The 69,459-nt window shown below is 36.4% G+C and overlaps 10 protein-coding genes across 12 annotated transcripts; 6 read left to right on the top strand and 4 right to left on the bottom strand.

The window, feature by feature from the left end:
• Positions 1-2,108: 2,108 nt before the first annotated feature.
• Positions 2,109-3,440, bottom strand: LOC147520869 (alpha/beta-Hydrolases superfamily protein). The gene is made up of 2 exons (XM_086592385.1): positions 2,865-3,440; positions 2,109-2,785 (listed from the first exon to the last, which is right to left on the bottom strand). Exons 1-2 carry the CDS (start codon positions 3,233-3,235, stop codon positions 2,356-2,358), a joined length of 801 nt encoding a protein of 266 aa, XP_086448511.1. The 5' UTR covers positions 3,236-3,440; the 3' UTR covers positions 2,109-2,355.
• Positions 3,441-10,555: 7,115 nt separating this feature from the next.
• LOC147520868 (calcium-transporting ATPase 2, plasma membrane-type-like) lies at positions 10,556-15,390 on the top strand. Its single transcript, XM_086592378.1, has 7 exons — positions 10,556-11,065; positions 11,252-11,306; positions 11,389-13,340; positions 13,443-13,601; positions 13,959-14,130; positions 14,295-14,593; positions 14,708-15,390. Exons 1-7 carry the CDS (start codon positions 10,889-10,891, stop codon positions 14,954-14,956), a joined length of 3,063 nt encoding a protein of 1,020 aa, XP_086448504.1. The 5' UTR covers positions 10,556-10,888; the 3' UTR covers positions 14,957-15,390.
• Positions 15,391-16,391: 1,001 nt separating this feature from the next.
• Positions 16,392-21,187, bottom strand: HEB1 (ARM repeat superfamily protein). Its single transcript, XM_086592377.1, has 5 exons — positions 20,318-21,187; positions 19,155-19,619; positions 17,925-19,010; positions 17,678-17,792; positions 16,392-17,499 (listed from the first exon to the last, which is right to left on the bottom strand). The coding sequence occupies exons 1-5, from the start codon at positions 21,041-21,043 to the stop codon at positions 16,538-16,540; spliced, it is 3,354 nt and encodes a 1,117-aa protein (XP_086448503.1). The 5' UTR covers positions 21,044-21,187; the 3' UTR covers positions 16,392-16,537.
• Positions 21,188-23,014: 1,827 nt separating this feature from the next.
• On the top strand, positions 23,015-28,063 carry LOC147520866 (uncharacterized). Its single transcript, XM_086592375.1, has 14 exons — positions 23,015-23,183; positions 23,276-23,483; positions 23,927-24,007; positions 24,463-24,545; positions 24,623-24,741; positions 24,859-24,969; positions 25,106-25,203; positions 25,329-25,635; positions 25,716-25,793; positions 25,921-25,971; positions 26,124-26,216; positions 27,176-27,232; positions 27,662-27,733; positions 27,858-28,063. Exons 1-14 carry the CDS (start codon positions 23,174-23,176, stop codon positions 27,906-27,908), a joined length of 1,419 nt encoding a protein of 472 aa, XP_086448501.1. The 5' UTR covers positions 23,015-23,173; the 3' UTR covers positions 27,909-28,063.
• An 879-nt stretch (positions 28,064-28,942) lies between these two features.
• LOC147520865 (BTB/POZ and TAZ domain-containing protein 4-like) lies at positions 28,943-30,959 on the top strand. Its single transcript, XM_086592376.1, has 5 exons — positions 28,943-29,406; positions 29,577-29,707; positions 29,819-30,125; positions 30,220-30,533; positions 30,709-30,959. Exons 1-5 carry the CDS (start codon positions 29,191-29,193, stop codon positions 30,848-30,850), a joined length of 1,110 nt encoding a protein of 369 aa, XP_086448502.1. The 5' UTR covers positions 28,943-29,190; the 3' UTR covers positions 30,851-30,959.
• A 148-nt stretch (positions 30,960-31,107) lies between these two features.
• Positions 31,108-35,755, bottom strand: FH6 (formin homolog 6). The gene is made up of 4 exons (XM_086592371.1): positions 33,481-35,755; positions 33,200-33,399; positions 32,483-32,724; positions 31,108-32,351 (listed from the first exon to the last, which is right to left on the bottom strand). Exons 1-4 carry the CDS (start codon positions 34,941-34,943, stop codon positions 31,557-31,559), a joined length of 2,700 nt encoding a protein of 899 aa, XP_086448497.1. The 5' UTR covers positions 34,944-35,755; the 3' UTR covers positions 31,108-31,556.
• Positions 35,756-37,427: 1,672 nt separating this feature from the next.
• On the bottom strand, positions 37,428-43,171 carry LOC147520863 (Ubiquitin system component Cue protein). 3 transcript variants are annotated; one of them, XM_086592372.1, is made up of 9 exons: positions 42,716-43,171; positions 42,456-42,618; positions 42,323-42,384; positions 41,554-41,648; positions 40,989-41,102; positions 40,807-40,872; positions 40,636-40,733; positions 39,641-40,077; positions 37,428-38,648 (listed from the first exon to the last, which is right to left on the bottom strand). In XM_086592372.1, the coding sequence occupies exons 1-9, from the start codon at positions 43,104-43,106 to the stop codon at positions 37,600-37,602; spliced, it is 2,475 nt and encodes an 824-aa protein (XP_086448498.1). In that variant the 5' UTR covers positions 43,107-43,171; the 3' UTR covers positions 37,428-37,599. The 3 variants fall into 3 exon arrangements, with proteins under 3 accessions (XP_086448498.1, XP_086448499.1, XP_086448500.1); XM_086592373.1 differs by having other exon boundaries at positions 37,428-38,645; XM_086592374.1 differs by having other exon boundaries at positions 37,428-38,645; positions 39,647-40,077.
• A 918-nt stretch (positions 43,172-44,089) lies between these two features.
• LOC147520862 (glucan endo-1,3-beta-glucosidase 13-like) lies at positions 44,090-45,982 on the top strand. The gene is made up of 3 exons (XM_086594988.1): positions 44,090-44,260; positions 44,347-45,579; positions 45,753-45,982. Exons 1-3 carry the CDS (start codon positions 44,203-44,205, stop codon positions 45,782-45,784), a joined length of 1,323 nt encoding a protein of 440 aa, XP_086451114.1. The 5' UTR covers positions 44,090-44,202; the 3' UTR covers positions 45,785-45,982.
• An 11,215-nt stretch (positions 45,983-57,197) lies between these two features.
• LOC147520861 (F-box protein At2g26160-like) lies at positions 57,198-58,488 on the top strand. Its single transcript, XM_086594987.1, has one exon. It carries the CDS (start codon positions 57,277-57,279, stop codon positions 58,411-58,413), a length of 1,137 nt encoding a protein of 378 aa, XP_086451113.1. The 5' UTR covers positions 57,198-57,276; the 3' UTR covers positions 58,414-58,488.
• Positions 58,489-64,234: 5,746 nt separating this feature from the next.
• On the top strand, positions 64,235-65,554 carry LOC147520860 (F-box protein At2g26160-like). Its single transcript, XM_086594342.1, has one exon. The coding sequence runs from the start codon at positions 64,235-64,237 to the stop codon at positions 65,552-65,554; it is 1,320 nt and encodes a 439-aa protein (XP_086450468.1).
• Positions 65,555-69,459: the final 3,905 nt, after the last annotated feature.

The following is a 69,459-nucleotide window of genomic DNA, read 5'->3' as shown; positions in this document are numbered from 1 at the left end:
TCCATATAAAGTTATACATAAGCTATACAAACAGACTATTATAAAGTCTCTTAAAGCTACTAAGTTGTGCTATATGAAGAGGGATCTGTCAAAGCTACTGTGACTAATCAAGTCTCCCTTGAATTCTATTTGCTCCACGCCAAGTCGGGTCACTAGAATTGCAGAAATTTCTACAGCCTCTAGTTCTACTTCATCAATATCATAGGCGCTGAACCTCCTATAAGCCATTCCTTCTATCTCCATCTTCAGTCCAATGTACCTCACCAGCTGCTTCTTTCCTAGAATTCGTCATATGCAGCTTCAAAGCAAACATCTCCAACTATATCCCAAATATGGGTTTTTTTCGATAATTCCTATCCCAAATATGGTCAGGCAGGCTGAGACATTCACATATGCTCATTGTCACTTTGGGGGTGGGGTGAGACACTATGAGGGGTTATTTGGTAAAGGTAATATTTCATTTGTTGAGCTGATGGATTCATCCTACCGTTAAAATGAAAAGTACGTTAGAAGAGTACTCAAGTTAGAAACAGTAAGCTGATCATATCATATGATTCCATACTTCTTTAAATTTAATTTTGTTGGAAACCATGTAGAATTTTTGACTGACTTATCATAATTGGCAAAAAAAAACAAGATACATGACTTATTAATAAATAAATACTAAGAATCTCATTTTGTCCAATTTACTAAGGCTAAACTTGATTAACTAGTTGCAATGAGTTGTGACTCGTAACCAAATTCAACACTACTTACAAATTAGGAAATCTCTATTACCTAAATATATTAACATAATTTTTTTATTTTCAAATATTGACTAAATAAATTAAGAAGTGCTTGTTTACGTAAAATATTTATATATATTGATGAACAGTGTTGAACTAAAATAAAACAAACTAAGTTTATGTAGTTGTGGTGTACACACAAATTGAGTTGAGTTGAAATCTTTTAGTGCTCACCGGCTCACTCTAGAATAAATTCCTGGCTCTGCCACTGATGAGAGTACGTATAAACACCCATTATCATGCGAAGTTACGTTTTAGCACTCCGGCGGAATCGGATGGTTTTGAAGTGCATAGGGAATTAGCCAATTAGGGATTGTGCTTCATGATCTCAGTGTGCACTCACCAACCTAGAAACACTATAGAGACTCGAAAACAAAATTGGATTTGTACTCCTTTGTTTGTTGTGGTCCTCCATCCACGTTTCTACTGGTCCATGTTTCTTTGTTGCATCCTTTGGAAAAAATGCACCCAAAACGTACTAAGTACAAAGTATGATTGGCAAGTTCCATCACTTCAATATATTGAATTTGTAGTTTCTAATGGATTGTGGGCCATCCATGATCCAACAATATAAACAAAGTTGCTGAAATTGGATGTGTGGAAGTTATTATTTGGTCCATTCTTTGGGTGTATCAATTGTTGAAGATTTCGTTTCTTTAGGTAAAGTGGAGTCGAATGAATTTGCTTGTACAGGAACCTATTTGTAATCATCTGCCCATCACTGTGGTTCATGATTTCACACACGGCCAAACGGCCAAACCAAAATTTGGGACCATTTGTCCAATTTTAATGTATCTACCACTCCTACCAGAGTCTAGCAACAAAATTACCATAGAAAAAAGGATTAGTTAGACTTACTCCCCGATTACTAGTTGCAATTAGTTTTATTCTCCATTTTCAAAAATATTAGTGATACCCCCTATTTGAGTGATCTAACGGTCAGATTTCTTCATATGAAAAAAAAAAAATCATCTCGTAGCCGTTGGATCTTGCAATTGGGGGTATCACTAATATTTTTGAAAACGGAAGATAACACTAATTGCAAGTAGTAATAGGAGGTAAGTCTAACTAACCCTTAAAAAACAAAAAAAATAGAGTCCATCAACAAAAGGTTGTTTTTTTCGAATAAAAACCAACAATATTGGTTGCAGCTAATGAATCACACAATTTGTTAAAAGCTTCTGACTTATGAGTTGAAATCTTTCAATAAAGAAGAACTAGAGGCAATCAAATAGGTGGTGGGACAAGCGCGATGGATGTTCAAAAAAAAATTCTTTTTATTCGTTTATATCAAACATATAATATTACTCACGTAAGAAACAATTTTGTTACTTGATAAAGTGATAAACTGCTTGTTTTATTCAACAACCAAACTCAACTGTTCTTTACCCAAAAAACAAAGCGGATAAGAGTAAACTAAGAAAAAAAATTGTGGGTTTCATCACGTTGAGTTCTTGTCTTTTTTGATACCTATATAAAATCCCAAATGGAAGGAGACTATTGTCCACAACTTATTAAACACGTGTCATCACAAATCTTACAATGTCATTGGTCCACGTGTCATCTCAACTCATCTAGTTAATGCTCGCCTGAGAACTGGAACTAACACTGCCGGAGCACTTAAATGTGGTAAGTGCCCTTCAGTGTTTAATAGTTCCACCGTAGTCCGACCACCCAAATGTGTCTTAAGGTAGTTTGCAACCTTTAATGGCACAGAAACATCTTTGGCAGTCTGAATTATCACACATGGTACCCTAACAAGGCCCAAGTATCCTCGTAAATCGCTAGTAAAAACTGTTTGACACACAAATAATGATATATCCGGCCTCATATTGAACAAGGTCCGGCTGAATTCACGAACAGCGGTTGGGACATCGGCCCCTACCGCTAATGGTGCATAGCCACTGACCCACGCTTCATAATTCGCCTTCATTGCCGTGAACACTTTGTCAATTTCCCCATGCTCAAATCCCCCATGGTAATCACTGTCATTGAGGAACCTGCATCCATGGGCAATAACTAATTAATAAGAAGATTAAAATTAACAGCTAGAATAATATATGGTATATGCGTGTGTACCTTGGTGAGGCGCCCAGTAGTATTAGTTTGCTGAATAGATTGGGACGGCGAATTGACGCAAGGATACCAATCATAGCAGAGACAGAATGACCAACATAAGCACATTTTTCGACTCTAAGAGCGTCAAGAATATGAAGAAGATCATCTACATATGCCTCAAGACTAGTGTAACGACGAAAATCAAAGTAATCAGGATTGACACTTCCAGCGCATACAAGATCGTAGAGAACTATACGATAACTAGACATGAAATAAGGGAGAATTTTCATCCAAGCTGATTGATCTGTGCCAAAGCCATGGGCTAATACTACGTACTTTTCGCCGTTTCCGACTACCCTCACATTGAGAGCTTCCAAAATATTGATTGTCATGTGCGGCACTTAGTCTAGCACTGAAGGTGATAATGAAGAAGAATCGTTTTTATGTGCGAATGAGTTTCGAATTTTCGATTGATGGAACTTTGGAAGGATGAGAATTGGTTGAAGGGGTATCGGCCTTTTTTTGTTTTATTTTGGATTTGTATGTGGACTATGGAGAGTGGGTGGGAATATAGGTTGTGTTTTGTGTGTTTCTCAAAGTCTTTGTATAGTGGGGTATTTATATAGCTGGTGATAGCAGTATCAGGCTATCAGCTACACTGCTCTAATGGATTTTCCTTTTCTTTTACTTTTACCACCACATTATCTGGAAGACTAGAACATTAATATCTTAATTTGAGCAATTTCATAAAAATTGGATCAATTAAACTAATTGTCAACTTTCTCTTTGTCTCTGAAAAGATTTAAAATCTAGCATGTGATAACATCACCAGCAAGAGGATATTTTAAGTTTATAACCACAACACCTCCCGTATTTACAATGGGGCGAAACTCAATTATTTGTTGAAACGTTGTAATTGTGCGATGATTCAAATCTTTGGTGGCATCAAACGTAGTTTGTTCTTAACTAAGTAGCTCATACATACGTTTTTCTAGATTCATATTCATATAATCATAACATCGATACAATACAAATGTTACTAGCGAGTTTTGCAACTATATATATTCTGTTCAACAAATCAGGGCATTACTATCCAGAGTTAAGACTTAACATGACCATATTACAACAAATCTTATTTCGTTGTTACTATCCATTAGTTATTTTAGACTTTTAGTGTCTATAGTTGCCCATGTGTGTTCATTACTTTTATAGAAAAACTTGAGTTCTCCTCTCTTCAATGAATATTCGGAATTTGGGATACAGTTATTGCTGAAAACCGGCCTATATATGATCTGGTAGTGTTATACACTTGTATATGTTGGCACTGAATCTCTGCTCCAGTGGGTCTGAAGAATCTGATTCATAGTGGTGGGGCAAGCTCTAGTAACAAAACTTTTTTTTGCTAAAGATAGTAACAAAACTATTGCCTGCATTGGTACCTCTTTTCCATGTTGCCGCATCCAACCAATTGGCAAAGAAATTGACAACCAACAACACTTCTTGCTCTTTATCTGCGTTGTTCTCTATCTACCTGATGGACCTACTCAACAACTTTCGCCACTCTCATCAATCACATATAACACTTTCTTTTCCGGGAACATTCCGGTTGGTATTCCGACATATTCCGGAAAATTGTGGAATTTGTATTTTTCGACCTGCGCAGGTCGTATGGTGCGCAGGTAATATCCTTTGGAATTTTTGATTATCCCCTTGGTATCTAAAACTGCACCATAAATTTAGCCATTTTTAAATTCCGTATGAAATTCCGTTCGAAATTAAAACTATGAATAGAAGTCTCATCCCAGTATTAAGTCTTCTTACATAAATGATTTCCAGTTTGATGTTGAACTGATGATGATTAGACAATTTAACTGTCGGATCAAGATCTAGATACTAGCTGGATGAGGGTCGATGATCAGAGAAGCGTGCATCCGGGGGTTATAATGATATCCAATAGAAATGTGTTTTTTTCTTAAAATGGGTGATTATATATGGTTATATGTCAACTTCATAATAATGAAACTACATTTATTCAAAGTTAATCCATGAAGGTAACACGATTTTATTGGATAGCCATATGCATATAGTGATATAGTGATATAGATGTGAGGACATTGAATGGAGATTGGTAAAATAATTAAGCCAATGAGGAAATGCCTCATCACAAGAACACACTTCCCAGTACCACTCAGTCTCTAGTAGCTATCTTGTGATCATGTTACTATCAATAAGATAAGGAGTATGAGGCTATTTTGAGCCATAAAGTTTCTGTCCATTATATAAGTCTTGTGTTTGGGACCCCTATATCACTTGGCATATTGTTAAACAATGACATCTAGCTTTGGAAAGGGAGGGGTTCTTCTACTTCAATAATCCCTACTCCTACCACGACAAAAGCCATACATTTCTCCGAAGTACGTAGTTTATAATGGTTTGTTGAGTCATGCCCTTATCCTATCTAGCTTCTTTGATTCTCCTTTTCCCTACTTTCTAACATTTAGCATCTGCAGTTCTGCACGTATTCGACTTCTGCCTAGTTTGAAATAGAATAAATTAAAGGTAGGCCGGGGACAAAGATGATCGTGTAACGTGTTGGATGTGTTTTTGGACCTTCAATTCATCTTGAACTTTTTTTCATGTGCGTGCGTGTGTAAACTAATAATGAGCTGAGGTAACCATTGTTACCTTCTTCATTTTATTAGATAGAACTCATAGAAGTATATTTGTCAAATAAATTGAACTTGTTCCATAGTCGAACGATGTATGAACAAGTATATGAAACGAAGGCTTATACATAATTCGTTTTTGGCCATTCAAAACGGCCTAGCTTAGAAATCTTTAAAATTAAACAGTTAGCCAGAAATCTTCTCCATATGATTGTTTGTGTTATATATTGTTAGCTATCTCGGTGACAAAACCTAAATTTGGGGGTGCAAATCGTTTTAGTTTCACACATTCCTCATAGCTGATTACTACTTATATAATGGCGCTGCGTTTTAATCCTTACAGATGAGGTGCCCAATCTGCACCCAGCACCCTTGATTCCATCATTGTTATTAGTCCGGCCATTACGAGAAGAGATCATTTTAGTTTACAGAATATATTTTGACCTGTTTTGTTGGATTTCAAAGCACCTCCAAAAGTTTATGAACAAGGGTTGGACTGTTGGAGTCGTTCTCTTGTATCATTAGATGAGAGATTATTGTAAATTCGTTGCTTTAGAGGCATGATGATTTCCACCAAAATACTTGAAGAACCTCCCATTTAAACCCATTTAAAGGAAAGTCTTATCCATTCATGTAGGGTCTTGGCATAAGGTGTATGTATACGATATTGACTATGTTCTTCAGATCATTGTATCTTTTATGGCGCATTGGTGCATGATTGCAGATACGCACAACGCCAGTAAGCCACTCAACTATATTATGAACGTGTTAGAACTTCTATCCAAACATCCTTCGCTTTGCTATACTAGGTTGAGAAGATCTGAAAGTTGTTGGTTTCAATTTTGAACCTTAAAGATGAGGCGACGACTTTAATTGTCATCCTACTATTAAGAAGGATAACAAGTATAATCACTATAAAAATATATATATAACAAGTATAAGGGCATCTCCAATTGGGGTGTAAACTGTGTAGAGTGGAAATTTTACACTCAAAATATAAAAAAACTCTCTCCAATTAGGGTGGAATAATAGTGTATTAAACTAAAGCTTTACCAGGCTTTCAAGCCTCGCTATTAGTTAATACACACGAGCTTTAATTGAGTCTGAGTGAAATAATTTCATATAATTGAGCTTGAGCTAGCGTCCTTTATAATTTTAAAGTAATTTCGAGCTCGAATCCCTTTAAACCCGGTTTAAGCCCTAAACCAAGGCAACTTAAAGTGGTTTCTCATTTTACAAATCTTTTTATACCTTTATTTGAGAAATTTAGGAGCTTCATCAAAGCTCATTTGTTTGTGTAAAGTTTTAATTTGAGCTCATGGCTCATATAGTAAACATTGGAGACGAGCCCTAAAATCCTTTTAAACGATGCAAGCCAAGATAAAGCTCATCGAACTATTAAAACTCAAATTCCACCCTTATATCCAATGGAGGTGTTATCTAAAAATATTAGGTAATAGTGTATTAGCTAATAAAGAGGGATAGGGTACAAATAGGAAATTTTCCCTCAAGACCCGCTATTAGTTAATACAAAAACAATAACCACTATAAAAACTATTTAACGTGTTGAGTAATTACAATCCACCACACTAAAATAAATAATTTTTGGACGTAAAATCACTGAAAGAACGTCCTTTCTAAGTTTTAAAAGTAATTTTTGAATCTTTTGATGACGCCATTTATAAGCAATTGACGCACCAAAGTTTAAAATCAAGTGAATTTTTTTTTACACATTTCCATTGGAGCTTTATGTTAGAATAATCCCTACTCTTTATGGTGGATACTTTATAAGCTATATACACTTTGATTAGTATCAATTAGAGGTGTAAAATCCTAATGACACCTACATAGAGCCTAGGTGGAGGTGTAATTTTGCACCCCCCATTGGAGATGCCCTAAAAATGCTAGGGGATGCAATTATAGATAGGGTTGGTCATCGAGTTATTAAGGTGCTCAAGCTGGGCTCATCAAGTATTTGAGTAGCTCAAGGAATCTAGATTCCTATTCTTCCATATTACAAATTTGAATTCGATCATAGGCTCTATAATTTGATTTGACTTGTATTGTGTATAAGTTTGATTTCAACCACAAGGGATAGATAATTGAGTACAAATAGACCCAAAATTTTACCTCAAGACCAAAATAACTTGCTAAACCCATCTAAAGAAAATATTAAAATGCAACTACAATTCACTAATACGACAATAACCACTATCAAACAACTATTTCAAAGTGCACACATTATAAATACAATTATTGTGTTGAGTAATTACAATCCAACACACTAACATAAATAATTATCCCAAGTAAGTGTTAACAGAACTATGTAAAATGCGAACTGCGAGTAGCTCACAAGCGTCTTGAGTTTCAGCTCAAGTTTTAAAATGTGCTCAAACTCGACAATTGACACTTTGAATTTTTGATGTTGCGGGAATAAAAACTTTTTATTTATAAGCAATTCAACAAACATGTCAAAACACAAATCTTTACTATATAGAAAAATATAAGGTCAAGTGAATAGTAATTGTATGTGGACGTAGGGGCTATTCGTCATTTTACAGGGGTGTTTTTTTTTAGATCTCAGGTCCCATGCTTTATGTAAACTATAGAATAATCCCTACTCTTTATGGTAATTACGGGATAATCCCTATACTTTATGATAACTACATAACAGTCCCTACACTTTGTTTAAATTATATATTAGTCTCTATATTTTATCTAATTACTAAAAACTCATGTACTTAAAATTACAATATTACCCTTGTGTGTGTGTGTGTGTTTTTTTTTTATTTATTTATTTATTTTTTATTATTATTATACATTTGGTGCAATATTGCCACTGGGCTTCATAGGTATTATGTATCCTATTTTTCTCTCTCCTAATCTAAGCAAATAACTACTAATCTAAGAGAAAAGCAAAATGGCATTGAAATCAAAATGGTTGAAATGTACTTTATCGTAATTACATTAAAATATACTATTTATCAATATTAACCCAGATCTAATTATCTAATCCTAACTCCAAATTCTCTAATTATGGAGGATATATGATGAAGTTGAAGAACAAATAAATGATATATTATAAAATTGATGAATAACTTAGAAAAATATATGATGAAATTGAATGAAGTAAAGGAAAAATGGAGATTATCACTCTTCATAAACTTTGTCTTCGTCATCACCATTAATCAATTTCTCTTTAACAACAATCATTGTTATGTTAAGAAACCCTAAATATAAACTCTTAAACTTAAGTGGATGGACAATGATAAGATTTAAAATTTGACAATGAGGACGTGTTCCAATTGTTTGTATTACTTTGCAAATTTCAATTATGTTGTTGGAATTCCGAACGAAATTTAAAATTTTCAACATTTCAGAATTCCGCTAATTTTGAAATTTGTAATTATGTGCATAAATCATTGCTGATAAAATTAAATAACAAATAAATGATATATTATGAAATTGATAATAATTTAGAAAAAAAATTATGAAATTGAAAGTGGTAGAGGAAAAATGAAAATTGTCATTCATCAAAAACTTCGTCTTCTCCATCACTATTAATCAATTTCACTTTCACAGTTACCATTGTTTCTCCACTTTAAACAGTCTTGCTATTGTTATGTTAAGAAACCCTAACTATAAACTCTTAAATAACTTAAGTGGATGGACAATGATAAAATCTAAAATCTAAAATAATGAGTCAGGATGTTCTCCAATTATTTTTAATACCTTGCAAATTAATTTTGATATTGCTAAATTCGAACGGAAGTAGATTTTTCAACATTTCAAAATTCCAATAAGTTTGAAATTTGTAATTATATGCATATTATACCACGCTCATTAAGCGTGCATTTTTGCTAGTACCGGTAATATTCACATCATCGGAATTGGCACTTGGAGATATTCTCAGTACTTACATACCAGATTTTGAGATATATGGCAGCATTGTGGACCATGATCAATTGCAAGTACATTTGGGTTGGGCCAGATTAAATTATAAGGCTTGGATCCGCGTCATTCCCCCAGAGGTCTATACAAGTCAACATAGGTCTTCGTCAGTCAATGTACGAAAAGTGACGTCCTATTCATACCCAAGTGGGCCTGTGGTCCACTAAAACGCGTAGAGTGTGTCAGTGTGATAAATATATTCGACAAAAAGTATAAAACTCGGCAGTCGGGCTGAGATCAGTTCTGAATAGGGTGGAAGTGGGGCGGGTTGGGTCGGGTTGAGAAATAATCCAAACTTAACCCAAGTTTCAAATCTTTTAATCTGAGTCCGGGAGCAAGTCCTAGTTGGTCCTTAAATTTTTAGTTCAAACTCTAGCCTAATCAACTCAGGTTGGGTCGGGTTATATTGGGTTGGTTAAATTTTTCTGATTTTTTTTATAATTATAAAGTACAAAACACCGAAATTGAAATCTTATAATGAAATCAAAGAGATTTAATTGTTTGAAAATAAAAATAACTTTGTTAATCGAGTGAGCGGAACGAACTATCTTGGCAGAAGGGGGAGTTATGCGGATAAAAACCAAGTTAGTTGGTTTACGTACATATATCGCCCCTCAACTCTCTCTCCATTTTTTTCGCCAAATACTCTTCTTACTCTCTCATTTTTTTCAATCTCCTTCTCCCGTTTTGACTCTCCTTCACCCAACTCTCTCCCCCAACTCTTCTCTCACTCCCCGCCGCTTACGATTATACTAGTTATATTATTCTCTCTAAAATAAAGATTATCAATTTTTTTTTTACAAAAATAGAATAAATAAAATATATACGTACATATATGCACACGGACTCGGATTTTTCAGTTTTTTAACATTCTAACCCGAATCCAACCCAAAACTGAGTCGGATTTTGATTTTACAAAACCAAATCCGGACCACGGATCTAACCCAGGACCAACAAAAATCGGGTTATAGTCTAACCCAACCCAAATTCCACCCCTAAATTATATAATGGCCCAACGCGTGTTGATCTCCGGCATAACGGGGATGGACCCTACCGAATAAAAAAATAAAGGCTCCTAAAAAGAGAAGGTTGACTCCCCACAAAAATCGGACAAAGTGCCCGAGTCTCTCTTGCCTCCGACCTTACCTCACTCAAATTTCGGATCCAACCAAACTTCTCTTGTTTTCTTTTTCTCAACTCTCAAAACTCAAAACTCAAAACTCAAAACTCAAAACTCAAAACACTGCTTTTTCCTTAAAACGTTTATTCCATTTTTTTTTTTTGAAGTTTCAGATTTAGTTTTTGAAGTTTCGAAGAAAGTTTCAAAAGTTAAGGTTGACTGGGAGTTGATTTATTTATTTGATTTGGTGTAATAATATCTATAAAAAGAAGAAGAAGAAGAAGAAGAAGAAGAAGAAGTAAGAAGAGATGGAGAGTTATTTGAATGAAAATTTCGGAGGAGTAAAACCGAAGAACTCATCAGATGAAGCACTGGAGAGATGGAGGAAGCTTTGTGGTTTTGTTAAGAATCCTAAACGTAGGTTTCGTTTCACTGCTAATCTTTCCAAACGTTATGAAGCCCAGGCTATGCGTCAAACCAATCAGGTTCTTACATTTCATTTCTGCTATCTTAGGATCTAAGAATTTGAGGGTAATTATATGATGGAAAATAGAGTGATTGGGTTATTTAAATGCCTCTCAACAATGTAGTTAAACTAGTGTTTTATAACGCCCTCTTATTGCAGTTGTCGTTTAAGCTAAAGATATTGTCTTTCATATTTTGTTGTGCAGGAAAAGTTGAGAGTTGCTGTTTTGGTTTCAAAAGCTGCACTCCAGTTTATCCATGGTAAGGTTCTTTTGGCTTAACTAATGTTGAGGTTTGTGCAACTTTTCCACTTTTCAGTTTGATTCACTTAGGGGATTCTCAGGTATAACTTTATCAAGTGAATATATTGTACCCGAGGAAGTCAAAGCAGCTGGGTTTCAGATAGATGCAGAAGAGTTGGGAACCATTGTTGAAGACCACGATGTAAAAAAGTTGAAAATGCATGGTGGGGTAGAAAATTTAGCAAACAAACTCTGCACATCCACAACCAACGGGCTCGCCGCCACTGGAGATCTATTGACCCGCAGGCAACAAATCTATGGAATAAATAAATTTACTGAAAGTGAAGCACGAAGTTTCTGGGTGTTTGTATGGGAAGCCCTTCAAGATATGACCCTCATGATTCTTGGTGTATGTGCCTTTGTGTCTCTGATTGTTGGCATAACTATAGAAGGATGGCCGCACGGAGCACATGATGGGCTTGGAATTGCTGCCAGCATACTTTTGGTTGTATTTGTCACAGCAACAAGTGACTACCGGCAATCACTACAGTTCAAAGATTTGGACAAGGAGAAGAAGAAAATTTCCATTCAGGTTACAAGGAATGGGTACCGTCAGAAGATCTCGATATATGAGCTACTTCCAGGTGATATTGTTCATCTTGCGATTGGAGACCAAGTCCCGGCAGATGGACTGTTTGTCACAGGATTCTCGCTGTCAATAAATGAGTCCAGTTTAACTGGAGAATCTGACCCTGTAATGGTGAATGCCCAAAATCCTTTTCTGTTATCTGGAACCAAAGTACAAGATGGATCATGTAAGATGTTGGTCACCACAGTTGGGATGAGAACCCAATGGGGTAAGTTGTTGGCAACCCTCAGTGAAGGAGGAGATGATGAGACCCCATTGCAAGTCAAACTGAATGGAGTAGCAACTATCATTGGGAAGATTGGCCTTTTCTTTGCTGTTGTTACCTTTGCAGTGTTGGTACAAGGTCTATTTACCAGTAAGATGCAACAGGGAACCCACTGGAGCTGGTCTGGAGACGATGCATTACAAATGCTGGAGTTTTTTGCTGTTGCAGTGACGATTGTTGTGGTTGCTGTTCCTGAGGGACTGCCTTTGGCTGTGACTTTGAGTCTTGCCTTTGCCATGAAGAAGATGATGAATGATAAGGCCCTTGTTCGTCATCTTGCGGCTTGTGAAACTATGGGTTCTGCCACAACCATCTGCAGTGACAAGACTGGAACTCTGACTACCAATCACATGGCTGTTGTGAAAGTATGCATATGTGGGAATATTAAGGAAATGCACAGCTCTGACGAGGTTCTTACCTTGAGTTCTGAAGTTCCAAGTTCCACATTGAAAACCCTTCTCCAATCAATATTTAATAACACAGCCGGAGAAGTAGTGATTAATAAAGATGGAAAACGTGAGATTTTGGGAACACCAACTGAGACTGCTCTGTTGGAATTTGGCTTGTCACTTGGTGGGGACTTTCAGGCAGAGCGTGGAGCATCCAAACTTGTAAAGGTTGAGCCATTTAATTCTGAAAAAAAGAGAATGGGGGTAGTGCTAGAGCTTCCACAAGGAGGTCTCCAAGCACACTGTAAAGGTGCTTCAGAAATAATTTTGGATGCATGTGACAAGTATGTAGACTCAAAAGGTGACATTGTTCCTCTCGATGAAGCTACCCTGAACCATCTTAAGGATACAATTGAACAGTTTGCTAATGAAGCTCTTAGAACTCTTTGCCTTGCTTACGTGGAACTGGGAGATGAGTTCTCTGATGTGGATCCAATACCTCTTAAAGGGTACACTTGTATAGCAATTGTGGGTATCAAAGATCCTGTCCGCCCTGGCGTAAAGGAATCCGTGTCAATTTGTAGGTCAGCCGGGATTACCGTGAGAATGGTTACGGGAGATAATATAAACACTGCAAAGGCGATAGCTAGGGAATGTGGAATTCTTACTGATGGAGGAATAGCTATTGAAGGTCCCGTGTTTCGAGAAAAGAGTTTAGAAGAGTTGCGGGAAATTATTCCGAAAATTCAGGTATTACCTTGTACTTTTTCCCTTTATTTTACTTGCATTACCAAGTTACTTTCCACTGGCAAGAGATTTTTAAGGCCAAACTTTTTTGTATGTTGTATCCAGGTTATGGCTCGATCTTCGCCTTTAGATAAGCATACCTTGGTGAAACACTTGAGAACCACTCTTGGTGAAGTTGTTGCTGTGACCGGCGATGGTACAAATGATGCTCCAGCATTGCATGAAGCAGATATAGGACTTGCCATGGGCATTGCTGGCACAGAGGTAATTACCCATTTCTACTGAGTATTAGCTTTACTGGTTTCTCAACAGTTTCACTTCTCCACTTTATTTAGACAGTTTTACACTTTTACATAGAGAGAAGGCATAAATCCCTGATGATTAAAATCCCAATTCTGAAAAACTGCCATTTGGTATGAATTAGGTGACTAGTTTAGGATTTTGTGGTGCGGTTCTGAAACTTGAACCTTTAACTTTGTGCATTCCTTCTAAGTTCTAACTAATAATGATTTTACTTGTGATTTGGATTATTAGGCGAGTTTCCACCAATTTCCTTTACTTCTGGTTGGTTAATAACAATAACTAATAAGTGGGATGGGAAATCTTATTCCTGGTTTTTAGGTGGCGAAAGAGAGTGCTGATGTCATTATTCTGGATGACAATTTTTCCACAATTGTGACTGTGGCAAAATGGGGACGTTCAGTTTACATTAACATTCAAAAGTTTGTACAGTTTCAACTGACTGTTAACGTGGTTGCGCTGATTGTTAATTTTTCTTCGGCATGCTTGACAGGTAAAGAAACTCCATCCTTTCTTTCAACTGCAAGCAGAATAGTATTTGCTGCATATTTTATTGTATATTTCCTTTTTTAGCTATAATGAGGTTCCTTGTCTTGTGGCTTGTCTTGTGGCTTTATATTGTCTTACTTGTCCTTTGGGTGACGACGCCTGCTTCAGGAAATGCCCCCCTCACGGCTGTTCAGCTTTTGTGGGTCAACATGATCATGGATACTCTGGGAGCACTTGCACTGGCCACTGAGCCTCCCAATGATGAGTTAATGCAGAGAACACCAGTTGGAAGGAAAGGGAACTTTATTAGTAATGTAATGTGGAGAAATATCATGGGCCAGTCACTTTATCAGTTTGTCGTTATATGGTATCTCCAGACGCAGGGAAAAGCGTTATTCCATCTTGATAGCTCCGAGTCTGACCTGATACTGAACACGCTAATTTTTAACTCGTTCGTCTTTTGTCAGGTATGTATGTTGTCTTTTATAGTCTACTTTTTTACTTGCCTATGCATCTCATTACTTGTTATAGCCATTTTTTCTCATTACTCAACTTGCACTGAATACCGCAATTTGTTGCAGGTTTTTAATGAGATAAGCTCTAGAGAAATGGAAAAAATAGATGTTTTCCAGGGAATACTGAAGAATTATGTGTTTGTGACTGTGTTGGCTTGCACTGTCATTTTCCAGATTATAATCATCGAGTTTCTTGGTACTTTTGCAAACACCTCTCCTCTCACTTTGTTGCAGTGGTTCTTTAGTATTTTCATTGGGTTTTTAGGCATGCCAATTGCTGCTGCTGTCAAAATGATCCCCGTAGGATCAACATAAGCACTATTAGAACTTCAGAAGTGCTTTTGATTTTTTGTAAGAGGCCTTCCCTTGCATACCAGTTTCTGGTGTCCTGGGTTTTCAAGCAAGGAATGGTTCTCTAGGACCTGAAAATGCATGCTTGACAAAGCAGGGTCCGAAGAATTCTGTCAGTCGGTGAACTTTTTAATATCCAGCTTTTTGATTGAATTCATATGCCGTTCTCAACAGTTCTAACATAAAGAAGTGTAAAGATTCTTCGTCAACAACCTTTCTACTGGTAGTTCTGAGAACTGTTTTCCCCTTCCTAATAGCATTATGGACTTATTGTGATGTGTTATTCTAGATTTCTGGTTTATTGTAATTATTATGGGTTTTGCAAATGGCTTAGAAGTGATTTTTATGTAAAAGTAAAACACTTGGAATATTTACAAAGGGCCACATGTTGATCTCAATAGTTCTATGTTAGGGAAAGTACTACTTTAAAGACTTGTTGTTTTGTTCCCTGGTTGAATTTCCAACCAGGACCCAGGGATTAGTCGAGGTGCGCCATAAGCTGGCCCGGACACCTGGTTAGCAGAATAAAAAAAGGCTTGGGCTATCACGAGAATAATATAGGGATGAGGGTTCCGAGACCGTTGGATGTGTGATCCAATGGTTCGAAAATTAAAAACAAAAAGGTAGAGAGAATGTGAGTTTGTTTTTGATTTTCGGACCGTTGGATCACATCCAACGGTCTCAGATCTCGTCACTATGAGAATATCCTCGGGTAGACGAACTAAGTAGTCAGGGCTTGAAAGATTGATGTGCGCAGCTGTGTCAAACAATACGTTTCGATCTAAGTAGTATAAATTCCAAGGTAGAATTGAAAGGCTAACTGATAGTTTGATTACTTTGATACAATACTCGGACTAAATTCTGGTTGTATTTTCTTTGATACAAAAACCTTTAGATATACCATTTCTTTTTGAGGAGGGAGGTAAACGAAAAAGTAACCTGTTTAGTGAATAGTGAGTGCCCAATTTGATACTTATCAACTGATTTTGGTTATGCCAGAAAACATGTTTTAAAATTCGATATGCAATCAAACCTCCACATCATCACAAGGGCTGAAGACAAAATCTATACAACCTTTCCAGGCCAGCTTAACCATTAACCTATGGAAATTGATTACCTTGCTCCAAATTAACATTGGTATTTGACAACTTAAGGTCCCTGGTTCAAATATGCACCTACGGACTTACGGTCGACAATTATTCAATCAACTGTGCAGAGATTGGCATTGAGAATCTGGAAACACTGGAGACAAATGAGGCCATGATTACTTCAAGAACTTCTAACAGTCTTCAAAGTTTTTAAGAAAACAGGTGGAGGGTGTATAAGATTCAAAGACAAGTAAAAAATATATGTGCATTAGTGCATAGCTAACATCAAGTTATTAGCAACAATCCCTAGGTAGTGAAACAAACACGATTAGATACAACTAACAAGTACACAAGCCATATTACATGCATTGTACATTTCAGTCCCTTGTAGTCCAAATCTATCTATTCAACAATTTCTTCTAATGAAAAGGAGAAAAGAACACTATAAATTGCCAAGTTATTCTTCCATCACAGATCCACCACCATCTTTAAATACATATTTTGCCCAAACAGGTCCAAGCAATGTCATTGCCCTATCTAACATCTGCCTCCCATCTTCGCTAGTTGAGTCCTTGATACTGTTCTCTATTTGAGGGTAAAGTTCTTGCAAAGAAACCAACATCACTTGAAGGTCCTCCCACTCCCCATGTTCATGTTGGACCAATCTCACACAAACAAAATGAACAATTCCTAAAACCAATCCATATTCCTGTCTTTCCAGCAACACCACCAATCCACTCAAAAAAATAGACCCAACAGAGTCCAGTACTTTTTGGTTACGCCTTAGAATTAAAACAACCATATCCATAATATCTTTGAATACGGTGAAGTCGCTAACCTCTTCATCTTGGTCAAGTTTACTTATTACACAGAGCTCGAGTTTGCCTAAAACTTTGAGCCAAGGAAGGAAAGAGGATGTACTGTTGTTCATTGCTGCAGGAGGAGCTCTATTGTCTGGACTTTCGGTCATAATGTGTGAAGAGCCCAATGCCAAAATCAGATCAGACACCCACGGCTTTACTGCAGGAACGAGAGAAATTGCATTCCTTGAGCCAAAGTAAGACTCAATTGATACTAACAAATTGAGCAGGTTGTTGGCAAGGTTGAAGGCGTCAGGTAAAAGTAGGGAAGAATCATTGTTATTACTGAGGACTAAATTGAGCAACTTGGCTGCATACGTGAAGGAGCTCTTAAGGCAAAGAAGTGTTCCTTTCATATCTTCATGCAACAATGATATGTCATGACAGTGTTTTCTAAGAGTGGGAATAATGACTTGGAGATATGCCGAGGCAAATTGTAAGCACGTCCCTTGATTGTCGAAAATAGGAGATACCATATTGGCATCAACAACAAACTTGAGAACTTCAGTGGCCATTTTCAACATATTGAGCATAAATTTTTTATCACAAGAACAGGACCCTGCAAGAAGACAAGTAACAGAACCAAAATCAGTTAACTAACCTCTAAAACCCTAAGAGGAGTCTAACTGGCTCAGCGGTGGCAGGAGGGAGAAGCGCCATGGTTGGCAATTCAGAAGGCACAGCCAAAACTCAACAAAAAGTAACAATTCCAAACAGTAAACCGTGTTGTTGCTTACCACTATCAGGCGAACTGCAAGCGCATGTCGGAGGAAGGTCTCCAGATTCACTTTCTGTAAAAAGTCTCTTTGTACAACCAAACAGATGATTTAATGAACTTTGCAACACATCCCCCTGATAAAAAAGAGGAAGGCTGTCTATATAAGCTCAACAAAACCGACGATGCACTTTCAAACAGTATCCAGAATACAGAATAATTACAAATAGAAACTTACTCGAAAAATGTCATACTCAAATAATCCTTACCTTCATTAAGTATCTACTGGAATCTGACTTCTCGTTCTTTTTACCACGGAGATCGTTTTTCCCAGCTAAGTTGGCATGGTGAAGCTTTGCATGCAAAGCAAGAGCTGTGTACGCCAGAAGCGGTGATGTATCCATGTACTCAAGATGCACGCAGTGCTCAATGCTGACCTCGGAAACGACCTTCAAAGCTGAGAATGCCACTTCTAGCTTTGGAGACTTTAGAACAGCAGCCCGACTGTCTTCAGCGGTAAGCAATTCTTTTATCTGCCATGCTGCTCCAGCAGCAACTACATAATGTTGATTAAAATTGGAAGTGACATCACCACTGTTTTCTTTACTTCCTTTGACATTTTTTGACTTTACAAAGTATTTCACTGATTGCTTAGCTTTCTTCTGTCTCATGTTTGGCATACTCTGCTCTGATGATCCGGTGCTATATTTGATACGACACTCGCATGCTGCTTTTTGCAAAATCTCCGTTAAAGCACCAAATAACTCATCAAACCTCAAACAGGATATCATCAACTTATGAACCGATCTTACTTCTGCTTGCATTTCCTCATTGAGAGGTAAACCACCACAATTTTTAATTCGAACCATGCATTCTTTGATAACATCAATTACATCATCTGGAGAAACTAAAGAAGCAATTTTGAAAATTGTTGTATGGGCATGCTTAGTGGCTTCAGCGGAAAATAATTGCTTCAGCTTTTTGCCTGAGAACAACTTTTTGAGGGAGAGCTTATAAGATGTGTCACTCACTAAACTGTTGCAAATGTTGGCTGATGCAACCAGAAAACCCTCAATCTGATTTGGATTGAGACCCTTAGGTGATAAGGCTAAACAAATACAAACTCTGACGAGTTCCATCAGAGACTTTGGAGACGATCCTTCAGTCAAAGCAAATTCACAAAACCTTGCTCCAGCCATTGGGGACCTTTTTACAAGTGTAACAAAACGACGACATGACTCTTCCATACTTACATTTGACGGAAGATAAGATGGTATAAGCAACCTTGTGATTTTCTGAGCAACAGCAGGTTGATCATCGGAAAGGGTGGACAACAAGCCATCTAAACCAACCACCTAAAAGTGAAACAACGATTTTGCAATATTAAAATAAGTGTTAACACGAACCTAAAAGGAAAATTAGAAAAGTTCAGGCAATAGTTCAATGGAAGGCGTCACAGATAAGTACGGACTATTTATTAAAAAAAAAGGTATTGATACCTTGTGAAATTGGAAAGTGGGCATGTCACTCAGAGTAAGGAGGAGATCAACGAAAGCCGCTCGCACAGAAAGTACTGAATCTAGAATCAGGTGTCCTAATCTTGGTAGAAGCACTTTTAAGATTTCGTGAGTTTGAGGATTTCCAAGCAAATATATAATTCCATTCAAGGTGGAGAGCCTGATTTCAGTGCATGCGTCTTGCGACATGTCATCAACTATTTTCGAGATGGTCTTTGTAATGGCTGAAGAAGAGATGACTTCCCAGAATAGATAGAGGATACGACAAGAACCTTCAACAGCAACAACTCTCACATTAGGGCATTCATCTAGAAGTAATTTCTCCAACAAAAAAAATTGTTTGTCCAGCAAGGCATCTTTGACTTCTTTTGTAGCATCTGGATCTTCAAGAGGGAACATGTCTAAGAGCAAATGCAATGCGTTTTTTCTAACATTAGAATTAGCCACCTGGAATTAGAATAAACAAGGTTACATTTTTAGGTTTCAAAGTTGCTACGCTGGTCAATGGGCCTAGTTTGTGTATCCAACTGAACTATCAACAATGGATATCTATCGTTTTAACTGTTTATGAACTATATAAATTGACATCTGCATGATTCTGGCAAAAGAAAAGACACTAACTTGTATGAAGAAGTATCTAAGAGCAGATAACTATGTATACATAAGCAAGATATTACTAAATGCAAGAGTCAAACAGTAATACAAAGTCCATTACTAATAATATGAAAAAATGTGATGCATGAATCCGGTTCTTTCATTCCTCTCCCTGCACTACATGATAACAAAGTTCCTTCAAAACAGACAGAATATCAAATATCTAGTACATTCTCTTAACAACATTGATGACAATGTAGCCAACTAAGTAAACTATGTGAACTGAATGATGCAATACACTGACAAAAGTTGCAATCACTTTAATCCCAAGTGTCAATCCATGGATGCATAGCGCAATCTCTACTTGCCATATTGATTCAAATCACCCAAGTCAACATATCCACTTCTGTAACTTGTTACTGCCAACGACTTGGTTGAAGTTAGGACGCATGTTATGGCAAAACATGGTTGCTGATGGAAATACATAAACATGTTGAAACTACATTATAGAAATAAAGTACATCTCAAGTTCATAGAACAAAGACAAATACCTGGAGTGACCTAAAGATCACAGGTTCACTGAGGCGAAATAGAAGCTTCTCAACACCATCAGTAGTTCGCTGATTCACAAACCCGCCTAAAATTCTCCTTATAGAAGCAGCCAAGGTTTCAGACCTTGCATAAACTGCCCCCTCAACCATACCCTGAAGAAACCCATTCTCAATCTCCTCCCTGGACAACCCTTCCCCAACTTTCCAAGCCCGAAAAAGAATATCAGCATATGCCTCCAACATCGACTTCCTCCCGAAAGGAATCTGTGAACGAATCAAAGCCAAAGCTTCCTTAACTAACTGCCCACTCAATCGAAACAAAAACGCGATAAATCTCCTCCCCTCGTCCATTTTCAAATAAAAAGGATCCACAACACACCTTAATAAAAGTAGTTTCAAATCATCAATACTCTCGTCATCAAAATCCAACAAAGTAAACGCTTCCCGCAAAGCATACACCCTATGAACATCAACCTTTTTCCTTAACGTCAACGACTTGGATAACAAAAAAGGTAAAGACTGAGATATTAAAGTCTCTCTCCCACCCAAATTCTCCTTCCACCATTCTTCACATAACTTGGATATCTCATTCGATAAAACCAAATCATTTTCAAACAAAATTAAACTATCATGTAACACTTGCACACACTTCAAAATTAATTCCTCAGACAATAAAAACAACTTTTTAGGATGAGTAATTAGTAAAAATGCAACACAAGTGTACATTTCAAGACTCTGTAAAATAACTTCCCTTTTGGTATTTTTTGTGTCCACGTCATCATAATTTTTCTATGTCTTGAAGATTTACGCTTTTTGAGTGGAGGGGAGAGTGTGACGTCAGCAGTGGTTTGATTTTTGAAGGAATTGAGAGAGAGATTGAGGGAATTGAGGAGAGAGAGAGGGAGAGATGAGATGAGATTTGAAGATGGTGGGATGTGAGAAATTAGGGTTTTCAAAATGGGTTTTGTGGATTTTATTGCGGTTGAGAGAAATTCGTCTGCGGATTTATCGACGAGAGATGATTTTAGTTTGGTCTCCATTTTCGTTTTTTTTTTTTTTGGGAGAAATTTGAGGTTTTTATTATGAAGATGGAGAGCGCCAGTTTTTTAAATATTCCAGAGTTAGAATATCTACGATATATATTATAATTTCGGCATCCGAAACCCTCAACATTATAGGATTTGGTATTGGTGATTTTGGAGTAGGACATGCAGCTAGTAATGCAGCTAAATCGAAGTTGGAGAAACACGAAAGAGTTTGTTTTGCTAACCAATATTTTTTCATTGGATTTTTGGCAGTGGAAACAGTTGAATTGCTTTGGAGAATACCGAGAGTATTAGACAACAATGTGATCACAGCTGACTCTAAGAGCATTTCCAATGCAAGTCAAAATAATTCCTTCCCTTATCACCTCCACGTAAGTACTTATTCTCTCTATTTTCACCCAAATGGTGAAAAGCAAGGTGAAATTGTGCAATGCAAAAGTGAAAAAAAAAAATCTCGGACGGGATGTTAGATTCAATGCAGAGGATTTTTGATCGAGGATGAGAATGTAACATCAGTGCGTTTATTTTGTCTAAAATTAAAAAAAAACGAAAAAACACGCGAGACGGAATGTTTGTTGAAAAAAAATTTGAAAAAACACGTGAGACATTCCGTCTGAAAAAAAAATTCGAAAAAAACATACAAGACAGAATGAAACATTCCTAACAAGTCATCCACTATCTCGGTGGAAGATTTCACCTGAGGAAAGTAGTCACCAGTTTTTCACCTCTGCATTGGACACCACTTTTTCTCCAAAACCACTTGCATTGGGAATGCTCTAATGAGTATGTATTTAAGAGAATAAACACGTATAAGGCAAGGCACGTGAATCTTTGTGTGGACCAGTGGAGCTTGGGATATTTTAAAGCCCAATAAAAACCAGTCCGATTTGTTTTAGCCCCGATAGATTATTGGGCAAGCCTAGAAATACTCACACACCCTTGTCCGATTTAAGCACAAACTGATAGTGGCGTCTGAATGAAGCCTGCGTTAGGCTTGGAGTCTTGGACCTCCTCATGTGCAATCGGTTTTAACTGGGCCTTATCTGAGATCTGACCCAAATCCAAACTCCCAAATTCAAGGACAGGAGCAGATTCCGAATATTCGATTTTGTATGAGGGATGTCTCATAGAATATTTATTAATACTTACTAGTGCTATAAGAGCAAGTCCAATAGTGGGCGAATATTCGATTTTGTATGAAGGATGTCCCACAGAATATTTATTAATACTTAGTTATAGAGCTAGCTAAAAGTCCAATCTTTAAATTTGGGCAAATATAAAAACCCAAAAATATTATTCCAAAATTAAAAGACTTTAAATTTGGAAAGGGTAAAAAACCCAAAGACCAAAATTAAAATAAGTTAGAGGTTATAATAAGTTAGGGGAGACAGATGACATAATTTTTCATTCATTTGTTAAATTTATTTAAATTCGGCCGGATGGCGGATTTAGCGTGCAATCGTCCAAAAAATTCAAAAAACAATGTTTCTACCGTCCGTATTATTTAGCACTTCAAAACAGACAACTCAATTGGATTGGTTTTTTTTATTTTGGGGAGCCAAACTAAAAATCCTATGTGGCAATTATGTGACACTTTTATCATCTCTCAATTTAGCATATCTCTCTATTTTGCTCTTGGTCTAAGGAGTTTGTTTTAGGACAGTCCTCGAACTTGAAATATTTCCATTTTCTATTTTCGACTCCCCAGCCTTTCCTGTTCCCTCTCTTTTAACACGCCCAGTTAACTCAACTGAAGAAGAAGAAGAAGAAGAAGAAGAAGAACCCTTGTTATCATCAAAGGCATTAAACAATGGGAAAGCGTAAGTATCTCAATAACTTAAGCAACTAGTTTGTTTTTTTTTATTTATTTATCTTTTTAAAAAAAAAAAAACAGTTTTGTGGTTGTTTGTAGGTAACACGAATCCATTACGAGGAAAGAGTAAAGCTTTTTTTAATAACAGTAGTTATTATGATGATGGTGATGATGACAAGGATGATGATGATGATGATAGTGTGAACCAATGTTCGTCATCCATGTCGAAATTAAAGTTGAAACCGCCAAGGATTAAAGAAGACACTGTAACACTTGAACGTTGTTTGGAGAAATTGTTCGAAAAGAGGTATAATTCTTTGTCAAGTCTTAAAGAATTAGTCTTTGGATACCAAGTATGTTTTTTATAGTGAAATATAAGTCAACTGGTATATGTTAACTATTAAGTATTCGGGTTTAAGGTAATCTCTCTTGTGCAATTGTATTCAACAGAATGCGTAACGCCCGATTTAAGTTTTTGAAACTGAAATATTATCTATTTACCTCTATGATGATCACCTTCTTGCATGATTCTAATAGACCAAGATCGAATCAGGTTTTTTTTATTGATTTTGTACTCATAATAAAGTCATAGTGGATATACGCCTCAATGAGAATTGAGAAAACTTTATTTAACAGGGAAGATTTTCATATAATGGATTCACTGCTCTAAGTTACTTGACGTCACCTACTGATTGATGGGATTAGTGATTTCTACTTACCTTGAATATTGTTTTGTCTTTGTAACAACAGAGGAGCCACCAGGGAGAAAGCTCTATCATTGATGTTGGATCGCTTTACGAACAATGTACAACATCGCTTCATCAAAAATGAGTATGGATTCTTTTTCTTTTCACTTGAAGATTCTGTCAGAGGTGATCTTGTCACTGGTGCTTATGTAGAACTCACTTTTGAGAGGACAAAAAAATTACAAAAATAAATGGATTTATTTTGTTATTCATCGTGTAGATTTATACCACGTCATCATGATGAACTCAAAAAAATTGATCATTATGTGCTGGACATAGGAAAGGCCAAAAAGTTATAAGAGTGCTCTCCCGTGAATAACATAATTGGTATGAAAGACTTATCTGAAAGAAGAATGTTGTATTAAAGGGCCCATGGGCATGCCAAATCATGCATGTCCATTTCACATGCTTGTTGAGGAATGGAAATTATTTGCAAACCCTGGTCATTACCAAAACCAAACTCACTTTTTATTGCTCCATTTATGTAATTATGAAGTAGTTAATTAACTAGCTGTTCTTTCCTCTAATGTTTTTTTGTAGATGTATCACTTTACTACATAGGTGCCTCAATTCCATGAAGCACGGATCTTCCAAAGAAATTTGTCTAGCTTCTAATGTTATTGGTAAGTCTTTAATCCTTTCAAGTCCCCCCCTAATTCTCACCGTTGTTTGGGGCTTAATCATGTGGTATCTTGGTTAGGGTTGTTGGCTATAACCGTTGGTCCCGCGGATGGTTTGGCACATGAAATTCTAGAAGACTCCATCCCCACACTATCTCAAGCTCTCCAATCTGCTTCTGAACTATCACAAGTAGCATCTGTAAGCATGTTATCATATGTTTTACCTTTCTAAAGCTTCATATATCTTTTGAAGTTATTTTGAGGGAAATAATTTTGATGACTAATTGGTTTTTCGTGGGTATTGTTTCCATTGCAGTTATTGGATTGTTTGGCTATTGTAACCTTGGTGGGAGGAAATAATGTTGAAGAAACGGAACGATCAATGCAAGTCATGTGGCAGTTTATCCACCCGAAAGAAGGTTCTGATGTATGTAAAATGCCCTTTGATGGTTAAATTGGAAGGTTTTTGAATATGTAGTAATAATGTTCATGATCTCTGCAGATAATGCAGATTAAATTATTTTCTTTCAAAGTAAAACAATTATTTGGTTAAATTATCTCAGGTTGTTGCTAGTGCACCTGCTTCGGCTGCAATATCTGCTTGGTCATTTCTTCTTGCAACGATGCATAGTTGGAGCATTAACTCAAAGCTTTGGAAGGAGTCAGTAATTTTTTTTATATTTTTTCGCTATTTATTTAATTTTGAATGTTGGATGCTACCACTCATGTTTGAGGTGCAATGCTAATCGATGAATAACTCTTACGTGACTTTACGAACTAATGCAGATCATTATCTTATTTTTCAAACCTCCTATACATGGATGATCTCTCTATCCAGATGGCAGTTGGAGAAGCACTGGCTCTTATATTTGAAATTGGAAATCTGCCAAAGTTCTCAAATGAAACTAAGATGTTAACTGGGACGTCAGTTCATGAAGAGAGTGAAGGGAATGCATCCATAGAAGGACTAAAAGACACAATCCTAAAACAAGTGAGGACCCTTTCTGTGCAGATAGAAGGTAGCGATTCAACAGAGAAAGGTCTGATTAAAAGACAGAAGACTTTGTTTCAGGATGTCCTGAAAGTTCTCAAGGTATTTCCTTAAGCTCCATTTGACCGGTGGCATGCTGCTTACTTTGTCCATTATAATGATCTAACCAATGTGAATACCAGGGAAGTTGTAGTCCAGAGACAACAATACAGATTGGGAGAGGTTTGCTGAAAATATCAACATGGTCGCAGTTAGTTCAAGTAATTTGTTTTTTTCAAAATTTTTTTTTGGCACTTTCTTTTGTTAGGTAGTTATACTTTTTTGCACTTACTAGTTTTATTCATGCTTGTTTCTTATCTAACATTCTCAACTTATGTTTTCAAACAGTTGAACTTTCTGAAGCGCTTTCTAGGAGTAGGGTTTTTGAAGCATGCACAGGTGGGTTTCTTTCAAACAACTTTTGTTCTCAATTTGCTCCAATGTAAAGTTACAAACTAACAAACTGCACTATGTCATTAGCTGTTTTTCCATCCGTATTACTGGTTGTTTGGTTAAGTGTTTATTAATGATTTATACATTTGTGGATGTAGGAAAACGAATTACTTCGTGACCTTTTTGAGTTTACGCCAAAGAGAAATCAACAGCTACAAGGTGGCAAACAGCACATAGGCTGCGAAGAAAAGGTTTATCTCTTAGGCATTCCCCTTCCCCCCTCCCCAAAAAAAAAAAAAAAAATAAAATAATAATAATAATAATAATAATGTTCTGCTGTTATGCATTCCCTGATGGTGTAGTTTAATTTTCTCTTGATTATTCCCTTGGATTGACATTTTTAGTTTTTCCACAAGTTGGAGCCGCTTGTGCGTTTTCAGTAAAGTGGTTGATTCTTCACTTTGAGCTGTGCTACATTCTTTTGTCATATCTTTTTCAATAGTCGCTAATTATCCCTGGCGAGTTCCTTTTTATATTGAGTAATTAATTCCCAATATTCTCTCAGTTTAGAATGTTAATAGTGATTACTTGGGGTAGAGTAGGCCATAGGGTTGATAAGAAGGGAAACAGATAGTTGGCAAGGATTACCCTGTCTTGGTAGTGGTTCTCAACTTCATGCATGAAGTCGGGTCTAGAATCCCACCACACTAGAACCTTACAAAAGTTGGTGCCATATTTTGAGCAGCTGTCCGTTCCCAAATTTGTTTCTCTCCCAATCCACCCTAGCTGTAATCTGGTTCCATGCGATTCACCTTCTAATGCACTGCAATTGAAATGCTTGCACCACTGAAGTTGAGTCGGATTCCAATCATTATAGCCTTCCAGCGAAGCACAAGTGCCTTGTGTGTTCCCCTAGGAAAATGGTTTATTTGCTCGAAAAATAAGATTAGAAATAGATACTAAAAATTGTGAGAAACAAATGCTACCCTTCATTGTCTTCTACTGAGAATGGGTATGTAGGTAGTGAAGTGGCTGGAAGAGCATTAAGAAACTCTTATTATTGTGTATCTCTCTCTCTCTCTCTCTGCACATTGCACATTTGACCTATTTCTTAATATTTTCTTTCAAGTTCTTTTTTCAGTGGTCTATATCAACTTGTTTAAGAATTATAGCAGAGAATGTCTGACAATTTTTCGTTTCTTTCTTTTAGGTGGCCATTCACTTATATCAACGGCCTGAAGTTAGAATGGGAAGTGATCTTACTCTGGTATAGTTCTGTTTTCTATAGTAGTACATTTTGTATATTCAGAGATTCCTTACATGAGATATAGTTAGTCATCCTACTAAGAACAGTGTGCACTTTAAGTATCTATTTCAGCTGTGGTATTTTGTTTTAGGCTTGATATGCATGAACAAAGTAGTTTCTGCCGATTTTCCAATTTGTCGGCTTTAGTGACTATCTTAATCGTAATTCAAGTCCAACCAATTTTTATCAGCAGAATTTATTTATGGTCTTATGGAGACCAAGAAACAAATTTTGGAAGTGGCTGATGCAACTGACCAAATATACTTTTGTATATAATAATACAAGGCTTTTATTTTTGCTAAATAATTTTTTTTGTTAATATCAATATATCACTATTCCTGTTCCCTACTTAATAGTGGTACTTTTCTTTGCCTTTCTACTGTACTACAGAAAAAGTTGAATTCCTCAGATCTCAACAAGGCGAAAACGCAGTTAATGAACAAGAAGCGCATGTTATCTCAGGTAGTTTCCTTGACTTGCTGTAGCTTAATTCTTTTCAGCTCATTCTTTTGGATGATTATTTTGTAAAGCTACATTGTTTTCCATAGAAACTAACAAGGCAATTTTCTGATGTCGTCATTTGCAGGCGAGGGATGATGGTTACTATGCAGTTAGTCTTGCCAATGAATATGATTAGAACATGATCAACCTTAGTTATGTTCTTCGAAGATTGACGACTTCAAGTTAATTTATAATTCATTGCAATTTATTTCTTACTCAGTTATTCATTCATTCTTCTGTATTATTATTTGCAAAAGGCAATATAAAAAGTTATTTCCAGTTACACTTTTATAGAGTGATCTTTAATTTAATGGAAGTTGCATCTTCCTTCTTTAGGAAAAATTTGGTACAAACGTAGGAAGGACAAAGATTATCTGCAGAATGCGCGAACAATGAGTTGGTTAATTAGTTCATTTGACAGTTAAGAGAGAGCGGGAAAACGAGTATCCAATCCAAAACGTGTTCAGACCGGGCTGTAAATGACAAGAAAATAGATAAGGTGGTTTGGTATGCTTGACAAGATAAGTGATTATAACTGTATATTCAGTTAAATCTAGGTTACAATGTTACATTGACACACATGCAATATGCACGTGGATACATATCCGACATGGATTTTTTTTCAAAATATGGCGTCCATGTAACCTAGAGTTAAATAGAAACCAACCCTTCTCTCCATTTTGTTTTTTTTTTTTTTCCTTTTTAAGGTAGATAAAATGTTTTGGAGCTGATATTATAGGAAGAAAAGGAAGTGATCCTCAAATTTTCTGTTTAGCAAATTAATTCAGCTTTTTTTTTTTTTTGGATATATCCAACACAGAGGTAATGTGCCTCCCTCCCTTCCTTTTTTTTTAATCTTTTTCTAGCAATAATTTTTTGAGTAAGAAAATGTTGATATTCACGTACAAGGTTTTTTACTTGTTCTTGTTTTCTTTTCTTTTTCACATCATTTTCACCTTTTGTGGAGAAACTCAATAGCTGCACTGCATTCCAACTAGCATGCACCATTCACCGTTCTTGACATTTCACGAGTCACGTCTAATAGTAATGAGGTAGACATTCAGGAAATTTTGTTAATAATTTGTTGTCATCAACGTGTTAGCTGCAAGTTCTCTTTGGTTTTATTCTCACAAAAAGTTAGAAAATGGACATTAGGAAGTTGACATGAACGGAGCATGTTCTCACTTCTCATTGCTCCTATTAGAATAATGTGATTTCATGTTTAATCCAACACATTTTTCATTTTTTTCCCATGTTTACACCTATGCAAAAAGTGATACGAAACTGCTCCATACGTACTAGACAGCGCCTAGAGGTTGTTTTCTGATTGATTCATTATTTGTTATCTCAGAAGTCATACTTATAAGTTGAGAAAAGAGACAAGAAGTGATTTGGAAAATTCTTCTTCTCCTGCTGATATGGTTGCTCCAGAGGCACCTCCATTGCAAGAATTAAAGCTTGCTCGTCACCGTTTGAAGAATTCAGAAGTTGATAGACCGTCAAGAAGGGGATACAAATATGTCCCAACAGCGACTAGGGACATGTGGGAGCGCCTGTTCGATGAAGGTTATAGAGCAGATGTTTCTATTACTACAAGTGATGGAAGCGTTATCCATGCACATGCAAGCATTCTCGTAAGTCCTGTTTTTCTTGAAATACGAGTGATTGATAATTCCTGTAGTAGGAGGACTAGGACTAAACCATTAACCATTAGACAATAGAATTGAGATTGAGGCAGAAACACTTGGATTGTGCTGTATCATAGCAGATAAATTCCATGTCCTAAAGTTATATCTGTCAACAGGGTATGGCCTCTCCAGTGATGAAAAGCATGTTAAAGAAATCAAGAAACCATGGTTGTCGACGAATAATCTCTGTTCGTGGTGTTCCACATAATGCAGTTCGAGTTTTCATTCGCTTCTTATATTCTTCTTGGTAATTGAATTATGTACATAGCTACTCTACTTTTTTTTTATCTAGTTATTGTATTAAAATTGGTGTTAGGAATCATTTTAATGTTGATTATCTCATGGTAATTGATTATAGCTATGAGGAAGAAGAAATGGATGAATATGTCTTGCCGTTGCTGGTGCTGTCACATGTGTTTATGGTTCCTTCATTGAAGAGAGTGTGTGAGCAGCAACTAGAGACTCGCTTGCTCACCGAAGAGAATGTTGTTGATGTCTTTCAGATTTCACTACTTTGCGATGCAGCACGCCTTGGTTTATTCTGTCACCGTATGATGCTCAAGAACTTCAAGTTTGTCTCTGACACTGAAGGATGGAGAGCGATGAAGACAAGCCACCCAATGCTAGAAAAAGAACTTGTAGAATCTGTGATGGAAATCGATTCAGTATGTCTATTTAGTTTTAAAACATATGTTATGTTCATCAATTACACTAATCCTCTCCCTAAGAGGTATAATAACATTTTGAATTTGATTTCAGAGGAAACAAGAGCGGTTAAGGAAAATTGAGGAAAGAAAGATATATCTCCAACTATACGAAGCCATGGAAGCACTTGTCCATATCTGTAGAGATGGCTGCCGCACAATCGGGCCTCATGACAAGGTTTTGAAAGGGGACAAGGCACCTTGCAACTTTGCAACATGTAAAGGGCTTGAGTTGCTCGTCCGTCACTTTGCTGGTTGCAAGTTGAGAGTCCCTGGTGGATGCATCCATTGCAAGAGAATGTGGCAGCTCTTGGAACTACATTCCCGCCTTTGTTCTGAACCCAATGAGTGCAAGGTTCCCTTATGCAGGTACAGTGAGCAAATTTTTGTCATATTGCTCTTTTGTTTGGACTGGTGGCACGATCTAAAATGTACTCAATTTAGAGGACGATAACCACCTGTTTTGCTCAAGTACCACCATTTTGTTTACCACCTAATAGAATGAAACATAAACCTTAAAGAACTAATGGTACTGCCATTGCAGGAACTTCAAGGCAAGAATGCAACAACAGAACAAGAAGGACGAAATGAGGTGGAAAATATTGGTAAAGAAGATTGTGAGAGCAAAGAACATTGCTAGAGCGCCTCTGTTTTCAGCAGCAATTGCAAGTGGTGCCGAAGTTTAGGTGTTCCTTTTCAGTTTTCTCTCATAATACTCCATTTGTTTTCTTGGATGTATGGCCTATTGTATACAGTGTAAAACTGGAATCAATGAAAAAGTGAATTAGTTCCTTACTTCTCTGCAATTGAAATTTCTGATTCCTGCAAAAATGGGATGCGAGTTAAATGAGCAAACATGAAACTACAACCAACGGACCTGAAAAGTCAAGGCTATTTGTGAAAAACAAAATAGACAACGATTAACTGTGAATACACAAACCACTTGCCAATAAAATGAATTCCAACAATTTATTTTAATGACTATGTAAAATTTGTATGTTTAGGAATTAGATGACGATTACAGTTTAGAATCTAGGTAATATATGTGTTACATAAGCAAAAAACACACGTTGAGGATTCCAAAATATACAAGTGCTTGCAATTACGAAGAGATCACTTCTTGGGAAGATATTTTGAATGTCTAATCTAGGGGTTCAATCTCTGCACGTTTATGCAATCTTTGTGTTTTCTTTCCCGAAAGGGTGCTCAAGTAAGAGTGTCAGATATCCTGTATGTAAATGAATGAGAAGCCTTTAGAGTTTAGATGGAGGCATGACATTATTCTTTTTTCTTGTTAAGATCGGAGTCAGATTTGCTTGTCATCTATAGGATAGGGGTAGGTCATAAGAGGGACAGAGATTGATTGCTTGGCACCTGAACATTCCACAGAATTCATGGGGACAGGCTATCCTCGTCTGAACTTGCTTCTTGCATTCTGTTGAACCTACTGAGAACTGGTAGCGAAGCACTTGCAGGTATCCGAAAGGATCTGGCAGATCCCACCATTGTTTTTTCCTGCATCCTTCCCACTTCCTTGCATACATGGTCCAACACTGTGAGGAAATCCCTAACAACCATGAAGATTCTAAAAGGATGGGCTTCTTCCTTTGTAGTGTCTCCATGAAAATATTGTGTCACCTCTTTTACATGGTACAATGCCTTCTTTTCATCACTCTTAATCTTGAGGATTTCCTCCTGGGCTTCATTGAGAAACAACTTCATTGCCTCAAAGAACTTTCCCTTGGCATTTGACTTCTCATATTGGAACACCGCTCTGACTTTCTGAAGTCCCATTTCAAGCTTAGACACATAGCTGCTTAAAACATCCGAATCCATTCCTGCTGCCTTTTTAACATTGGCAAGTTCTCTTCCCAATCCAGCCACAACATGTAAACCTTGTTTCTGTATATCATCCTCCTTTACTCTCTGGTCCACTTTGTTGAGAAGATTCTCTGGTATTTTATCAGAAATTGCAGCTTCTGATCTAATGATCTCTTGCACAACAAAATGAAGCAATGTTGTCTTTCCATCTATACCTTTTATATCCAATAGTTTGAGGAGTGTATCAAGCTTAAATGCTCTTGCGTCACCACGGTTTGTACCAACATTCATTCGGTTTCCCGTTCTGAGGACGGCTTCAAGGAGTTTTAAGAACAATCGACTGTTTCTTAACTCCTCACATGCTGCCTGAAACGACACATAATGCAGTGTCATGCAAAGGTCCTGTCTAAGAGTTGACAGTGTAGCACAGAATCATACTAGAAACAAAACTGCAGAATATATATAATAAGCAAGTATAAATTCTTAGCAACAACTACCTCTAGGGTTTCAAAAGATTTCCTCAGGTACTTTATTTCTGTGTCAAAATTAGCTCTGTATAGCATGGCATCAACTCTCTTGAAGGCAAATGGTATATCTAGAACCGCTTTTAGGAAACGTTCTGCAGATCCTAGTTTTGTAATGTCTCCGTTGTAGTCTCTCAACTTCAGTTCTTCCTCTTTCGTAGGGGCCATCTTCACCAAAGTTTCTAAGAGCTCAGCACCCAAACCATCAGGGTTACCTGTTGCAGAAGAATATGCTTACTTACAAAGAACTAGTAAGTTATAACATTCAGTTTTCTTGTGATTCGTATTCTTATCTTGTAAGAGTAACTAGTTTTGTGAACTGGCAATTGGAATGCTTGTCTGACTGACTAGACCACTACTAATTTAATCTGGTCAATGCATTGTCACTTTGGAAGATTGACGAATCAAACTCAATTACTTAACCAGTTCTAAAACGTGTGCAACTCCTAGTTGCATCATCTTGGCCAAGGGGTGAAACATCAATTTCTAGAAATGACCTTAGTGTGTTAAATATGTCCTCATGTAAATATTGGTATATGGTTTGCTACTGATGAGAATGTTCATCCATTTCGTACTCAAAGTCTACAAATTGTATAGAAAAATCTCATGACCATTTTTCAGAATCAACAAAAATATTTCAAACATAAAAATTGAATATTGATCAAAGATTGAGAACATAAAGACAGTCACCTTCTAAAAGTGCTTCAGACACCTCATCCCGCGTAACATTCAACGCCCTTAGAAGTATAGCTATGTTCTGTGACTTCTTTGGGTCTAACACCCGGTTTTCTTGTTCCACTGGAGGGAGAACCGATCTTCTTGGTGGTTCCTTTTTAGCTGGAGTATTTGAATTACATCCAAAGAGTGTCTCAATCCTATCCTCATTCAATCTGCAAAGAAATGGAATTGAACTGAGCACTAAGGATTAAGCGAGTCTCCGTTGCAAGACTAACACAGTCTGATTCACTTACTGAAAAGAGCTTGACTTCAATTGGTCCCAGACCATGACCCGATCCGAGGTTGCTCGTACTTTATCCCAATGCAAAGGCTTTAACTTGGGTTTTGCTCCGTCTTCATCTTCTACATCTCTCCGTAGCTCTAAAGAACTACTTCCTTGAGTAGCCTCTGCAACGGGCGTGGGTATTTCAGCCCCAGTCGGCCTTGTGGGGGTAGGCATCATTGATTGAGGCATTGGCATTACTTGTACTAGCTTTCTTGGGACATTTGCTTCATATAATAATATATCATTCCTTGATGTCACTGATGCTGGTGGAGGTGGAGGTGGTGGTGGTGGTGGAGGAGGAGGGACTTGAATCTTAGTTTCTCGTATAGCTGGCTCGTGTACTGATCTTGGAAGAGCAAAATTTGATGGTGGAGAAGGCGGTGATGGGAATTTCACTTTCCTCCTAGGAGGAGATGGTGTTTGAGGCTGACTATTTGGCAATTGGGGATCTAGTAATGGTACTGGAGGTGGTGATGGAACAATGACTTGTTTCACATCAGGGCTAGAAAGCGAAAGACGTGATTTCGGAGAAGATCTTCGAGAGTGGGGCTTATTAGGACTAGTACTATGAATAACATTCTTAACAGAAGTAACAGAATTATTAGCACTTGCTGAAAAGATCTGTTTAGGAACAGGGGAATAAGGACTCTCACCATTTCCATTAGCAGAACCATTAGTATTAGGACTATAGAACACATCTTCTGAAGACGCAACCGAAGACGGATTAGTCCTAAATGGACTTCTAGACGAAATGGAAATTAAAGAACTCTCATTTATTTGAGGTCTTCTCAAAGGTGGCAATGGTTGAAGTTCAGGACTTGGTCTATGCAATTCTGAACTACGAAGTGAAGTTAACTTATGATAAGGAGATGGAGATCCACTTACTTGTTCATTTCCTTCACTCCCACTTCTTCGACTCGCCGGCTCCATTGTCCCCAAGTATAAAAGCTCAGAAGTAGTTTGCCCCGATTCTTGTCTAAGCCTCTGAGAATTTGCTTCACCCCCACCATTACCAACTAGTTTTTGAGATTCAGCTGGATGACTAGCTCTGTGTCGGTAAAGAAAAAATGCCAATGCTGAAACCATACCCAAAGTAACAATACCAACTGAGATAGCTATGGCAACTTTTTTAGTCTTATTAGAAGGTTGAGTTGCTAATGGAAGTGGGGTTGATAGATTTGTGGTTGAAGCTGGTGGTGCTTGGAGTTGAGTCTGGTCTTGGTTTGGTGCATTTGGTGTTTCTGGGAAGAATGGGTCAGAAGAAAATGGTGCAGGTGGTGGTGGAGGTGGTGATGGTGGTGGTGTTGTGTCAATTGGATATAATGGTTGGTGTAGAATTCTTCTATCACTGTTATAACTAAATGAACTAAATGAACATAGTGTCAATGTACTAAGAACAAGTATAAGTTTTAGAAGAGATGGAGTTTTCATGGTGGAACTTTATTTTGCTAAATTTTTGTTTCTGTTTCTCACTTTCTTTGTCTATTTTTGTTTGCAAGAAAAAAAAAATGGTGCTTTGCTTACTGAGAGGAGAAGCTTCTTTTCGGTTATTATAATCAAATGCCACGTGGAGATTAGAATCTACTTTATCTTTTACTGTCTTTTGCTTTTTTTCAGACAGTATACTACTTTTACTTAGGTTACTTAAGTACTTTAGTTTTGGATTGGATGATCGTGTTTACGTTGATGATGTGGTTTTGTAGTGACCTTCTCCTGTCATGCTCCAATTTCCACCTAGGATTCTAGCTATGGTCTCATATCATACTCTCAATGTCTCATGAAGCTTTACTTTCTATCCTGGATGCCATGGTATACAGTTATACACTATATAGCATGGTATAGGATTTGGCTAGAAGTCAGTGTTTTCTAAATCAGAGAATGTGATTGGAGTTTGGAGCCATTGGCAGGATTTGGTCGCCATCTAGTCTAGTACAGCTATACAGACACGCTAAAACTGTCTATTTAGCTAGAGTTAAACGTTAGGATCGGTAGAGGTTGAGTAATTGAGTCTAGAATTTGCAATGCTGAATTGGTGATGCTAGATTGCTAGAATCATACAAAATTACAGATACTCAATTGAGCCAAACCATGTTCTCTTGTTGAGAATCTAGGGATACATTTTCCGTTGTCTCTTGAGTTGCCGTTACAATCTTTCCAAATAATCCATCCAGAATAGAAGTTTTTTTTTATTGATGTGAAATAAATGAGTACTAAATAGGCCAACTGATGCTAAAAATAGATTATCAAAATAGAGAAAATTTAGGAATTCGTCTACCATGAGGATATCCCTATAGGGATCAACCGAGACCGTTGGATCCGAGATCTAACGGTCCGAAAATAAAAAACAAACCCATATTCTCTCTCTTCTTTTTTGTTTTTGATTTTCGGACCGTTGGATCTCGGATCCAATCCAACGGTCTCGAAACACTCATCCCTATAAAAATATCCTCGTGGTAGCCCAGATCAAAATTTAGTGTGCCCAGAATAGAGAGAAAATGGTGTAGCCAATGGAGACCACTCATCACACAAAAAGTACGTGTGTATTTCATCACGAAGTACTATACAAGGTCCAGATTTATGTACAGGTGCAGCAGGGTACTCTAGAACTGCTAATCAAAATTAAAAATAGAGACATCAGCGTCAAAAAAGTGAATTAGACGAGCGTACGAGTCTTGATAGCAGCAGATTAGACAGGAAAAGGAAAGGTCGAAATTGTAATTTATGGAGAAAGATTCATTAAAAGATTGTGATTTGTCAAGTTGACGAATGGATCTGAAATTTGCAATTCTTTTCTATCCACCGACTCGTAAATTTTCCCTGCTAACTGTACTACATAATTGAATTTTCAACTCTTATCCCACCCTCTTTCACACGTTGGAGAGCATTTACTTTATCTTTGTTCTTTCCTTTTTTATTTCTAAAGGCTATCTTTACTTCTTTTTTGTTCTGCTATGCACACGTTAGGCATCTCCCTGCCTTGTATCCGTGCCAATTTTATTCCAAATCCCCAGTCAAAAAACGTTTTCTACTTGAACCAAATTGCCTGTCAAATAAAAAAGTATAAATGCAAATGATTAAGTTTAGAAGTTTTCATAATTAGATTTGTCACTAATTGTTATTATTAGCTTGAAGCAAACAAGATGTTTAGGACTACACATTCTGAAATAACGTACACTTCACCTATGCAGCGAAAAAATGAAGCTCCGCACTCCACCAACACCAATCAATTGACATACTCGAAAATGTTTTAATTTATTTCGTGTGTCTACTTTCTTCTTTCTTAATATTAATTGATGTTTTCTCTTGTGCACGCTCTACTGTTAAGGTAGAGGTAATGAGTTGGGCGCAATTACAATATTGAGACAAAATGAGTTCTGAATAGTGAATACTATATAGTCTATATAGCAATCAGTGCTACTTTTTTTTTTTTTTTTTGTTATTCGGTAGGAAAATCAGTGCTACTTGATAATACACTAACCAGGGCTAACCCTGGTACCCTGTTAGTAATGTATTTATGTTTTTTTTTTTGAAAATAGGTAATTATTTAACGTCAATATTTATTAAATATTAAAATTAACGGTATTGCAATTAAAAAACTGCAGTAGTTCAGTTGGTCAGAACGTGTGGCTGTTAACCACAAGGTCGGGAGGTTCATGCCCTTCCTCCAGCGGTGGGTCCTGGCGAATAAAACAATATGTAACACTAGTATATTCATTGGGCCCAAAATAATGGCGGACTGGACAATTTGCACTATTCTTGACAAACTAGAATTAGCCCTCCTTGTTCCAATTATAATTAAAGACATTTTCTATTACAGTAGTAATAAGATTTTCAAAGTTCAACCAAAACTAATTTTCTGTATTCAAATTCCGAAGATGTGTTTCTTTCTCTATTCAAATTCCAGAGACAAATAAGTTTATCTGGGCCAAGCTTAACTTTATATGTTAAAAAAGATTCTCAGGACCCTATACATTTACTATGACAGGACTACTCAATACTATACTCAAAATCAAGCAGTGAACAAAATTTGGTTGCACCAAATGATACAAAAATGGAAAAGACCATATGCTATTTCTCAAATATGTACTCAATAACCACCACCTATCCCTGCAAAGTGTTTCTTCATTGCCTGATCCTTCCGATAACCACCACCTCTTTTTCCCCTGCCCCTCAAGCTAGCTGGTCTCCCTCTTCCGCCTACCTCAATAACATCAGACGCCTCCTGATCCTGTTGCTCATTAGACTCTGTCAATTTTTTAACAGCACCCAGTGGAAGGTTTCCACCACATCCGAGACCATTAATTACTTCCTTCTGGGCTTGATTGACCAGAGCTGCTTCTCTAGAATCTGCCACAGCAACTGATCCTGAAACTTTGTAACTGTAGTTCTTCCCATCCTTCACATAAAACTGAGGTCCCTTCCTTGAGTTCCATCTTGGACCAGATTTATTGGGAGCAGTGCTTTCTGCTTCTGACCCCGATGATTTCATGGGAGCTGATTTAATCCTATCACCCAAATTTTCATCATCTTCAAATCCAGATTCCACAACATTCAGACCCAGATCATCAAATGAGTCATCATACTCGTCTTCGTACTCATATTGAGATGCAAGAATTGCAGTTTTTGCAGAATGCCCATCACCTCTCGAGTTCAGGGCCTTTGAAGTGGGCAAGTCATGTTTGGTCTTTCTTGTATAACGCCCAGGCAATGATGAAGATGACGATGAGGAAGAGGTCCCCTCAACTACTTTTGATGGTGATGTAATTTCTACCAATCCTTTTCCCTTATCATTCCTACTTGAAGATGAGGAAGACTTGGGTGGTGGAATCATATCCAGTGAAATATCCATAGACTGCAGTTCCTTGTGCAGAGTTCCTTCTAGTATTCTCTGAATCACCTCTTCCGGGTTTTGGTTATAGGCTTCAAGGCAAGCTGCAAGGAAACCTTTACCATAATCCGGGAAAAGATCTTTTATTTGACTGATTTTGGACTCAATAATTGCAGCATTCTCATCCATATGCATCTTGTTCCCCATAGCAGTTGACCGGTTGAAATCCTTTTCCATTGCCACAGAAGGTGGCATCAAAATATTAGTTACATACTGAAACTGTTCACTCTCCATGTAAATCCATCCTGCTTGTAGAAAAAAGAAATTAAGATCAGAAGTCAAGTTTGACAACTCTGTGTTATAGTTAATATTTGAACAATTACAGAGCAAAGAAGCTTGTAAATGTGCACGGTCAGAAAATGTGAAAATACCTTCTAATAGACAAGCTTATGCATACATACGATTTGTAAAAATTAGTAATACAAGAAAATGATATTGTATTGACCTCTAACAATGATGCCCAAGGGTTGATATAAATACCTAATTACGGCACATGATCAAAACCATCAAAGAAGTAGGTGAATAGTCGATGGTTCAAAAGAACAACTATAGATCTAACAAATATAGCACAGTAGGATCTGTAAATCCTAGATAACTTAAACCAACAAACTTTTACAGTAAACCAGATAAACCCTCGTATAGCTTATAGGTCATTAGGTCTTTGATTCAGTAGGAAATACATCCACTTCTTTCACACTATTAAATGTTTGTTCAAAGCAAAGGTGCAGAAACTATGAACATTGGAAATAAAATGCCTAGTAGATTAATCAAAATAAACGAACATGAAAGCAAGAAAATCTAATTAAAGAACGCAAACAGCCAGTAACAGGGGAAAAAAAAGACGAATGAAAATTCACAAACTTGGAAACCAAATGTCTGAATGAAACCCTCATACTCTAGAGTATCTTCCAGCCACAAATTTAGCAAGATATGCTGGTGCATGTAGTCAATACCTAATAGATGTTTTATTCAACCCTTATTATATTTGTAAAGTTCATTTCAGGAAGAACAATTGGACACCAATCAACTCTGAGTGCTAGTTACCAAGATGTACAAAACATAATAATACATTTCAAAGAATAGTTCAACCTGCTTTGGTCAGAAGCATCAATAAGTAGGACTAGGTCAAAAGCTTGATCAAATTCATCACAATGTTACCCTAAAAAGTAAGGCGACACAAGTATCACAATAAACTACTGAAACCCACAATATCTCAGAAGATGTGCGGTTATATACTCACCAGTACCTCGAAGTTCGTCAAGCCTGCTCAGTATACTGTAATTCTTTTGCACTTTCTGTAGCAAAGTTCCACTGCACTTGTTCCCCTTAGTATGACGTGAAACTTCTTCACTGATCTCTCTGAAAGTCTGCACCAAAATGTCTCCCCGTATCACTGGATCCTCAACGTTGGAAGGAAACATTTTCGTAGACGTTAGATGGGGGAGGCATCCTTCAAATACTTCATTAGACAAGTAACATAAGTTCAGCAAATTCCAAAACAAATTGATTATTCTCATTGATAATATTTTGAAACTAGTAGCAATGTCTGGAAGTGAGCCACCAGCGTTCTGAATTCCATCTTCAGCTGTAAACCCATTCCCAAAGCCTTGTTGTAAAGATGGTAGTAATGAATCATGCAACCTTGCCAGGGTGCTAAGTAATTCTCCACTCCCATAACTGCAAGGTTTTAAAGTTGTCATCAATACGTTTTCAAGAAGCATCTATGCCTATGCAATTACAGAGAGTGGGACACGACTCTTCACAACCGTAAAGTATAAGGCAAATATTAGTAGAGGTACCCCGTCTGCGTGGATTACGGATGCCATCTTTTTCTAAAGCTAAAGTAGTTACCTCATATATATACAAAACTAAAATATTTCTACTGACAAAACACAGAAGGAATTCTTGTAAGTATAAAAAAATAAACAACTGTTTCCAACTTGTGCAGATGATCCAAAAAAGAAGAAGTCTAATTACACATGCATAGAATGCCAAGTGATCAATACTAAAAAAAGAAAATAAATTGGAAAAAGCAAATGATGAAACCGAATGAAGACATGGTACTAATTGAATATTTATGCGGTGTAAGATACCAGCATCGCTATCTTTTTGTTAAATATGAGCACTTTATTTGCAAACTATCATAATACTGTGTTTTTGAGGTTCATTGATTACCGACTTTACAGTGCAGCAATAAATTATGCAATGTACAAGGTTCGGAAATGAATATGCTACCTCATTTCAACAGGACAAGAAAAGTATACAGCTGCAGGGTTGTATGCGTTAACAAAAGCATTCAATGATGCAACTGCGTCATTAATGAAGTCCATGACCTGAAAAGAGGGAGAGAGAGCATTATGTTACAGTATAAAATGAAGCATATGCCCAGCCTCCGCAGACACTCACCTCTAACAAATCCGCATGAATTTGACCATCTCCAGGATCATCACGACCTCCAGAAGAATATGAAGTCTGTATATCGAGAATTGAAACAAACTCTGATTGATTAATTATGAACCGGCATGTTAAATCTATTAATAAAGAAATCAAATGACGATTATTTAGTTAACATACAAATGATACAATACCTCCACCAATGAATCACAGCGTTGATGCATTGTTTGGACAACACTCAGAAAATGAGAAACTACAGCAGACAGATTTTCGTGAAGCATTGGTTGAGCCTGCATGGCGTTGGTAACCTGAAACCCAAGTTAGCAATTAGATCTCAATACTATTTTAGAATAATAACATCCATATACCATAGTGTGGAAAACTGAAATTCCTTTTAAAGATAAAAAGAATTGCAGTAGTCGAACTGAGTTTATGGGAAGGCACCATATTGTATATGTTTAATGTCAATAGTAGTGACTGCAGATCCTACATTCAGTAATGTATATTGGAATTTCTGAAAACCCATACCATTACGGAAATTCTAAATCAAGTAATCAACAGATAGTATCACTATAAAAAATTAGAAGTTATAAATTAAAAGGCGCAAAAAGTAAAGATAATGAGAGGAGAGTTTGAGAGACACCTCGGGTGCTCAACTTCAAGGTCTAACATTGTTCTACTACAACGTTGCGAAGTAAATTGGTATTGAACAAGCCAAACATTTTCCTTCTAAATACAAGAGGTGAATGAGAAACTTACCAGTAACTTAGTTAGCTCCTCGTTTTCATGTCCATAGATGGCACATATATCTAGCAACTTTGGTAAATCAAGTAGCTTTTTACCCTGCAAGAGGGCTACAAATAGATGTAATGAATAAGAATGATCTAGAATCTATGACAAAACACTAAAAACGCAAAAATTACTTCTGACAGTAGGCGTGTATCCGTGCTCAATAACTTCCGAAGATATCATGCGGAAGATATGATATCTTGATGTGTCTTGATGTTTGATATCATACGGAAGATATCAAAAAACCAACCTTATGAAAAACAGATATAGATAATAACTTCCAAAGTCGTGATATTTCAAAGTTAAAAAAATGTGAAAGTACAACATCGCTCTTTGAAAAAACTACTAAGTCATTAATCCCCGAGATGCACATTTTGACGCAATCTTGTCTTAAAATGCACCCTGTTTTTGTTATTCAAATTAGAAGATAGATTCTAGTAAGGGTTTGTCCAAAGAAAGAGTTACTTCATTATCAACTCTAATCAACAACACTATAACAAAACAATAGTTATAAACACGTGCTCCCCTAGTTTTCTTTTCTTTTTCGTTTAGTTATGTAAAACTTTATCAGTAATATATGATAAATATAAGTAGAACGGGTAGTCTCATCTCCAAATCATGGACCCCATAACACACCTTAGCAAGATACCAAGGGAAGTAATTAAGCTGATGAATTTCAAGTGCCCTCCCAGTAGTCTTATATAACCTGATAAAAAATTTCAGTTGCACGCGCATATACCTCCATGCTCTTTTGCGCTGAGACTATCACTTGCACGCGCACCAGGATCCCTGTTGGAAGATCTGTTGAAAAATAAAGGCATGTTAAGCTTTTGACATGATACATTCACCATTGAAAAAACATTGAAACTCACATGCGATACAAAGCCATGAACACTCGACGGCATAGCTCGAGCTCTCCAACAATGACTCCGGCAACTAAACCACCTTTGGTTCCATGATGAGGATAATCATACCATCTTTTCCTAAACTGAAGAAAACTATCCAAAAATTCATGCAATGAAGTGTCGCTCGCCACTGACCAAAAAACAACAACACATCTATAACATTTAATTTAATGATCAAGTAAAACACAATTACGTAAATGTAAAAATAAAAAAGTAAGGAAACAAACCTTCTGTCCAGAAATCTTTTGGGTTTAACTTAAGAAACCTGGACAACTCACGATTAAGAAGATCAACAACTCTCTGAGACTCAACTGGATCTAAACCACCATCTTCAGCACCAAGACCAGTAGCAACAGCTTCATCTTGTGCTAAATAATTTACAAAATTGCCCCCAAATTTAACCCTAGAAGCTGACGTTGCAGAAGATGAGGAGGCATTGGTTTCTCTTAGAGAAGTTGTGAGAGAGGAATTAGATGTTGTCTGTTTTTGTTGTTGTTGTTGTGAGGATGATGACGTGTAATTTGTTTTGGGAACAAATCGTTGTTTCTGTGTTCGGTCATTAAAACCAGCACCTCTATTGTTATTATTATTATTGTATGTTGATCGAGATGAAGACATTTTTTTGATAAGCAGAGAGATAGAGAGTGAGTGAAATCTGCGTTTTATGTTATTTTCCAGGGCTTTTTTTTCACAACTTATTATGAGTGATGCCCAAGCAATTTTTGTTCAACCCATGGCCCCACTCTTGGGTTACTGGCCCAAGTCCAACACAACACGCACAGTCAATAGTAGGGGTTCCAAGTCCGATGTAAGGGACAAATCCAACCTAAAAATAGTCAAGACTAGGGCATGATCAGGTCTGGTTAATTCGGATATGGCTTTAAATTGAACTCGAATAGTTTCATAATAGTTAACCGAGTTATATTTCGAAATTAATATCCAAAACCCGAACTAACCGGTTATTTAACACTATAAAATGTTAAAAGCTAAAAAAAGTATATATTCGAACCTCATTTGTTACACGACCTTTAATTAAAGCTCGGATATAAAAATTGACATGAACCTGAACTATTCACGGTCGGGTCAGGTCAGATTTGAGTCAAACCCGCCGAAGCCCTGAGCCCCCTCAAATTCCAGGGTTATTACTCTGATGGACTAAAATCCGACTTTTATTGGTCCTGGACTAACATGTCATATCTTGAGCTTGGTTTTGGGTTGGGCTCGAGATAGAATATTAAAAAGATTGAAAACCCGAGCCCGTGTGTGTATATGCATGATATCTTTTAATCATTCTATTTTTATAAAAATTAAGGTTGAGAATTTTTATTTTAGAGTGAATAATGTAATCAACAAGATTAGTTTTCCTTTTAAACAATAAAATCTCTTTGATTTTATTATAATATTTCAATTTTAGTGTTTTTTATCTCATAATTTAAAAAAAAAAAAACCCAAGAAATTTGACCAACCCAACATAACCCGACCTAACCCAAATTAATTGGACTAGAGCTTGGGTTATGCCTCAACCCGACCCAACCCGCCCGAGTTCCACCCCAACTCAAGAGTCAAAACTCTTGTTTCTCTCTCTTGGTCTATTCTTTGGTCATTCTTGGGCAAGACACTACCCACTAGAAACTCTCTTTCACAGCAAAGCATCTCTTTAACCACCATACAAGTACTTCTCTTTGCACTGAAAATACTCATCTCTTCAGCAAAGATGTTGAAGATGGAGTGTTACTGTTTTCTTGCACTTATTTGCTCATTAGCACTTACTGGTAAGCCAAGTGAACCAAAAATGACACATGTTCTTAATTGTACCACACTCCCCTACTTATTTCATTGTATGTTTTTTTTTTTGCAGGTAATGCTGGTCTAGAAAGAGTGAAACTGTTGAGACTCATTAGTGATACAAATCCAGTAGTTCTTCAACCATTGTCCAAAAGTGGTTCTTTTATAGGAATATCTGTGGAAAATGAGCAACTTGATAAGATTTCTTCAAGTGTTTTAGCAGCAGAAAGTTGGCTTAGAAACCAGGTTCTAACTCACTACCCGGGTGTTCAAATAACTACTATTGTTGTAGGTAACGATGTTCTTTGCAACAATAGTCATGAAGACAAGTGGGATTTTGTTTTACCAGCTGTGAAGAACATTTATCACTCACTTGTGAGATGGGGTTTAGAGAAAGATATCAAAGCTTCAGCTGCTTTATCTACAGAATGCTTGCATCCATTTTCTTATAGTTATAGAGAGGATTTAGTTGATAGAGTAATTAAACCTCTTTTAAGCTTCCTCCAAAACACAAACTTATCTTTCTCTGTCAATGCACCTTCAGATTTCTCACCTTTGGTTAATGCTTTCACAGAATCCACTAAAAGACTTGGTTTTTTTCAATTGAGTGAGATTAATGTGGTGATCTCATCAAGTTCTAGTGAAAGAAAACCCAAGAGCAGAAAACTCTCATTCTTGAGTTCTTCCAATGTTGTAGAACCATTTCCAGCAAGACCAACCCCATTACCTATCCACTCTTCCATTGGTTTCTCTGTTCCTGCAAATATTGCTAGAACCCTTCTTTCCCCATTAGCCCAAACACCTCCAACTCCATTTATTTCTACCCCCTATTCTCCTCAAATTTCTCCACTTCCTCCATCTCCACCGATGACTTTCCCTTTTACCCCTCAGGGAACTCCACTTCCCCCAACAACTAAAACAACCCCATCACCATCAATGTCCTTCTCTTTTGCTCCCCAAAGTCCTCCATTGGTCATTCCTTCAAACCCACCTGATGGTTTTTATTATCCACCTTGTTCTGCATCACCAGCAGCAGCACCAACACCAAGAACAGGGGAGGAACAGAGGTTGTGGTGTGTTGCTAAGCCTAGTGTTCCTGAAGAAAAGCTGAAAGTAGCCATGGATTATGCTTGTGGATTAGGTGGTGCTGATTGTGAAGAGATTAGACCTCATGGGAGCTGTTATTATCCTGATACAATGGTGGCTCACGCTTCCTATGCATTCAACAGTTACTGGCAGAAGAACAAGAAAAATGGAGGTACTTGCAGCTTTGGTGGAACTGCCATGGTCATCAATGCTAATCCAAGTATGTTGATATCTCTTCTTGAGTAAGATTTACTATTTGGTCGAGATTATGGTCTTATATTAATGAATTGCTGTTAATGTTCCATTAAAAATGTTTCTTAAGGTTAATCAGTTCCTGGTAAAATAATTAGTTTTTTTTGTCATTTAAATGACAGAAGTGTGTTTCCTTTGCAGGTTTTCAGCAGTGTAGGTTCATTCTCAGCTGAACATTGGATACTTGTGGGCGCAACATCCTTGAAGTTTGCTTTCTCTTTTGGACCAATGTATCTGTCTTTTTGTCTGATGTTGGACACAGAAAAAAGGAGAAGTGTCACTACTCACAAATGTATTACTCTGGGAACAAAAGCACTGTAGTTCATCAGTTCATGTACAAAAATTTTATTGTATTTTGGTTTTTGTGGTGATGCTAGGTTTTCTATTTTGTTTTTCTTCTCATTCCACGTCTGATCGAGCCCATGAATGGTGTGGGCTTTCGGCACATTTATGGTTGCCTAGATACTTAACTTATAGGCACTGTTCTAAAAATCGGTCTAGGCGGTCTCTAGGCGCTAGGCGGTGTCCAACCGACTCGCCTAGGCCCTAGTCGTTTAAAAAATCGGTAAACCGACTAGGCCGCCTCTAGGCGGTCCAGTCAAGGTTTTTTTTTTTTTTTTTTTTTTTTTTTTTAAATGATTAAATGTCAAAAATTAAAGGCCTGTATAGGCTTAAGATTTAAATGAGTTTAAAATACTTAAGTCTAATGTAAATTATGTCACTGTAACAAAGAGTATGTTTTTATATGAAGTCAATATTCTTCAACTATTATACATTTTTGTAATAAATATTTTTGTTTGTGTTTATTTTTTGAATTATGGTAAATGATTTTCTTTATTTCTTGTAGTATATGTGTATATTACTATATATATTAGGAAAAAAAAACTGGCGCTTTAAAGCTTCGTTAAAGCAATCGCTTAGAAAACCTAGGCACTAGGCTCTCCCCCCATACGCTTCTTGCCTGGCGTTTTTTTTAGAACAGCTTATAGCGGCGGATCTGAGTTTACTCTGGCCCCCAAACTTCCCAAAAAATAAAAATTAGTATGAACACTATATTTACGGTCGATACTACATTGAGTCCTAGAGTGAATTCTGTGAAACCGTCGAGAACCGTAGCGATAACTGATCAAGCTATTGCACTAGTTCAAGCTGGTGTACTTGTTATTTGTATAGCAGCTGGAGAACCCGATTTCGATACCCCATCAGTGATTGCTGAAGCGGGGATTAATGCGATACGTGAAGGGCATACTTGGGTACTTTGCTGGTCCAACACATTTTGTTCAAGCTTGTAGGAAGATTCAAAGTCAAGCTACTTTAGGTGCTAGTAGTATTTCACAAAAAGCTAGAGTTGCTGCTTTAGGACTTGGATATGCTGGAGGTGAAACTGTTGGTTTTGGCAGGGTATGCAATATATTAAACCGCACATTTCTTAATAATTGTATCTGGCAGGTGGAGCATAGGCAGGGGTGGATGGGGGAACACACCCAACTTTTCCGTAAAAAAAAAAAACTAGTTATAATAGTGTATAATTCATCCCAAAAACAAAATTTGTAGTGTATATTAGTTGTAGCAGCCCCCTTGAGTGGCAATACTGGATCCGCCCCTGCTTATAGGTGCATGCATGGTATCAAGTCAGTGTTGGTTAATGGTGTAAGTATCAAAGTATGTGATATCTCTAAGTCCTAAGATTCTGATTCTGTACTGTGAGCCTGTGACCAAAGAAAAAAGTAATGTTTAGACTTTAGACCAGAAACAATTTCACTTTTAAGATCGGCAACACCAATTTTGCGGTTTTCTTTGTAACTGTTCCACACTTCCATTATATGTTTTTGACTTCAAAAAGTCACGAATAATCCAAAAAACAGTGTACATGAATGTGACAACTGACGAATAACAACTGACGACTCGAACGCCCTTCCAGGCTTTGGAGTATAAGGAAACTTATCAGCCTGTGCTTGTGGACGCTGTGATGAACTGGTAATGGAAAAACTTCCGAATAAAACTTGGGCTCCATCAAGAATTTTGCTAACCCAATTCTAATTTACTAGACTATTTGCAGCCCAATAGGTCTCGACTATTTGCACTTTGCACTTCGGCTCATTCCGTTTATTTATGGGCCCGTTTGTTCACCAAAAGTGTCTTCGTAAATATCAGCCTGCAGCACCTAATGTCCTTAGGATAAGTCCAATAGTTTGGTGCGCCATCCCGCCAAACCACAATAGCATAGTGTATACAGTTAGCGGTTTAGCGTTTCCCAACCCAATGGTTATTTTCACAACTGCCAATGCCTATGGCAGATAGAATTTTTTTTTTTTTTTTTTTGGGACTCTCCAATCGCCATTCCCACATGCGTGTGAGAAAAAAAAAAAAAAATAAAAAAAAGTTTTTTTTTTTAGGACTCTCAACCGCCAGTGTCTATGGCGGGTAGGATTTTTTTTTTTTAGGACTCTCCAACTGCCATTCCCACACGCGTGTGGGAAAAAAAAAATAAAAAAAAAGTTTTTTTTTTTTAGGACTCTTAACCGCCAGTGCCTATGGCGGGTAGGATTTTTTTTTTTTTTTTTTGGACTCTCCAGCCGCCATTCTCAAAGGCGTGTGGTTTAGATTTCTTTTACCCGCCACTTTGAGTGGCGTGTAGACTTGACGCTATCTCGTTAAAAGTGGCGCTATATATAAGTAAACTTATACCGATAGTGTTGGCGGGTTAGCGTTTTGACGCACCATTGGATCAAAATGTCCGTGATATTTGGTGCTTTGCCGCACCATTGGACTTAGTCTTAGAGGACGCGGGGCACTGTCTTTTTGCGCTTTTGGGTTTCCATTCTACGCATGTTTAAGTTGGGCGTAATAATTTGTTAACAATAAATTTTTTACTTTATTGGAAAAAAACAAACAAACAGAGCTATTTAGCGTTTAGACTACTTTTTAATTGGATAATTTGCAGTTGGTCACCAATTAATCGTTTATTTGTATTTGGGTCAAAATTGAGAGTTGACTGCGTTAACATTGAGTTGACTATTTATATTTTTTACCTGTATTTTCTATCAACTGGATTTTATACTTTCCATTATTACCTTCGCTTCATTCAATATATTGCAATATATGCTACACATTAGACTTTGTAATTTAAGCTAAAGATAAGGGTGCATATGTAATTTAGATTTATTTACTATATCTCATCTCACCTCACATCTTCTATTATTTATCCTCAATATCTCTCATCACTCTGTCTTTATTCTCAATATCGCATCCCCTTAATATCTCATCCCTTCTGTTCACTTTTTATATTTTAAATATCTCATATCTCTCTCTTTAATATTTCATCTCATCTCTTCACTATTTATAAATTCTAATCAAAATCTCATTTCTCTCTCTAAGATGAAATTTCGATACTTTTAAATTGAAATTTCGATACATTCTAAAATTTGGAATGAAATTGAAATTAATACAAGGACAAATAAGTAATTACCTGCCAATTGATATATTTACTATTTTTGTCATTTGTAGATCAATTAATATATAAAAAAAATCAAAATTTATATTTTTTACTTTTATATCCAATATAAATAAATTTCCAGTGGAGGGTAGTGAATCGGGTTGCGTATTTAAATTTCGAATTGGGATTGTGGGTTTGGTTTGATTTTACTAACATGATAGGATTCATATTCGGATATGTAGCTTCGTGTCTGTTCGACTCAATTAAGACGAGGACAAATAAGTAATTACCCACCAATTGACATATTACTATTTTGTCTTTTATAAAATCAATTAATATATAAAAAAAATTCAAAATTTACATTTTTAACTGGTATTTGTTGAGAAATATCGATAGTTACGGTCATTTTGCCAAAATTCCAAATCTTCACTTTATTACCTTACAAACTATGATGGTTGAAAATAGGGGCTGGTTAGCGAGCTACTCAAGTTGAGTTTTAGGGTGCTCAAGCTCGGCTCATGTTTCTCTCGAGTTGAGCACAAATTTTGTTCGAAATTTATTTTGTGCTCAAGCTCGACTTGTAGAGTATTCGGGTAGCTCAATGAGTCTAGAATCTAGATTTCTATTTTTCTAGACTACAAATTCGAATTCAATAATATATTCCATTGTTTGATTCAATTTGTTTTGTGCATATGCTCAATTTCAAGCACACACTAGAAATAAGTGAGCACATATAGACACATAATTATACCTCAAGACCAAAATAACTTGCTAAACCCATTCAACGAAATGCAAAAATGCAACGATAATCTACTAATACCACAATAAACCACTATCTAATAATTATTGCAAGGTGTAAACAATATGATTACAACAATATGTGTTGAGTTCCTATAATCCAACACACTAACATAAACAATTATCCTAATTAAGTGTTAAAATAACTATATAAAATACGAGCTAGCTACGAGTAGCTTGTGCGCGTCTCGTGTTCTAAAATGTGCTCAAACTTGACTCATATTTTTTTTTGGTTGGCAACTTGACTCATATTATTAAACGAGTGAGTTTAAGTCAAGCCCAGAATGAGCCGAGTACGAATTGCTCGTGAGCTATTTGGCTTTATGATCAACCCTAGTTGGGAAGTACCATAAATATCGGTAATTAGGATAGACTGGAATTTTGGCCTGGCACAGCAATTTATCCTATGGTAACACGTGCCCATGGACTGGTTGTCTAGATTATATATATCTTCATGGTTTCTAAATTAGGTTGCCACATTTCTAGAGAAATTTTTTCTAGGGTTTTCATATGAATATTAACAACAACAACAACAACAATGATCCAAACCCTAACACCCCAACCCCCGCCACGCCAAGACCTCAATATATGTGTTTGAGATATATCTTTCTGGGTAGTTTGTAGATCGATAAACAGTGGTAGTTTATCGTCAAACAACCCGCTGTTATTTCATCTACAAACTACCCGGAGATAAAAGGATTCACGAATCAAATTTCCACTAAGATAATATTGGAAGCAAAAATGGCTCAAATGGTATCCTCTCTCCGTCGTTATCTCTCTTTCTAGGTAATAAATCTAATTTTCGTTCAAGATTTGTTTGTATGGTTAGATCTAGGATTTTGTAAGGTTTGATTTGATGTTAATCCACTAGATCTTATTAATGTATAATACAATCTAGATCTAGGGTTTCGTTTAATATATGTTTGTTAAGTTAGATCTGATCACTCTCAGGGACAGAGCCAAGATTCTAAGCCAGGGGGTGCGAGATTATGTGCACGCCCCACCCCATTAAAAAAAAAAGTAGATAGAGTGCAATTTTTTTTTTTTTTTTTGTTAGAAGGTCTAAACAATAAAGATTAATAAAATTATTCATTTATTTCAATTCACAAAACTAGAGTATGTTGACTACTAAGAATTGAATATGGACTGACGAAGTTAACTACTAAAGATTTAAGCCATTAATTGATATTACTATGTCTATATATATCTACATAATCTAGTCCACAAATCTACAACAATTTAATAAATTGTTAACTTCATGTAATGTTATATATAAGTCTATATAACCCTACTATCATGTGGAAAAAACTATAAAAGATTAATATTGAAAGTAAAAAATTACTTTGTTTTTTTGTTTTTTTTTTTGTTTTTTTTATAAGTGGAAATTTTATTGATAACGATAACGAAATTTACAAATAATTATGACAAACGTGCAACAAGTTACGCCGTAAGTTCTTTCTGAATTTGTTTTTTTTTTTTTTTTTTTTTTTGTTAGACCTCAATATCTGTTGCAGATATATCTTTCCGGGTAGTTTGTAGATCGATGAAATAACAGCGGATAGTTTATCGTCAAACACCCCGCTGTTATTTCATCTACAAATTACCCGGAGATAAACGGATTCAAGAATCAAATTCCCAGTAAGATAATATTGGAAGCAAAGATGACTTAAATGGTACTCTCTCCGTCGTTATCTCTCTTTTTAAATAACAAATATAATTTTCTTTCAAGATTCGTTTGTATGGTTAGATCTAGGGTTTTGTAAGGTTTGATCTGATGTTAATCCAATAGATCTTATTAACGTACAATACAATCTAGATCTAGGGTTTCGTTTAATATATGTTTGTTAAGTTAGATTTGATCACTCTCAGGGACAAAGCCAAGATTCTAAGCCAGAGGGTGCGAGATTATGTGCACGCCCTACCCCATTAAAAAAAAAATGTTGATAGAGTGCAATTTTTATTTTATTTTTGTTAGAAGGTCTAAACAATAAAAATTAACAAAATTATGCATTTATTTCAATTCACAAAACTAGAGTGTGTTGACTACTAAGAATTTAATATGGACTAACGAAGTTAACTACTTAAGACTTAAGCCATTAATTGATACTACTATGTCTATATATATCTACATAATCTAGTTCACAAATCTACAACAATTTAATAAATTGTTAACTTCCTATAATGTTATATATAAGTATATATAACTCTACTATCATGTGGAGAAAACAATAAAAGATTAATATTGAAAGTAAACAAAAAATTTGTTTTTTTTGTTTTTTTATTTTTTGTTTTTGTTTTTTTTTGAAAATTTTATTGATAATGATAACAAAATTTACAAATAATTAGGACAAACATGCAACAAGTTGTGTTGCAAGTTCTTTATGAATTTGTTATTTGTTTTTGGTTGGGGGTCTAACGCTTGTTTAAGAATTGAGAGTGAAAGAAAGGAAGGAGAGATTACGGGTTTGTTATGGGTGATTAGAATTATACAAACGGACCGGTAGGGCTTTGGGCCTTTGGCTATTTATTTTAGTCTCAATAACCCATCAAAAATTCAAAGACACATTTGTCCCTGTTTAATAATTTTGAACTCAAAATAAATAATAAATGATAATTTTGTCCTGCATCTTCGTGGTGGTTTTTGAGTGTAGTTTGATTGATGGCTATTCACATTCTAGTTTGTGTTGATGTGGTCTGCGTGTTTATGCTTTTGTAGCACTGATATTTCTGCAACTTTCATGTTTATTAACTCCGTTGCCACTTTTGAAGCTTTAGTTTTCGGATTCTGCCGTCTGAAGTCTGAACAACAATGGTTTTTGCAATTACTAAACTGCTAATCTACTAGTGAAATTTAGTAGTACATTAATTTTATCCACTCCCATCTGATTAAATTCGGTACTTGACGTATCTGATCAAATTAAACAAAAACCAAACCAATCTCTTTAGTTCGAAATGCTAATATCTTGTCGAATGAAGTAAAGTACAGAGAACCCCTTTTTAATTTTTACAAGGTTTTTCATCTGTGCAAGACTGCACATCAATAGGAAAAACAAAGGGAGGGAAAGGAAAGATTTCAAACAAAGAAGAGACGTGCAATATACCATATTTTGGCGTTTAAAGTGAAGGTACAAAATCAGCTTCAATATCAGCCTGCTGTTCAGCGTCTGGTGCAACGAGTGTTTCACTGTTTTGTGGCACCACCTCAGCGTTTACTATACAAAATTTGCCTTCTTCCATATGTGAAGCACCCCCTCTTTTACCTTGTGAAGAGGAGACTAACTGCAAACATGTGCAGCTGCCCAAAGCTCAATATTCAATAACATCCAAATTTCACACCAGCTTCTAAACGGAGTCATATTCACTCTAATGAGTATAACAACTAGCAAGACGTTGAGCTTCATCACGTCTTCATTGTTTCTTACCTGACCCAAGCCTTGGGCTCTTGCCATCACTATTATTCTTAACTTGATTATTGGATCGAGAAACAAAGATTATTGTACGGTGGTTTCTGTCACAACCCGAATTTCTAAACAATTACAGAATGAAACATTGAAATATACATATCTTAAACACCTTGTTCAATCATCTAAAAATTCAAACTATGACCTTGTTCAATCATCTAAAAATTCAGGCTATAATAGGGTGGATACAAAATATAGAAAACACCTAACATCTAAACAACATGGAATCAACTTAAGAAATAATCCAAAAATATTCACCATCACTTTAATAAAAAGGATCGGACCAAGTCCAAAGAATCATCAAACAAAACTAACAAAATAACCAAGTCCTCAACATCAAATCCTCAAGTAAAAAAAAATATGAAACTACGTTTATTACATTTGTCCAAAAACAGGATCGGACCTAAGAATAAATAAACTAAAGAACTGCTCCAAAAAATGAATCCTAATCAAGCGTCGTAGTTCCATTGCTCTCCCCCTATGTTCCTAAGAACACACTTACGTTGCCAAAACAAAACAAACATGCGCGCGGTCAGCAAAACTGGAATTTGCTGGTATAAGTAGACTAATAAAATAAGATAATCCTAAAATAAATAATTTTAAATATAATCCAACTTAACAAATTTTAACTTTGAAGACAAGTAGTCTCGTCTTCACAAAGCGGCATATAGTTTCTTCCCAATTAAAGTTTCAATCTCAATAACTAGTAAATAACTTTAATTACATCTTACCGATAACAGTTTACGTGTAAAAAGATAGGACGTCATCCTTGTATGAAACATTATTAGTTAAGTCCTACCTTCCCGCAAAAGAGGTCGAGAGTACGTTAGCAATTACCAATATAAATATTCAAATAATATATACATTTAAACACAAGGCCAAGCACGCACATGCACAACTAATACAATTTCTTATATTAACTAAATTGATTAATTTTATAAACCCAACCTAGTACCTACTCCACGATTTGTACTTCATAGATTTGCCAAATCACATACCCGTGTGCCTCACTTATACTGGGTACCACTACAAGACATATGTCCCAAGTGGGGATATCTCTTCCAGGAAACACATTTCCATCTTGTAAACTCGTACTTGTGAGTCACAGCCATCTCTGGGCTTTTAAATGCGCATAAAACAAAGCTTTTTTTGGGTATAAAAATAGCAGGTTATTTCATGTACATTCAAGGAATCTAGACCTACATTCCCGTATACTCAAAAAATACACGCAAGACGAATATCTTAGTTTCTCTCTAGGCCGGTTTCCTACATGACCTCAGTAGTCATAAACATTTATAGTTTTTTATTTGAGTTAAAGACTATTTAGTACCACGAACTTTCACTTTTTTTCCTAAATGGTACCCAAACTTTGTTTCTCGCGCCTATTCGTACCATGAAGTTTCAATTTCAGTTAATTTTCCATCCAATTTCACTAACAGCGGTAGCACTATTCACGTGAACAGTAGTTTTTTTCAAAAAATCAAAGTTTGAAAACAAAAAAACTATTCACGTGAACAATGTTTTTACTATTCACGTGAACGATTTTTTTTAGATTGATTAAAGATTACTAAAAATCTAGTGTGCGCAGGCCTCTAGGCCACTCATATAGGTAGGGGATTCGTGTGTATTGCAACAGAAAAGTACTATCAACGGCTAGATGTCCTGCGCACACATACATCATGATGCGCCCTGGATGCCCTCTAAAGATTATTACAAAAAAAAAAAATTGTTCACATGAACAGTGATTTTACTATTCACGTGAACACCTTTTTTTTTTAAATAATCTTTAATCAAGCTTTTAAAAACACTGCTCACATGAATAGTAAAACCAATGTTCATGTGAATAGTGTTTTTTATTTTTCATTAAAGAATTTATTTTTAAGATTCTTACAAAACACTGCTCACGTGAATAGTGTTTTTTGTTTTTTTCCAAAATTTGTTTTTTTTGGGAAAAACACTGTTCATGTGAATAGTGGAAAACACTGTTCCCGTGAATAGTACTGTGTGAATAGTGCTAACATCGTTAGTGAAATTGGACGGAATTAGATGGAAAATTAACTGATGTACTAAATTGAAACAAACTGAAACTTCGTAGTACGAATAGGCGCGAAACAAAGTTCGGATACCATTTAGGAAAAAAAACGAAAGTTCGTGGTACTAAATAGTCATAAACTCTTTTTTATTTTAACCATGAGGTGTGGAGAGTTCTAAAAGTGTGTGTGACACCAGATAATGACACATAAAAAAAAAAAGTTTACGAGGGCAGTGTGTTCCAATTACACGTTATCACAACTTTACTAGTACCATATCACAACTTTACTAGTACCATCTTGTATGTGATCAAGTCATGGAATACCACATTGAATTAAGCCATGGACTAACAGGCGTATACTCAAGCATTTCCACATATAACATAATCTAAGTATCATAAAGATGTGCACAATAGCTATATAGGACGGATACATGTCATGTGGAGTTATAGGTGGTAAGGGGTCGTATGCAAAGTAGCGAAGAGAAGACCTGATGCAGCGGATCATGGCCGCGGCAATCTAACTGCCGAGAACTGCCATATAGAGAGAGGGACAGGTGGCGAGAAGAGGACCGCGAGATGAGAGAGAGATGAACGAACCTAATGGAATGAGAAGTTAGAAAAAGGAGGGAAGTTATAAAGAATAAAGGAGGAGAAGGAAAGGGAAGAAGAAAGGAGAGAGAAAAAAGAGAGAAGAGTAAGGACTTGGTACTAGGAATCTTATTGGTTGTAATAGTAATATATACATTTGGCGCCGTCTGTGGGGATAGCGAAATAAAATGGTCACTGTAACAAAGAAACGCGGAGGAAGACCTAGGAAGGAAGTGGTTCGAGAAGCAATAGAAGAGGTTGTGAGTGAAGAAAGGGCAGGGGTCGGAGAGGAAGAGATATTTGATGTGGCGGCAGACGCCACCAGACTTCTTCAAGAGGAGATAGTTAGGTTGAGAAATGAGAATGAGGAGTTGAGGAAGGAAAGGGAGACCACACAGGAAAGAATGGAGCATGGGGATCATCAAGGCAGTGAGATGGAAGGGGAAAATGTAGAGTACCAACCCAGGGGCGAGGATCCAGTAGAGGGTATCACGCTGGAGGTAGTCCAGGCAATGATTGAGAAAGATAGAGAAGTGAACCGTGCGGATCAGAGGAAAAAATGAACCAAAGTGCCGCTCAAAAGGAAGTGGCTAACCTCAATAAGAATCCATTGGCAGATGCGATATGGAATTCGGAAGTGCCTAAGAGATTCAGTCAACCAAGGTTTGAAAGGTATGATGGAAGGGCGACCCAACAGATCATCTGCATCACTTTAGGCAACATATGTCGTTGTGGCAGGAAAGTAAGTATGATGGACTGCGCTGCATGATGTTCCCGGCCAGCCTTAAGGGGGGAGCCTCGGACTGGTATTACCGGTAAGGGTGGAATTGCGGCTCGGGATCGGCTCGTTTAGCTCGGCTCAAACTCGTTCATTTAATAAATGAGCCAAGTTTGAGCCTATATTATAACTCATGTAACAAACGAGCTTATGAAGCTCGGCTCGATAAACAGACTACTCGGGCTCGCTCATATATTATATGAAGAAGCGTGAGCTTTTCAAAAGCTTCGCTTAATAAGCGAGCCAAGCTTGAGAATAGTGAAGCTCGGCTTGATTAGCTCGAATTCCACTTTTAACTATGCAGACCTACTATATGGATAACTTCCGGATTGGTCAACTTTGAAGGGTGGTATTACAAAACGAAAAATTGTGGCACGGGCTTGTATATAATTATTCAGTTTCACAGGGGCTATATTGCAAAATGTTTAAAATAAAATCTATATAAAACCCCCTTTCGTATTCCGGTTTTATTTTTGGATATAAAACCCCCCCTCTCTATATCTTAGTACATCATAAGAATAATAAGTTAGTAGGGTATACAGACACTCCAGAAGTTTGTTCAGGTTTCGATCATGGTAGATTGGTCAGAACTTCCAAAAGACGTTCTTGCTTTAATAGCATGTAAATTGATCCACATCAACGATTTCATACGTTTCGGTGCTGTTTCTAAGTTATGGCGATCTGTTTATACCGAAGAAAATAGAAGCTACGTAGTCAACCGCCAAGTTCCCATGCTGATGCTTACTACTGAACTCAATGGCAAGACTCGCAGTTTTCACAGCCTCAGTGAGAAAAGAGTTTGCAATTTCCAAGTACAACTGCCTCACGACAGGTATTGCGCTGGTTCTATATATGGATGGTTGGTAACAGTTTCTGAGAATTATGAGAATTATGATGTTTGTCTTTTTAACCCATTCTTGTCTGTGGATAATGAGATCCATCTTCCTTCTTTGAAAACACTTGAAGCTCTTAATGAGGAAGATGAGATTTTCGGTGTCCATTACCTGCAAAGGGTTGCTTTGTCAGCAAACCCATCATCAGATCGCGATTTTGTTGCTATGGCAGTATACGGTCAATATGGTAGGTTAGCATTCTGCAAGCCTGGAGACAAGGAATGGACCGGATTAGATCAGACGCACACACTGATGTCCAGCGTTATTTATTTTCAAAAGCAGCTTTTCGTTTTGAATATCTACGGAACTGTTTTTAATTGTGATCTCAATCATCCCCATCCTAAGTTATCAGTGGTGGCTGCTGCCCCAGATTCTTATGGTGTAGGTCACACGATTGAAGAGAGGTATCTTGTAGAATTATCTGGTGACTTGATACTAATAAAAAGAGTGAGGGATTTCGTAGGTGTAGATGAATCGGATTATTACCTCACTCATCGATTCCTCGTTTTCAAGCTCGATCAACTTGAGGTTAAATGGATTGAGGTGAAAAGTTTAGGTGGTCGCTCTGTGTTTCTAGGTGTAAATTCTCCCCTGTCTCTTCCAGCTTTAGAGTTTCCTGGATGCAAACCAGATTGCATATACTTTACGGACGATTATACAGAGGTGTACATGAATGATCTGCCCCATGGAATTGGACCTCACGACTTGGGAGTTTTCAGTTTGGAAGATGGGACTCTTGAACCTCATTACCAAATGGATGGTGACATGATATTTCCACCGCCCATTTGGGTTGAGCCAACTTTGCTGCAGTGCTGAATTTTACCCCCCATTTCTTTCTTAGTATTGGTGTTAAGGGAATTGTAGCATGAGTTTATTATTAATTTAATTATTTATTGTGTTTGTGTTGTGATTTATTGAGTGATATATCGATCTCTGATTTATGGATATATCCACAAATGTTATAAATATTTTCATTAAATGTGATGATAGTTTTAATATGAAAAACTCTAGTGATAAAAAATGCTAACTAATTTATGTGCACATATTTAAGATTGTTATATATACCTCATGAAATCATGTTTTGAGTTCCTAATACAAGTTCAAATATAAGCTCACGGCAAAGAAATAGGGTTACTGGGTTTGAACCATACAAATTAATAGGTATACAATAATAGATTGGTTTATGAATATTAATATTTTTCATTCTCTAGTGGTTAGTGGGTTTACCATTTTTGGAAGAAACGTAGGTTCAATCTCTCTCCCACAAAGCTTAATTGTTATTAAAAAGTCTATTTTGTTAATTTTAATTTCCACACTTTGTGAATGATTTGAGAGCTAACATTTACATAACAAGTTATTGGCGCATGTTAGCCCTCAACTTGAGGGAACAAGCTTTGACTTCACACTTTAGCATAAATATTCGACTTCACATTTGAGCGAAAATATTTTTACATTTAGAAAAATGTTAGAATTAAATAGCTTTAGAGAGAACACCATACTAATTTAAGTAGATTGAATAATGGAGAGAATGAGAGAGAAATCTTATTAATGAAGTCTCCATGAATGGGAGGAGGTTACCTTTATATATAACTAGGTATGTTTATTTCCTAGATACAAGGATTACCAAGATAAATACATATCAGGAGGTGTCCCATATGGGCTCAATGGTAGACATCCATATAGGCTCATAGATTTCATAACACTCTTCTTTTGATTTCCACTATTCTTGTGGAAATTCCGGTGGATACATCTTTTGTAGCATTCTTCTGGATGCTCTATAACTATCCAATGACAGTTGTCTCATTAAAATATTTCTAAGGAAAATCCAATAGGAAAAACCAAAGTGAATGAAAAAAAGTACAACTTAACATTATTCAGAATCATTGTGACTTGCTTAATACTGTCTCATTAAAACTTTTACTAGGAAAACCTAATGGGATAAAACCTACATAAGGAAAAAAAGTACAGTGCATATGTCCTAGGACACATTCTTCAGGATGCTCCCCCTGTTCTATTACCCCCCCCCCCCCCCCCCTTTTGATAAAGACAAGTCTTTATATGGCTTGGTGGTGAACTCTGTGTATGCCGATCCCATATACAAGCTTTTGAAATGTATGTTTTGGTAGTGATTTAGTGAAGAGATCAGCAAGATTGTCACTGGAACGAACTTGCTCGACCTTCATCTGTTTATTTTTCTGATGCTGGTGAGTGTAAAAGAATTTTGGCATAATGTGTTTTGTCCTGTCTCATTTTATAAATCTTTTTTGAATCTGGGCTATACAAGTTGCATTACCCTCATAAATAATGTTGGGAATAGGGGTGGGCAATGGGCCGAGTCGGGCTAGCCCAGCCCTAAACATTTAAAACCCTTCAAATATTAGGGGGGGGTCGGCCCGCCCTAAAGTCAAGATATAGGGTCGGGTCGGGCGGGGTCACAAGTCTAAAACCTCAAGCTTACTCCTACCCTAAGCCCTATTTAAAGGCTTTTAGATTAGGGGTTTAGGGCCGGCCTATATATTTTCTTTTTTTTTTACTACATGGGTTTTAAAACTCATTTATATTACAAAATGTACAATAATCTACAAACTCAAAGTCCAACCAATCTAGTAATAATCCCGTATAAGTCCAAAAATTTAAAATGCACATCCACAATCTAATGAACCAAGTACATCGAGAGTTCGAATTTGTTTTTCCTTTGTACTCAAACCTCACTAAAATTACATTTTAAATTGAAATACATAGACAAATAATTATAATATCATTTTAAAGGAAGAAGTAATAGATATAAAGAAGAAACATAATAGTTTTGGTTAAGGGTCATGGAAGTTGTTAAAATATTTGTAATATCATAAATTATTTCTATAATAGATTCAAACAAATATAATATTACCTTTTTTTCTAATTTAAAAGTGATTCAAGCTTTGTATATGGAAATGAAAATATTGGCTTTTGAACAAGTGATGGAGAAAGGTTTGAGATTACAAATGTCATTTTTCTGACAAAGGTTGTTTTTTGGTTTCTATGTTACAAATGTCTGCTCTGTATTTTGCTTTAATGGTGTGGAAGGAAATCTTTAGTTTTAGACTTGGCTTGGATGTGAATAAAAATATAATTTATAAGAAATAAGTGAAAAAATAAATTGAGAATAATAAGTTATGGACTTTGACTTGATGATCAAAGGAATAAAGTTTTATTTTTATTAGGCTAGTGCTCATTGTTCTTCATGGGCTGTTAAGTTGACAAGTTTTTGTTATATAAGGCAGGTTATTGGAAGTACCCTTGGGTGTAAGTGATAAATTACAAAGGACAATGTTATTTTAATTGAAAATATTTAACAAAGAGTTGGACAATTATGGTATGTGTATTTATAGTGAAAGTGTGAAACAGGGCCGGTTAGGGCTTGGTTAGGGTCGGGCCTATGTTTTAGAATCTTAGCCCTAGCCCCGCCTCTAGAAGGCATTAGTACGCCCGCCCGACCTTAAACTCTGTGAGGGCTTTATAGGGCTTAGGGTCGGGTCGGTCAGGGCCGGGTTAGGGTCGTTAGGGCCAAATTCCCACCCCTAGTTGGGAACACCTGTTATAGAAGGTAATTAGCAAGAATTATGAATATGCCCAATTAATAACCTTAGCCATACACATTCACAATTAGTTTCATGAAGAGCTAAAATTTTAGAGTTCCTTTACAGTTTTACGTTCTTTTTTTGCCATCTCGTTGTTGTAACCAAAGGTATTGCTTGGCGTACAAGAAAACTTAAGGAAAATATTGTTGGTCAAAATAGAAGTAATACTAAGGTGTTTACCCATTTGAGGGGTTGAGCTGAGGGAGAGCATGTAGATTTTGGGCACATCATTTGTAGAATTGTAACAGGCATGTAATGTACGAAAGCAAGGTACCTGGGTCTCTCAAGGTGCCACGAACGGAGTAACCTCGAGATAGGAGCAAGTGGATGAGCCAAGATGCCTGATATCCTCCAGCTCCTGTCACACAAACTACTCTTTCCCCCTCGGTTTCCACCATGATGACTTCCCTAGCTATCTCTTTCTTTCTTCTTTCTTCTTTCTTCTTCTTTGAATCTGTTATGAAGCCCAACGTGAAGAACAAGAGTAACTAAAACTATGTCGTTTAAGGGTGGAATTGCGGCTCGGGATCGGCTCGTTTAGCTCGGCTCAAACTCGTTCATTTAATAAATGAGCCAAGTTTGAGCCTATATTATAACTCGTGTAACAAACGAGCTTATGAAGCTCGGCTCGATAAACAGACTACTCGGGCTCGCTCATATATTATATGAGCGAAGCGTGAGCCTTTTTTCAAAGCTCGCTTAATAAGCGAGCCAAGCTTGAGAATAGTGAAGCTCGGCTTGATTAGCTCGAATTCCACTTTTAACTATCAAGAAATTGGGCTAGAGAGTCTCATTTAAAAAAAAAAACAACTCTAAAGCCCTATCCATAATTTTTTTGGGTTTTAATACCCCTACATTGTTTTTATTCGCCATAAGTGTTTTTTTATAGAAAATCTTTAGAATCTAAGCTTTTGATTCGAGACCAGGTGCCACCTGTTATTTTTTAATATAAATTATTCTCTTTTTCACCCTTCCAAGATAACTACTTGTAGATAAGATAACTACCAGAATAAAGATTGAATAAGATAACTACTTTTAGATAAGATAACTACTAGAACAAAAAGAGTAGATTTTGGGTTTGAATAGAATTTAGCAAAAAGTACCGTGTATTGCTCCAAAAGTTAAATTTGACACTACCTGTTTTCATCCGAATGTGGACGTTATAAACTTATACATTTTAAAATGCAGATGCACCATGTTATAAACTTATATATTTTAAAATGCAGATGCACCACGTTATAAACTTATATATTTTAAAATGCAGATGCACCACGTTATAAACTTATACATTTTAAAATGCATACACACCACGCATTTTAAAATACAGATACAAAATGCATTTGATTATTTATTTTGTGGGTTTGATTAACTACTATTAAATGAAACGGGTTGGTTTAGAGTTTATTGTTTATAAATTTAGAATATAGGGATTAGGGTTTAGTGTCTTAAGGTTTAGGCTTTAGGCTTAGGGCCTAGTTTATAGGGGTTAGGGTTTAGTGTCTTAAGGTTTAGGGTTTATGCTTTAGGGTCTAGTTTATAAAGATTTTGGGTTAGGTGTCTAGTGGTTTGGAGTTTAGACTTAACGACTAGTGTCAAATGCCTCCACAAAATATTGGAGGCATAATATTTTTAGTTTTTTTCATTACCGAAAAGCTAGTGTCTTGTGAGGATGTACTTTCAGCCAGATAGCATCTGGGCCACTCATATATAGGCACAAAATCTTGGTGTATTGCAGCAAAGAAGTATTGTCCAAGGGCTCTCATTCCCACAAGACTCATACACTCGATGCACCCTAGATGCCCTCTTTTCATTATATGCATTTTTAAATGTGAAAGGTGTAGTTATAAGTGAATTTTTTGTGTGAAATTTAATTTTTTGTTTTGTATCCCACTATATATGTTACTCGGTAGATAGTCGGTTATGTTTGTTTCCAAGTGAGGATATTTTCGTCTATTCCTGGTAAAGTTGGATAACAGGTGGTTAGTTCCATATTCTGGTCAAATTGGGGTATTAAATTCTAAACAAATTTAAGAGGAGTCTTAGGACTACTAAATATTTATAACTAACTCCTCTAGACTAATTTTATGTTTTAACTATGCAGACCTACTATTTGGATAACTTCCGGACCTGTCAATTTTGAAAGGTGGTATTACAAAACGAAAAATTGTGGCACGGGCTTGTATATAATTATTCAGTTTCACAGGGGCTATATTGCAAAATGTTTAAAATAAAATCTATCTCTACACTATATGATAGCCGATCTTTAGGAGGAAAATTTATCAACCGAACTGTGTATTTGTAATCTCTCTATTTTATGATTTTAGAACCACCTCCTTTAATTATTCTAATCAGCTCCCTCTTTTTTAAACAATTTATCAAAAACTCTCTCACTTTATTGAAATTAGAATTAGCTTCATATTATTTAAAATAATTTAAAAAACCTCATTCAAGTCACTCAAATTATATTCAACCCCTCCTAATGTTTTTATATTATTTTTTAGATTATAACTAGAATTCAAAAAATCATACTATCATAGAGATGTTAGAGCGACAGGTTTAAAGATTTGAAAAAACACCAATGGGTAGCACGGTTCGCATACTCGTATAAAATCAAAACGTTGCCCTATTTTACATACGGTTCGCATACTCGTATTCCGGTTTTATATAGTTCTATGTGGTAGTTTTATATATCTCTATTTTTCCTTCATTCTGTTTACAATACCTTAGCCTATTCGTTATTGGTATTTGATTGGAAATCAAAGTTCTAAGTTTTATATTTTTAATTTGTTTCTTTATTATTTTCTAAGGAATAAGGAAATCAGAGATTGAATTGAGCTCTGATTCCCTTTTTAGAGATTGAATTGAGCTGTGATTTCCTTTTATATGTTGAATGTTTTTCTTTTCTTTTCCAGCGTCTTTTCTGTCTACTTTTCTATGATCATCCTAGCCATTTTACTTTTTGTTTAAACTATTTTTGTTTCATGGCAATCAAAAAGTGTTTAAGTTATTGTTGCTTTATGGCCATCAATTTGCTGTTTTTTTTGGAGTATTTTGTCTACAAGATCAAATTAGTATTTGACCCAATCAAATTGGTATGGGTTTTCCGTAATTCTCTCTATATCTTAATACATTATAAGAATAATAAGTTATTAGGGTATACAGACACTCCAGAAGTTTGTTCAGGTTTCGATCATGGTAGATTGGTTGAGTGGTCAGAACTTCCAAAAGACGTTCTTGCTTTAATAGCATGTAAACTGATCCACATCAACGATTTCATACGTTTCGGTGCTGTTTCTAAGTTATGTCGATCTGTTTATATCGAAGAAAATAGAAGCTACGTAGTCAACCGCCAAGTTCCCATGCTGATGCTTACTACTGAACTCAACAGTGATGGCAAGACTCGCAGTTTTCACAGCCTCAGTGAGAAAAGAGTTTGCAATTTCCAAGTACAACTGCCTCACGACAGGTATTGCGCTGGTTCTATATATGGATGGTTGGTAACAGTTTCTGAGAATTATGATGTTTGTCTTTTTAACCCATTCTTGTCTGTGGATAATGAGATCCATCTTCCTTCTTTAAAAACACTTGAAGCTCTTAATGAGGAAGATGAGATTTTCGGTGTCCATTACCTGCAAAGGGTTGCTTTGTCAGCAAACCCATCAGCAAATCGCGATTTTGTTGCTATGGCAGTATATGGTCAATTTGGTAGGTTAGCATTCTGCAAGCCTGGAGACAAGGAATGGACCGGATTAGATAAGACGCAGACACTGATGTCCAGCGTTATTTATTTTCAAAATCAGTTATTCGCTTTGAATCTCCACGGAACTGTTTTTAATTGTGATCTCAATCATCCCCATCCTATATCAGTGGTGGCTGCTGCCCCAGATTCTTATGGTCGAGTTGACGGGACTCAAGAGAGGTATCTTGTAGAATTATCTGGCGACTTGCTACTAATAAAAAGAGTGAGGGATTTCGTAAGTGTAGTTGAATCGGATTATGATTACCTCACTCATCGATTCCTCGTTTTCAAGCTCGATCAACTTGAGGTTAAATGGATTGAGGTGAAAAGTTTAGGTGGTCACTCTGTGTTTCTAGGTGGAAATTCTCCCCTGTCTCTTCCAGCTTCAGAGTTTCCTGGATGCAAACCAGATTGCATATACTTTACAGACGATTACATAGAGGTGTACATGAATAATAGTCTGCCCCATGTAGTTGGACCTCACGACATGGGAGTTTTCAGTTTGGAAGATGGGACTCTTGAACCTCATTACCAAATGGATGGTGACATGATATTTCCACCGCCCATTTGGGTTGAGCCAACTTTGCTGCAGTGCTGAATTTGTCTTACCCCCATTTCTTTCTTAGTATTGGTGTTAAGGGAATTGTAGCATGAGTTTATTATTAATTTAATTATTTATTGTGTTTGTGTTGTGATTTATTGAGTGATATATCGATCTCTGATTTATGGATATATCCACAAATGTTATAAATATTTTCATTAAATGTGATGATAGTTTTAATATGAAAAACTCTAGTGATAAAAAATGCTAACTAATTTATGTGCACATATTTAAGATTGTTATATATACCTCATGAAATCATGTTTTGAGTTCCTAATACAAGTTCAAATATAAGCTCACGGCAAAGAAATAGGGTTACTGGGTTTGAACCATACAAATTAATAGGTATACAATAATAGATTGGTTTATGAATATTAATATTTTTCATTCTCTAGTGGTTAGTGGGTTTACCATTTTCGGAAGAAACGTAGGTTCAATCTCTCTCCCACAAAGCTTAATTGTTATTAAAAGGTCTATTTTGTTAATTTTAATTTCCACACTTTGTGAATGATTTGAGAGCCAACATTTACATAACAAGTTATTGGCGCATGTTAGCCCTCAACTTGAGGGAACAAGCTTTGACTTCACACTTCAGCATAAATATTCGACTTCACATTTGAGCGAAAATATTTTTACATTTAGAAAAATGTTAGAATTAAATAGCTTTAGAGAGAACACCATACTAATTTAAGTAGATTGAATAATGGAGAGAATGAGAGAGAAATCTTATTAATGAAGTCTCCATGAATGGGAGGAGGCTACCTTTATATATAACTAGGTATGTTTATTTCCTAGATACAAGGATTACCAAGATAAATACATATCAGGAGGTGTCCCATATGGGCTCAATGGTAGACATCCATATAGGCTCATAGATTTCATAACACTCTTCTTTTGATTTCATAACACTCTTCTTTTGATTTCATCTGTTTATTCTTCTGATGCTGGTGAGTGTAAAAGAATTTTGGCGTAATGTGTTTTGTCATGTCTCATTTTATAAATCTTTCTTGAATCTGGGCTATACAAGCTGCATTACCCTCATAAATAATGTTGGGAACACCTGTTATAGAAGGTAATTAGCAAGAATTATGAATATGCCCAATTAATAACCTTAGTCATACACATTCACAATTAGTTTCATGAAGAGCTAAAATTTCAGAGTGGTTAGAGAAAGTTGATACTAAAATTTGTTTAGTGGAATGCTAACAAATGACAGCATTACCACTAAGAAATACATAACCTATTTGGGAGCCACACTTGTGAGGATTTGACATAAATCCTGAATCTGCATATCCCACAAACTTGGAACCTTTAGAATCCTTTGAGTAAAACAAACCTAAACCCGTGGTTCTACGTAGATATCTTAAGACATGTTTTACGCTCCAATGTCTTTTAGTAAGCGCTGAGCTGTACCTAGCTAACAAATTTACAGAAAAAGAAATGTCCGGTCTAGTGCAATGTGCTAGATACATTAATGCACCAATTGCACTCAAGTATGGTACTTTAGGACCCAATACTTCTTCATTTTATTCTTTGGGGCGATATGGGTCTTTTTCTGTGTTCAGTGACCGGACGACCATTGGGGTACTTAATGGATGTGCCTTGTCCATATGGAAATGTTTCAAAACATTCTCGGTGTAATTAGTTTGGTGGACTAATACCACTATAACTTCTCTCGATCTACAAACCGAGACAAAGTCTTATTTCCCCAAGGTCTTTCATCTAAAATGCCTTCTTTAGGTATTGAGCAGTTATCTCGAGCTCTTCCGGAGTTCCAATCAAATTTATGTCATCCACATAAACGGCTAGTATTGCAAATCCATTTAAGGATTTCTTTATAAATACACATGGGCAAATTTCATTGTTTACATACCCTTCCTTAGACAAATTCACTAAGACGATTGTACCACAATCTTTTGGATTATTTGAAACCATACAATGAATGCCTTAGTTTGATTGAATACATACTCCTTGATTTTGCTTCAGGCAAACCAAATCCTTCAGGGATTTTCAGGTAAATATCTTTGTCTATGTCCCCATACAAGTAGGCTGTCTGTAGCGCCCCAATTTTCTAGACGATTGAATATTCAAATAATAGAGCTCGTTCCAAATATTAAACCATCTAATAAACCAAGACGTGAGCGGTTTTGACTCACATAAGTCCAATTAGAACTAAAATATAAAACACCCCTTTGAACATCACGTTCAAAGAAATTTCGACAGAATTTCTTCTGTATTTCCAACATTTCATAAATCTACAACCTGTTATAACCTGAAAATCAGATAATATACTTTCATTTAATATATTACAACCTCAGTTGTAAACCCGACTACTAAAAGATATACTGATTTGTGGCACCGGCTATTTAACCATCTCGACAATTGCCAGTTAAATCAAGTAGTTGTAGCGCCCCGAAACCGATCTTTTACTTAATTATCTTCATAACTCCTAATTAATTAATTTATAACTAAAGACAATTAACATTATACTAAATTATTACAAAATCACTTAAAGGGAATAAATTTAGAACAAGAAAGAGTTAAAACAACCGCCTTAGCCAATCAGAGTATGCTTCACGTTAAATTTTCTTCGTGAGCACATACGCCTTTTCCCGTCTTCTGGGAGCCGGTTTTCCCTGTCATTTAACACTTTCTAACACGCAACGTTAAATGGTTAGTCAATGTAAGATAATCAAGGTGAATTACACTTATTAACAGCAAACAAGATTACTTAACTGTTTCGACCAAATATGATCAAAACACCAAGTGTTGATGAAAAAGATGAAGAACGTAGAAAAGTAATTAGAAAAATGATGGTGATCGGGGGAATGATGAGACTGTACCTTGTGGTTGCCTACGTACCCAAATTATCAGTGGGATCAAGTCTCAAGAACGTAGTTCTTTATGAAAAATAGTTTTGTATTTATATGTGTAGAGTAGAGATTTCTTGTAGCTCAAGTAATTGTAATTGAATATAACTCTTAATTGATAATTATCTCATTGATAAGAAAACGAATCTAGACATAAATTAATGTACATAAGTGGCAAGCCATGTGGCTAAGGTTCAGCCTTAGACACATAAGTTAATGGGCCTGTACATTGATCCATGATATTGCGAATTGGGCTTTAGCCCTGTCGATTAAACGAATAAAGTGGAGACCCCTACTAATGGACGTTTGCCACGTAGGTGGGGGTCGAAACACCGCCCCCTCTTTGGCATGCGAACAAAGTTCATATGGCAAAGAAGAAAGAAAAATGAGCGGAATGTATAACGAAGTGTCGTGCGAAAAGAAATAATTCGAAAATTGACTGCCAAAAAAAAATCGTGAATTATCGGAAACGAAATAATGTCAAACTAATGTATACGGGACGCATTGTAGTTAAAAAATGGCTGAAAAATGCACACAAAAAAAAAATTCAAACGAAATTGATTGCTGAAAACTGTGCCGAACGCATTACGTAACAATACGAAAGTTGATTTCGACGACGCGTACCACCGGAATAGCGATACTAGGATTAGACCGTTGAAAATAAACGTAGGGGCAATATAATAATAATAGTAATCAAAGGAAGTTAGCTACTAATCGGACTCAAAGTGTTCGGATGAGATAAGAATTGAGAGTAGAGATGAAATTGGAGTTGGAGAAGAATCCCACCAGTACTTAAGTCGGTTTGGATAATAGAATTAGATAACACATATACCACTGAGTCGCCCACCGTACCATAAACTGTTTTGGATGAGTATTGTGCTTGTCTATTTATACGGTTTTAAAATTGATAGTCACCCACTTTTTCGGTCTCCTCTGCTTTAAGGTACCTTCTTTCCTCATCTTCTTCTTTCTTGCCTTGATGTATATGGTGTCGTGATTCTTTACATGCAAAGATCTTCCACATGCTAGGGG

This window comes from Coptis chinensis, chromosome 2 (genome assembly GCF_015680905.1).
Source record: "Coptis chinensis isolate HL-2020 chromosome 2, ASM1568090v1, whole genome shotgun sequence".
Lineage (NCBI taxonomy): Eukaryota > Viridiplantae > Streptophyta > Magnoliopsida > Ranunculales > Ranunculaceae > Coptis > Coptis chinensis.
The sequence above is the reverse complement of the archived record's forward strand: the minus strand, read 5'-3'. Positions and strand labels throughout refer to the sequence as shown.

Bases quoted from the DNA above. Each gene is read 5' to 3' on its own strand.
- LOC147520869 (XM_086592385.1), bottom strand. From the start codon at position 3,235: ATGACAATCAATATTTTGGAAGCTCTCAATGTGAGGGTAGTCGGAAAC. The intron at 2,786-2,864 runs GTACACACGCAT...CCATGGATGCAG, and splicing joins CTACTGGGCGCCTCACCAAG to GTTCCTCAATGACAGTGATT.
- LOC147520868 (XM_086592378.1), top strand. From the start codon at position 10,889: ATGGAGAGTTATTTGAATGAAAATTTCGGAGGAGTAAAACCGAAGAAC. The intron at 11,066-11,251 runs GTTCTTACATTT...TTTGTTGTGCAG, and splicing joins CTATGCGTCAAACCAATCAG to GAAAAGTTGAGAGTTGCTGT. The intron at 14,131-14,294 runs GTAAAGAAACTC...CGCCTGCTTCAG, and splicing joins TTCTTCGGCATGCTTGACAG to GAAATGCCCCCCTCACGGCT.
- HEB1 (XM_086592377.1), bottom strand. From the start codon at position 21,043: ATGTACACTTGTGTTGCATTTTTACTAATTACTCATCCTAAAAAGTTG. The intron at 19,620-20,317 runs GTATTTGTCTTT...TTCTAATTCCAG, and splicing joins TGATCTTTAGGTCACTCCAG to GTGGCTAATTCTAATGTTAG. The intron at 19,011-19,154 runs GTATCAATACCT...TTTCACTTTTAG, and splicing joins CCACTTTCCAATTTCACAAG to GTGGTTGGTTTAGATGGCTT.
- LOC147520866 (XM_086592375.1), top strand. The intron at 25,636-25,715 runs GTATTTCCTTAA...TGTGAATACCAG, and splicing joins ATGTCCTGAAAGTTCTCAAG to GGAAGTTGTAGTCCAGAGAC. The intron at 27,233-27,661 runs GTATAGTTCTGT...ACTGTACTACAG, and splicing joins TGGGAAGTGATCTTACTCTG to AAAAAGTTGAATTCCTCAGA.
- LOC147520865 (XM_086592376.1), top strand. From the start codon at position 29,191: ATGGTTGCTCCAGAGGCACCTCCATTGCAAGAATTAAAGCTTGCTCGT. The intron at 29,407-29,576 runs GTAAGTCCTGTT...ATCTGTCAACAG, and splicing joins ATGCACATGCAAGCATTCTC to GGTATGGCCTCTCCAGTGAT. The intron at 30,126-30,219 runs GTATGTCTATTT...ATTTGATTTCAG, and splicing joins CTGTGATGGAAATCGATTCA to AGGAAACAAGAGCGGTTAAG.
- FH6 (XM_086592371.1), bottom strand. From the start codon at position 34,943: ATGAAAACTCCATCTCTTCTAAAACTTATACTTGTTCTTAGTACATTG. The intron at 32,725-33,199 runs GTGACTGTCTTT...CTTCTGCAACAG, and splicing joins GTCTGAAGCACTTTTAGAAG to GTAACCCTGATGGTTTGGGT. The intron at 32,352-32,482 runs GTAGTTGTTGCT...GTGTCGTTTCAG, and splicing joins AATCTTTTGAAACCCTAGAG to GCAGCATGTGAGGAGTTAAG.
- LOC147520863 (XM_086592372.1), bottom strand. From the start codon at position 43,106: ATGTCTTCATCTCGATCAACATACAATAATAATAATAACAATAGAGGT. The intron at 40,734-40,806 runs GTGAGTGTCTGC...CCCTCTTTTCAG, and splicing joins TTCATGCGGATTTGTTAGAG to GTCATGGACTTCATTAATGA. The intron at 40,078-40,635 runs GTAGCATATTCA...AAAACCTTGCAG, and splicing joins TCTTGTCCTGTTGAAATGAG to TTATGGGAGTGGAGAATTAC.
- LOC147520862 (XM_086594988.1), top strand. From the start codon at position 44,203: ATGTTGAAGATGGAGTGTTACTGTTTTCTTGCACTTATTTGCTCATTA. The intron at 44,261-44,346 runs GTAAGCCAAGTG...TTTTTTTTGCAG, and splicing joins TTGCTCATTAGCACTTACTG to GTAATGCTGGTCTAGAAAGA. The intron at 45,580-45,752 runs GTATGTTGATAT...TTTCCTTTGCAG, and splicing joins GGTCATCAATGCTAATCCAA to GTTTTCAGCAGTGTAGGTTC.
- LOC147520861 (XM_086594987.1), top strand. From the start codon at position 57,277: ATGGTAGATTGGTCAGAACTTCCAAAAGACGTTCTTGCTTTAATAGCA.
- LOC147520860 (XM_086594342.1), top strand. From the start codon at position 64,235: ATGGCCATCAATTTGCTGTTTTTTTTGGAGTATTTTGTCTACAAGATC.